The sequence below is a fragment of the Dryobates pubescens genome, chromosome 23 (assembly GCF_014839835.1).
Source record: "Dryobates pubescens isolate bDryPub1 chromosome 23, bDryPub1.pri, whole genome shotgun sequence".
Taxonomy (NCBI): domain Eukaryota; kingdom Metazoa; phylum Chordata; class Aves; order Piciformes; family Picidae; genus Dryobates; species Dryobates pubescens.
The window spans coordinates 13,031,656-13,103,744 of record NC_071634.1 but is presented as its reverse complement, the minus strand read 5'-3'; the positions used below and the strand labels follow the sequence as shown (position 1 = coordinate 13,103,744).

The window sequence follows — 72,089 nt, the reverse complement described above, 5'->3', positions numbered from 1 at the left end:
CCTCTGACCTGCAGCACTAGCAAATGCATTTTTGTAAGGTTAACCCCCCCCCCCCAGGACAACATTAGTTCCCAGCAGAGCAGAGAGAACAGCCCAACACGGGAAATGTAGATATTTTTGTCTGTATTTGTGGGTTCCAGAAAATCACATTATTTTCAAATGTCCTTTCAGAGCAGAGATCTCATCCAATCTCGTTAGTCAGCTGGCCAAGCCCAAGCAGACAGGCCATGTGCAGGGGAAAGGGAGAGAGGTCGAAAAGTCAAAGACAAGGGTCATGGGTAATTTTTATTTTTACATGGGTATCCCTCAAGGGTGGTCTGAAGGGTGTGAAGGGCATAAATCCATGCAGGGATACTCATGTGCTGACCGAAAGGGGCAATCCCATCAAGTGACTTCCCATTCTGGTGCTATTTTATAGGGATTCAGAGCATGTTTATCTCCCCAGAGAGATGTCTGCTGCTGACACTTGCATTGCTCAATCCCTTTCCTCAGAGTCAACATGGGTGCAGATCACTCTGCATTTTGCCACCAGTGGTCAGTGCTAAGCCACCGTAAATGAGCTTCATAAAAGCCAGGAACACAGGCAAGGGGCAGCCATCACCAGCCAGGCATGGAGGGGCTACTCCACCACCTTCATGGACACTGCCTTTTCCTTTCAGTGATAGAACATCCTAGTAAAGCAGGCTCTGGCTCACAGTCAGTGAGGACAGGCTGCTGAGGGTCACTGCCAAGTGACAAAATACCCTGTGCTGTGCAGCTGAGGGTACACCAAGGACCTCTGCAGTGTCCTATCTTCCACAAGCGACGGAAAGCCAGGAGAGGGACAGTCTGTGCTGCTATATTGTATGCTGCTGTATTCTAATGTGTTCAGATAGAGACAAAGGAATTCAGGAGTGCTTGCTGACTTCGTGCTCTCTTGCCATCCTCTTTGCAACACTGGATTTTTGGCAAGCCCTGGAGAAGGGCACAACCAGTAGTGGGGAGCCAGCATGGGGAGTGGCAAGAAATGAGGTTGCCCACCAAGCTAAGGAGGGCTGAAGCAGGGCTGACAGCGACGTCCCCGCTTGTCCCTGCCTGACCCAGTGTCCCTATAATCCCTTCAATGACCTGGCTTGATTTTGGGACCCTCTACTACATAGGGTCATCCTCAATGCTTCCTAGCCTCTCTGACAACCACTGCTAAGAGGTCTCCTCAGGCACCTGATTTTATTCTTAAATTAGTAACTCCATAGTAGAGTGCCAACAGCACAGAAGACACGCTCAGCCCTCAGAGCAAACCTGCACTGAGAAGTGGACACTCAGAGCAGTGCTCTCCAGGCTCCCCTGAGCCCCAGCACTTGTAATGACTAAGACAAAATCACCAATCTAATTTTTTACTTCTTGACCTAAGCCAGCTTTGGAACCCAGGCCCACAGGGGTGAAAGGTTAATGTATTAAGCTGTCTGCTCCTCAATTAATCCCTAAATCCTGGGCAGATTTGCATACTACTGGAAGATTTTTTGAACGGCACCTGATTTACGAGAGGCTTTTTTTTTTTTTCAAGTTCAGCTTGCCTTTACAGATGGTCACCATACAGGGCAATAAGGATAATCACCCTACAGATTCATTGTCAGGATGGAAATTTTAATTTCCCAAATAATGTACACCTGTCTGTCCTGATGCTGTGGCCAGGCTGAAGTGCTAAACCCCAAGATCCCTTTATTTGTTAACATGCCTCAGAGAAGCAATCAGCAGCAATGAGCACAGGCTACAAGCTTGACAAAATTAGTTAAAGAGAAATCCTTCTGCTGATGTAGAAATGCAAACAACTTGTTGCAAATAAAGCAATGCCCCTTTTGCTGCAACAGTCAGGGTTGGGTTTTTTTTTCAGATAGTACTGTGTATAATAAAAGCTTAGCTCGTGGTCTTGCTTAGGAGGAAACTCACAGTCTTTAAAGGAAGACCTTAATGTTGGAGAGCCACAAGGGTGTGTGGAGGGGTGTTCTAAACTGTAGGGGTAGGGAAGCTAGTCTGTTAACAAGTGGACTTTCTGTGTCAATTAGAAAGGAAACTTGAAGGCTCAGATACCCAGATTTATTCTTAATTCCATTTTAGTGTACAAAAGAGTTGTCTGGTGCCCTGAGAAGCCCCCTGAAGCCCCCACATCTGTCAGGCAGAGCCATAAATAACAGTCAGGCCCAACAGTCTGGGAAACGTCACAGTGCCATCACCACAGACACTGAGAAAAAGGCCTGGAAAGCTCTTCTTGTCCAGGGTAAGTGATCAATCTGTCCAGCCAACAGAAGGGGCTAGGCTGTAGGCTGAAAGCTGACAGCCCAGTCAATGAAGTGAACCCATGCACTCCATGTTAGCCCAGCAAGAGAGCCACCTGTCAATAAAAGACTCAGTCTAGAAGTTTTTACTGGTAGAAAGCCATTTACCTGACTGTCAGACAATGGACATGAGTCACGCCCAGCACTCATGACTCATGATTGCTCACCAGGCTGAACCTCCCCTGGTATTTCAAGCTCAATATCAGAGGAAGCAATTATCAGTGGCTTCCCACCCATGTGGGTTTAAACCAGCAATGCAGAAGGGCAGAGTCTGTCTGCAGCCCCAGACCTTGGCTCCTCAGAGCAGCTGCACTCCAGTATGGAGGAGACCAATCCCAAAAGGTGCAGGACAAACATTGCTGCCTTTGAAACCATCTATTGGCTCAGTCAGTATCATTGCTGTTTAAAAAGTGTAATGCCTAGAAAGGGCTTTCATCCATCACAGCCTGAAGAACAAAGAATTCCTTTTTTTTTTGTCTCAGCAGACCCAGTCCTTTATGCAGGAATATTGTATCGCAGGCGTTTGGAAGGGAGAGGATGAGGAGCAGGAAGGAGAACTTGCCAGTAGCCCAGCACCATCAATTGCTGTCAGCTCTGCTCTGGGAATAGTGCGTAGCTGTTAATTGCTGCTGCAGATCCAGCAGATGGTATGTAAGACATTGCATTTAATGGAGCCCCTCAAAAAGTGGCATCTGCTTGTTTAATTTCTTGGCAAGCGAACAGCAGATTTAAAAAACAAACAAACCGAGTTGGACGTTCGGCGACGGACATCCTCCTAACAGATTATAAATGTTTTAAGATAAATAGGTCAAATGAAGGAAAATATCAATTGACACATTTGAGAAGCCAAACATTTAGATCCTGCCTCTTTTAAAGATGATTAGTTTTCCAACATACGGCAATGCGGCTCCTTAAAGAGGCATTTAAATGAAGCGCTGACACTATCTCTCTGACTATGAATTTGCCTAAGTGTTTGCAGAACTGTTACAAACACTAAGGCAGGAACGCATCCATTCTGCCTTTCTCTCTCTCACACATGCCCTGAGGTTAAAATAGCATCTCTAGATTTAGACGCTTCAATCGTGTGCATCTCCCACGTTTAGAAAACAGCAATGGAAAACAAGGCAGCAAGCATCTGCAGCCCCTCTTTTTAACAGCTGGGACAAGTGACTTGGAGGAGCTGCCATAGCTCCAGGATTAACACCATTCCCCATATTCCTGGAAATTTATTGTAGTAGAAATTGCTGTAAGAGAGGGTGCCATGGATCTACCTGTAGTGAGGTACTGAACTGAATGGATGCTTTGCACAGCAATGTAAATGCCCTCTTGATCTTTATACTTAATGGTGCATCATAGAAAGCCCTTCCTAGTCCTACTTAGTGAGCACACAGCCTCCTGAAGCACGAGGGTGAGTAACTCTATGAATATCCCCCCACTGTGTGCTTATTTTGGGAAATCTTCTTCACCATTTGCCAGATTTTAGGTATGCTTTGTACTTTGTTTTGAAGCAGAGTTTGACTAGGATGCTCAAGCTGAGAAACAGCCCATGTGGCCTCTCTCTTTCCAGCAGCTGATCCAAAAGAGCACTGCTGCTCACTTTTTCCTACCAGCTAACTCCCATACTCTCTGCTGCAGGCTAGAGAGAGTCTGCCTGTCTGTGCCAGAAAGTTTTTCCCTTGGACTTCTAGCTGGATCACAGCTGCTGTGAGGCTGTGCCACCCGGGCGCGTGTCCGCCTGGCTGCACGGGGACCACGCATTGGCAGGAGCCATGGGCAGCAGCCCACAGTCCACAGCTGCCGACATTGCTGCATTGCTCAAGTGTGTCCACTCTGGCATGTTTTGCTGATGGCTGTGTTGGCTGAAGTTAGGATGTGGTGTATTTCAGGGACTGATTTTGTTTCAGGCAGCAGAGATGCACTTGTTTCCCCCCCCCCCCCCCCCCCCCCCGACATCAGGTCTGGGCACAGCTGTGCACAAAGCTGTGCACCCCTCAGAAGAGCTTTCTCAGGCAAGTGGCAGTTGTCTTCCATGGCAATTTCTCCAGGTGAAAAAACTCAGTGAAAAGATTTAGTTCAATCTGTGTGGCTCTGTAATGCCAATGAGGGCTCACCAGGGGCCACAGGGTATGAGTGACTCCCAGTTTACTTAAGTAGGGCGAATGTGTTACACCTCATCCCTGAGCACCTACCCTGATACCTACCCACACACATAGAATCATAGAATCATAGAATCAATAAAGCATCATCAAGTCCAACCTGTCACCCAAGACCTCATGACTAAACCATGGCACCAAGTGCCACATCCAATCCCCTCCCGAACACCTCCAGGGATGGTGACTCCACCACCTCCCTGGGCAGCCCAGTCCAATGGCTAACAACTCTCTTTGTGAAGAACTTTCTCCTCACCTTGAGCCTAAACCTTCCCTGGCACAACTTGAGTTCCCTCCTCAGCCTGTCCTCAACCCTCCCTGCCCAGATTCTTGCTTGCTCTGTTCCACATGCACCTGAATGAGGAAGTAAAAGAGAACTAGCAGTGCCATAAAACCCACTGTTAATATTTCACCCTGGTGATTGCATTCTTTAGGGAGACTTGTATCTAAATATAGCCCTGGGCTGTAGTCTAACCAACAGCTCTTTATTGAGGATGCTTCAGACACACCCTTTCACTTTCTGTTTTATTTTTTGTTAACATTCAAGGCATAGTTTTGCAAACATTGCAGCTGTTTAAAATAAAGAAGAGCTGAGTTGTTCACCTGGCATATACACCTCGACAATGTCTAGTCACTTTTGACGGAGCAAAGCTTCTTTGTTTCCCTACCTGTGACTAGGGAACAGTAAGATGCAGATAATATTAAGATGTAGATAATAGTAACATCATTTTTTTTTTCCTCACTCACAGAGATAAAAACAAGAGCTATCCAGTCTTACTATTACAATTTCAGCACCATTTATTTTCACATCAACAGAAGCCTAAGACTGTTAAAAATTCACTAGTACTCGTTTCAGATGAGGTTTTTTTCCTGATTAAAATTTCAAACAGGCAAATGGAAGATTAAATGCCTGTGTGATAGGGCATTACATAACATTTGGGTTGTTTCCCTGGCTTGCTTATAATAGAACCTGCATAAACCTGTTATTTCTAAAGGGTTTTTTTTTTTGCTAAAAACTGTGCTAGGCAAGCACTTCCCCGTATACTGATGCTTGATTTCACAAATGAGGTCAGTACCATCTTGATCAGAGCCACTCCTCTGACAAGAAAAGCATCCTGTAGTGAATCAGGACATATGGAACAGGCCAAATTCTATTGAAACTAAAATAAGCATAAAAAGAACTCAAAAGAGATAATTTAAATGCCTCTCATGGCTCTCACCACATATCACATGCCTGGCCTATAAAAGGTTAGACTGGAAAAATCTACTACTCTACTTACCTTGCTGAGAGAAAAAAAAACCCACCTCTGTAACATTCTTAATTAAAAGATAAGGAAATGTTCCTCCTAAATACTCACATCTTGCCCTTATTTATGACATTTCTGCTAAGGAGCTGGGAAAAAAAGCAGTTGAGGACTGTTATCTACACTGGTCCAGAGAGCTTGTGCCAGGGTGAGGAACATAACCCAGTTGTCTCCTGTAAGATTTTAACCACCCCAACACATCCAGCACAGTGAATCAGGATGGGCTATCGAGTGACATCTTCCCTCCTGGCTGTTTTCATGATTGCAGGGAAATGTTAACTACTGAAAATCCTCCCCAAACCCCTTATTTTCCATAGCTTCCCTGCATAAAGAATACAGCCATTGGAACCTGGATTTTAAGGTTAGCTTAGAAAATAGCAACAGCGAGTGTTTAAAGACAGACTTGAACATGTCAATCACCTCATCTCCACCCTGCAGTTCTGCTTCCCAGTGTGACTGATGAACCTTGCCATTTAAATGCAGGTTCTCACTGGCAAGTACTTTGTGGAGTGCGAATGACAGAATTTCCAGTCCCAAATATAACCTGTGCATCACCAGGGAGATGGGAACAGGTAGGCAACTTTGCTTGACATACGAAGATCTGCATGTTCACAGACAGAGTTCCTTCTATTTTCTGTGTCAGCTTCAGCAGACTTGTCTTCTAATTTCTCCCTGAAGATGTCCTCCACAGCATTTGTGCCTTTCCTGTGATGGCAGCTGTCCCTTTCCTGTGCTGGCAGTTGTCCCTTTCTAGAGCTCTCTGTTCTCATTCACAGAAGTTGACTGGCTAGAGAGGCCCTGTTTCCTAATTTAGGGCACTTTCCTGGTTTAATGTTGTTGGTGAGACTTGTGCTTTTGTCCAGAGTGAGACATCATTGCTTTATACTTCTTTATTTTAGTTATCCTGCATTGTCCTACTGAAGCAGGTCCCAAACCCTTCTATTGTTCTTGGTAATGGTTTTAGTATCTGCTCAGTCATTGCTGTGTGTCTGCTGGTTCTTGCCTCTTACAGACTGAGTATTTTTGATATTTCATTCTTCTTATGGGAAGATTAAATGAATAATCTTACTGCATTTGCTATGTGTCTTTTTCTTTGAATGACTCTTTATTTTCTCCATACTGTCTTGATTTTTTTACAGTGCAGGCTGAGATTAGCAGCAAATACCAGCTTCTTTTTTTTTTTTTTGTATCACCAAGATTATTTTCTTCCATGACTTCTCACTTGCTTCTCTGCCTTTGAAGTGCTCCTTAAAGGAAAACCACAATATGCTGCAGCAGCACAAGAGGAAAGAACAGCATCACACTTCTCCCTGAGGAGGGCAAGGGCTGTGACACTATGGAGCAAGCTGCTGAGCGCCAGGGCTGGCTACCAGTGGCAGCACCACTTGGAGATGTTTTCAGACAGAAGTGGTGTGCTTCATCACATTCAGCCTCACCTGCACCTCAGCAGCTGTAACTTTGGGGTCTGTGGCTGCAGTGGGAAGGAGCTAGCAAAGGATCTGAGGCCAGAGGTAAGGCTTTAAGTGTCACAGATGATGGCAGAGATCACTGGTATGTGATTAGCAACAGCAGAGAGAAAAAGTTCTGAAAATATTGTGCAAGTGTGTCTGTGTTCTGAGGAAGAACAGTATGAAATGGACAAGATGACCCCTGAGGGTCCCTTGCAACCCGATGCAATCTGTGAATCTTCCACTAGGATGAATGTTACTGTACACAGGGAGCCTCAGACCCACTGAAATCAATATCCTTGAAGCTCTTTGCCATCCCTGAAGTCCAAGTCCTCAAACTGGTTTGATGTAGTTTGTCAGAGAGTTAAAAACCCAGCCAGCCAAAGAAAACCCAAGCCCCTGAGCCCACTGTTTGGAGTAGTTTGTCAGCACTTCACACAAGCACTATTGACATGAGGTTTAGCAGTCTCCAGATCTGCAATCTTTTAAAGAAAAAAATGGTTTTATTGCACTTGAAACAAGGAGGAGACAGTATATGAAAAATCAAAGTACTGCACGCCTCAAAAGATAACAGAAGTTTATTACACTATAAAGGCTTTCAGCATATGTGAATGCTTATTTTATCTGAACACATTAGCATAGTTATTAGTCATTCTAAAGGATTAAATTTCCCCCATATCCACCCAATCTACATTATAAATGAATATGCTGAAGAGCAATGCATTTTGTTGGTAAAACACTGACTTGCCAGCCAGAAGACAGAGGCAGTTCCTGGCCTGACTTTGACTGCTTGAGTTGGCCCAAGCTGGTCACTTCGCCTTGAAGTGCCTCGGCATCTCAGACTAACCACTCTTGGCAAGTGGATGTCCAATCAATATCAGTTTCAGTAAATATCAATATCCAGTTAATATCCATCAATGTCTTATCAATATTTTAATTTTTCACAGTCTTTCTGTAGCATCTCCCAAGTCTGAAAGTGCTGATTTCCATCCTTTTAGTGATGTTTAAAAGGGGGAAGTTCCTAGGCTGTGAATGTTGATGTGTTTTGGTGTTCACACAGTGACAGTAAATTATAGCAGTTAAAAGCAGCAGAAATCTGCCATTCTCAAACTTTGGTATTAAAATACCTTTGTTTGTTTTTCTTCTGAGTGAAGAAGAAGGGCAGAGATCCCACTTGTAGCAGTGGTAGCTCCTGCGATTTAGGACACTGTCTCCTCCAGCTGGCTTCCCTCCAGCAGCAATGGTTAGGAAGGAAATAGCTCATAGCATGCTTGAAAACAGATTAAATAACTTTTGAGTTTGCTCAGTTTATTCAAAACTTGTTCGAAGTTTATTTGGTTGCATGCTTGAACAAAGATCATGTTCTGCACCAGCGCCTTCTCCTTTCTGTCTTTTAAGCATTGTGTCCTGCTGCTGTGGTGACCTCTGGGAGCCTGGAGATGACAGAAACTTAAAATAGAATCATTAAGGTTAGAAAAGACATTTAAGATCATCAATTCCAGCTACAACCCAACTACCATGACCACTAAACTATATCCTGAAGCACCACATCAAATCATAGAATTGTTAGGGTTGGAAGGGACCTCATCTAGTTCCAACCACCTCACACTACATCAGGTTGCTCAGAGCCACATCCAGCCTGGCCTTCAAAACCTCCAGGGATGAGGCTTCTACCACCTCCCTGGGCAACCTGTTCCAGGGTCTCACCACCTTCATGGTGAAGAACTTCTTCCTAACCTCCAATCTAAATCTACTCATTGCTATTTTTATTCCATTCCCCTTAGTCCTATCGTTACCTGACACCCTGAAGAGTCCCTCACCAGCTTTCTTGTAGGCCCCTTTCAGATACATCTACAAGCCTCTTGAAGACCTCCAGGGATGGCGATTCCATCATGTCCCTGGGCAGTGTGTGCTGATGCCTGACCACCATTTCAGGGAAGAAATTATTCCTGATGTCCAATCTGAACCTCCACTGATGCAACCTCAGGACATTTCCTCTTGTCCTATCACTAGGCACCTGGGAGAAGAGAACAACACACACATCAATGCAACCTCCCTTCAGGCAGTTGTAGAGAGTGATAAGGTCACCCCTAAGCCTCCTTTTCTCCAGGCTAAAAAAAATGCAGTTCCCTCAGCCTTTTCTCTAGACCTTTCAGTAGCTTTGTTGCCCTTCTCTGGACACACTCCAGCACCTAAATGTCCTTCTTGTAGTGAATGGCGCAAAACTGAACCCAGTATTCAAGGTGTGGCCTCACCAAGCTGGTTCTCCCAGGCAACCAGCAACAAAACAAGAGGACACAGTCTCAAGCTGCACCAAGGGAAGTTTAGGCTCAAGGTGAGAAGAAAGTTCTTCACAGAAAGAGTAATTGGCCACTGGAATGGGCTGTCCAGGGAGGTGGTGGAGTCACCGTCCCTGGAGGTGTTCAAAAAAAGGATTGGACATGGCACTTGGAGCCATGGTTTAGTTGTCAGGAGGTGTTGGGTATTAGGTAATAGGTTGGACTTCATGATCTCTGAGGTCTTTTCCAGCCTGGTTGATTCTGTGATTTTATGATTCTATGATTCTAAGTACAGGGGGATGAGTGTGGCTGAACAATGGTGATGTGACTGTCCTGTTCCCAGAAGTGATGGGATGGTCTCTAGGCCTGCCTGTACTCCTCAAGAAGTCTGTAAGCCTCTGCCATAAACCACCTGTGAAGGAAGATGAGCAGTCAAGTGCTGCTGTGGTTCCTCAGGCAGAGGTGCTGTGCTGGGAGCTCTGCAGGCCCTTCCCCAGAGAGGGCATGAAGCTGATGAACAATAAATTTTCCCATTGGGAGTAAACCTTCATTTTGCTTTTGCTTTTTTTCTGAGCCTCAGAAGATTGATCCTTGGCCACTTTTGCATGTTACTTGTTGCTTGGGACCATACAGATGATTCATATTTGATACAGCCAAACCTGTACTTCTACCTACAGCAGAAAAAGAAGTCCTACTTGACCTTGATATGAAGGGCTCAAAAACAACCACAGCAGTTTCATTAAGTAGGATGGGGCTGGTACCAGCAAATAGTGGAATTCCCTTGGAGGTCAGTAGCAGAGAGAATGAAAAACCTCACTGGGTGACTGTGTAAGGTTCACCTCTGATTTAGCCATGTGTCCATGAAGCCTTGCTCCACTGAAGTAATGCTGCAGGACTTCTGCAGGCATTGAACAGAGATTTGTGTTTTACCGAGATAAAGCGGGATGTCATCTGTGAAAAGAGCAATTTATGTCCTTTGTCATGGATTGTGATGCCTTGAATCTCTGGAGATTTTCTGAGAGCTATTGCTAGCGGTTCAGTGGACAGAGCAATCAGAGGAGGTGACAAAGGACACACTTGCCTTCTGCCTCTCTAAGGAAAAAGTCATTCAAATAAAGGAGTCTCCGAGAGTCATTCAAATAAATGAATGCACACCCTCCAGCTTTCTGTGGGCTTAATGAACCTTATTCACCAGAAGCAGAGCCTTGTTGTCAAGCCTCTCTCTTTGAAGGGAGCAGGAGAATGGTGAAGCAGGTTGGTCCATCAGATTTGTTTTCTCTGAAGAACTGGAAAGTCAATTTTCTGCCCTTGTCTGGGACTGTGGGAGCCATACACTCCTGGAAGTGCAGCGACCTACTTGCTCTTCTGGCTCAGGCTTTCCTTTTCTTCCTGGGATTCTGTTCTGATTTCAAACAAACATTTGCCTCTTTGAAAAATGGGTTTCATGCAGCCCTGCCTGAAGCAATCATGACTTTAGGAGAGCCTCTGTGCTTCTTCCTACCATCTCTGTCTTATATTTTATATGAAGGCAGTAATTTTGCGCATGAAATTTCAAGAGCTGGAAAGTTCCAGAAGTGTCTAAACCATTATGTGCATGTGAAGCTGTATCACACAGTCCTGGCTGGGTCTGGTTTTTTATCCCTAGGATAAGAGACAAGGAAGCAGAGCAGCTACTGAGCTTCAGGCACCGAGTCACTCCAAGCCTTTGATGTCCAGCCCCTCGCCTGTCTGTGCTGCCATGTGCTCACATCACTCTCCCTAAGCCTGGGAAATGAAAAGGAAACTGTTAAATTTGGTAATATTTATTACAACCATTTTTCAAGAGCCAAGAGGGAAACTAGCAGTCTCTTGGGAAATGTGGCCTTTTAATAGTCAGCGAGGATTAGCCATTGGTGTGAATAATAAAAATCTTAGGCAGATAAAGTAGGGTAAAACTTTACAATGAGCTATATATTCTTCAGCTGAGAGGATGACTGAAGGCTTTGGAGTTTGAAGAAATGCCAATTCATCACAGCTCTGTCTCTTTTTTTTCTTCCCAAGCTCTTCATGTCGGGAATTTGATGGAAATAATTGAGTTTTCTGCTATTGCACCAAGAGTCTGATCCATGCACGACTTAAAAGGAAGAGTTTATTAAATATCTTGCTCTTTAATATCCAGATAATTTTGTCCTATAAAATTCTGTGCAGCAAGTAATTTAAATTGGTCCCCTATTTACAGCAGACAAAACTGCTCACTACCATCTGCTTTGCAGTTTTAATAGATGAAGTGCTAACTGCGTGTTGCATGAAATTCATTGCGACTGGGTTAATTAAATGGCTGTGCTTCACTTCTTGCACTCTGGTAATAAGATGACAACCTCATCTGAATTTATTAACCCTTGCCACTTTCAGGACTGTCATCACCCATGCAACCCCCTTTGGTCAACAACAACAACAAAAAAGGAAATAAATCACAATAAGAGGAGACATAACCATATTGCCTAACCAAATAGATATTGATTAGCATCCTCTGTAGCAAATATGCCGGCCCAGCCTGATTTTGTTTTTGCAAAGGTCATTGAAATCTGTTGGAGGATTAGTAATGGAAGTAAATGATGATGTAGTAGGTTATTGGAGAACACCCCAAATCTAATCTTTGCCACTTCACTGTGGAAAGCTGGAGAGGCCTTTGAAGTCTCCAGGTTTCTATTCTAGAAAGCAGACATCAAGTACCCTTCTCCAGCAAAGGCCCTCACAGACGGCTGAAAGCCAAACCACTGAGTGTCTTTCCAGCCAGAGGCATTTCTGTCCTCACCAAAGAGGGAGCATAGAGTAAACTGCTCCATCTGTGCCCATGCCCCAGGCAACCCAGCCTTGGTTCAAGCCTTTGTGACAGCAGCTGCAAACACACTTAGCTATGGCCATGGCAGTGCAAGCTATTCACAGATGGGACTGGGCTGGTGCACTGTGAGGAGGGACCTGACAGAGGCTTCTCCAGGTGCTGGTTCCTGGAGTCAGTCTCTTCACCACTTCCACTCTCCAGATACTTAGAAAAGCTGACTTCAGGCAAGTACACACAAAGCGCTTTTGTTGGCTCTGCTGAGATTTGCTGGGGGGAGCAACATTGGATCAAAGCTGTAACCATTCATCTCCCTCTTGCCCTTCAGATACAGGCAGTGAAGACTTTCTGGATGCCAACACAGCTGATTCTTCAAACTTCTCTGCCTTCCAGCCATCCCCACTGATCCCATGGTTATACCATGACTGTAGATTTTCCTCTCAGCCATATAACCCAGCTACTGCTTCTGGAAAAAGCAAATCTGTCATGTTCAGGCCCCCAGGTCTAAGCTGGCTCCAGACACTGTCTTCAAGGGTGTTTTTATGTGGTCTAGTGGGGAAAGTCATGTGGCTACCTCTTTCTATGCTTCAAAGTGGTGGGATGTGATCCAGCTCTAGTTCAGAAGTTCAGCTATGCCAAACTGGTTCAACCTGTCTGCATGTTATCGTGCTGGCATTGGGCTTTGCCTTCCAGGGATGTAGATATCACTTGTTTTTTCAGCACAACAGGAAAGATTTATTTATACTGAAAGGGTTGTAGATAGCAATAGGTTCATAAAATCAGAATTTATAACTGCATGCAGATGAGAAATGAACCTTTCTCAACTTGATCCACTAGTCAGCAGGCTGCCAAACTTCTCTTCTGCTCCCTACACCCAACCTTGTGCCCTAGCCACAAAACAAACCAGCAGAACCAAATCAATATATGGTCTCACCTGTAGTGGGACTCTGGCCAGTGGGTTGGCTGGTTCATTGCTTTATGTCTGAGCCCAACATCAGCAGGCAGTGCAACCAGATTTACCAAAAGCCCCTGCCCAGGCTGGAGAGGGACTGTTTCCAAAGGCCTGCAGTGATAGGAGAAGGGGCAATGGTTTGAAATTAGAGAGGAGGAGATTTAAATTGGATGTTATGAGGAAGTTCTTTACCATGAGGGTGGTGGAACACTGGAACAGGTTGCCCAGGGAAGTGGTTGAGGCCCCATTCCTGGAAATATTCAAGGTGAGGCAGGACAAGGCTCTGGGCAGCCTGATCTAGTTGAGGATGTCCCTGCTGACTGCACAGGGAGTTGGGCTAGATGACCTTTGGAGGTCCTTCCTAACCTGATCTTATGTTTAACACAAGATGGAGAAGTTTAGTACCCATGTTAAGCAAAACAAGAAACCCTATAGCCTCAATTCTGTAATGGCCACAGCTTCTTCAGAACAGCCCTTCACATCATATGAAAAAGGTAATTCAGCAGCTGCAGCTCTGTGCCAGCAATTAAGTGCTGATGAAAGTGATGACATATAAAAAACCCACTACTGACAATAAAAATAAAACAAGCCAGAGCAATTACTGTCACTGCTGTTTGCTTTAGTCTGTTCTTCCTGTGGAAAATAAATCTTTAACTCTTCTGACACCACCAAAAATAGAAAGCTAGGCAATTGCCATTGACGCCTACCACGTATGGTGCAGCTCTCCCTGTCCTATTACAGCTGAGATGCTGTGATGGATTTAGAGCTCCCCAGTGATAATTTAGGAACACTGCATACAGGCATGGTTAATATGATGTTTAATGTATCAGTACAGATACATTATCACACTTAACAGAAGATTTTCTGGATTAAAACCCAATAAACCAAAGGCACTAAGTGGTGCTTTGGGAGATGAAGCAGAGACAAAGCTAACAATGGCATGGTCTCTCTTCCCAACACTATCCCTACACAGGAGTGGGATATCCAGCAGTGGGTGCAGCATGTGGTTGGTGTTACGGTCAAACTCCCTTTTGCTCCGTCTCACAGGGAGGCTTTGAAGTACAGACTGGGATTCATAAATAGTTGGGCATCAGAGAAGTGTTGTCCTTGGCCTGAATTACAGCATAGGCTCAACCTGTGTCTCCTAAGTCACTCCCAGGCAAAGGTGCAACAGAGGGTTTGGAGGATCTGCTTCTGCAAAGACTTGTCAAAGCTGGGCAAGATGCACTGCTGGTGCCTCATGTCTATAGGTAACCCAGTGCTGCCTTTCTCCAGAAGGTGGTTGCTCTGCCACGGGGCACCACACGTGCACAGACATGTGTAGGTGTTAGAGATTTTCAGCCAAGGGATGACATCAGGGTCAGGCTCTCATTCTGAGTTGAGTCTCATGACTAGAAAGCTTTTGAAGGGAGCTTCCAAGGAAATTCCCTACAAATCTATGGGAACAAAGAAACAAAGCCAAGGGAGGGGGAGCACTGCCTGGGAAAGCAGCTGCTCGCATGGCACAGGCAAGAAACTATCTGTGGTGACAGCAGTGAAAATGTGGTTGTTCCAATCAAGCAACAGAGAAAAGTGTTCCTATTCCCCATAATGAATCCACAGACCTGAAAAATAGCAACAGTGAAAGGCTACAAGAAGATTTCAGTTCACCTGCACTGAGACCTCACTATTCTTGCTGGTTTTGAACCAGGTCTTGGACTGCTTTCCTCAACCAACTCTGGCCTCTTTGCATTAGGAAGGATGGCAAATAGCCTTAAGACTATTTCAATTCAGTGAATGACACTGAAGAATTTCCTGCATTTTCTAGGTTTTAAATGTGGTAAAAGCAGACTTGTGTTGCCCCAAACCTGTAGAAACACATCTGGGAAGGATATAGTAGGGGCATTCAATAGCAGGAGTGTGGGGGTTGTAAAGCAGATTAAGTATCTGAATATCTGAAATGAATAAAATTCCCAGCAAACATCAAGAGAGAGCCTTGTCTGAAGACACATTGTTTGTAGAGTTTAGAAGTTACTTCAGCCATCTGGGAGAAATACAGTAAATAACAGGACTTTAATTTGCATCAAAGCCATCTTCACTTTTGTTTTTTTCTTCTCATGCCATTAAGAGGTGACTTATCAGAACCTCCACTTTCTTCAAGTAAACTTTAAGCCTGACAATTGCTTTCCTCCTGTCCCCAGACTCTGGAGAGCTGTGGTTTTTCCCTTAGCTGGCCCTAGGATGCTCTCCCTCCTTCATTACTCTTCTTGCTCTGATGCCTCCCTTATTTTCATTTAACTCAAAACTCAGATGTAAGATGCCAAAGGTCTAAGATCAGGTTGAAGCAAGAGGAGTTTAATGTCTTGACACTCATGCTACAATGCAACACTTTATGCCCCAAAGCCTTTTCCACAAAACAATTCAGGAACAAGGGCTCTCAGCATCTCAAGTGCTCATTTGGGCTGTAAAAGGACTTTTTCACTTTAAAAAGGCTTTAATAGAATAGAATAGGAATAGGAATAGAATAGGAATAGAATAGAATAGGAAAGGAATCGGAATAGGATAGGACAGGGTAGGATAGGAATAGGAAGAGGAATAGGAAGAGGAATAGGAAGAGGAATAGGAAGAGACTAGACCAGACCAGGTTGGAAGAGACCTTCAAGATCATTGTGTCCAACCTACCAACCAATCCAACCCACCTAATCAATTCAACCATGGCACCAAGCACCCCATCAAGTCTCCTGAACACCTCCAATGATGGTGACTCCACCACCTCCCCGGGCAGCCCATTCCAATGGGCAATCACTCTCTCTGTATAGAACTTCTCCCTAACATCCAGCCTAAACCTCCCCTGGCGCAGCCTGAGACTGCATCCTAATAATAACAACTAGCAGCATGCTGTCAAAGAGTTGCACAAGACACAAAATTACTAAAGAAGTGTGCCAATAACTTAATAGTTTATTAGTCAGTCAACAATATTACAAATATTTAAAAATTACTTAATATAAATAGTTGGCAGCAAACTATTCCATTACAGAGTTAAATTACCAGTACAACAGACAGACTGGAGATTTAGACACCTGGAAGATAACAAGTAAAACAAAACGAAAATATTTGACCAAAGGAAAAAACAAAAAAAACCCAAACCAACGAAAAGAAACCGAAACAAACTGTAAGCTGAAGGCGATTACCTAGTGTCCATAAAAGCATGGGTTCTCTTTTTTTATTTTCCCCTCTTTTATTTAGAAAAAATAATAATCAAATAATAAAAAAAAAAAACAAACCCAAAACAACCAAACCAACCACTGCTTTTAACACCCCATCAGGAATACAAAACAAAACCAAAAACCAAATCAACGGAAAATAGCAATTTGCATATCAAAGAACCATTTACAGTTACAATCCAAACACTCCGTAAACCACTTTGTGCGAATTCTATACAGAAACTCGGAATTAGAAACTAGTTGCTTTTAATAGTACAAAGAGTTTTTTTTTTTTGTGTTTTTTTTCTTCTTTTTTTTTTGTTTTTTTGTTTTTCTTTTTCAGCTCCAAAAATAATTCAACGTAAAATAAACTTTTAGCCATTAGCGTCACAAAATTATATTCTTCCCACATAAAAATACAAAATAATATTAATGACCAGAATATGAAAAATTATTCCAAGTATTTTTTTTATTTTTCTTTTTTTTTTTAACTGCTATTAAAATAAAAATTAAAAAAAACCAACCAAACAAACCAACAAAAAAACCAAAGAGCCAAAACCAAAATAGAAATATGCATGAAAAAAGTCTCTCCTTTTTAGTTAGCAAAACACTATCCAAAATAACTACAATCATTTACATCAGTACAAAGATTTCTGGATTCTTTAAAAAATAGTTGCAATGACAAAAGGGGTAATCTTTTCTGACAGTAAAAAATGACACTGTGGATAAAATCTGCAAAATATGCAATGAAAAAAATAAATTTGCATTAAAAAGGTTTACACTGTTATTATTATTATTATTATTATTATTTTTTTATACAAACATTAGAAACAGTATTGCACATCACAACACAGAATCGAGGTTAGTCAGCCTTCCAAAATGTGTTATATTCAAGTTTTGTAGCATCTTTTGAGGAGAGGCTTTGTGCAGCCAGATGCAACAGGGATAAAATATCAAGTGTTTTCCATACACAAATATATAAATGCTAAATGTTTCCTTCTTAACAAAAAGTGTGGATTTTTATTTTTTTTAAAGTACATTTTTTTTTCCTCTTTTTTTTTTTTAAACCCTTTTTTTTTTTTTCTTCTTCTTTTTTTTTTATTTCATTCCTCCACAGTCATACTCATGGGCAGCAAAAGATGCACATTTTGGGGAACAAAAGTGAAGAAGCTTTCCCAAAAAAAAAAAAAATATAATAAAATAATAAAATACAAAAATACAATCAAACTGACTAGCAATCAATCTTCTACAAAAATAGGAAAATAAATATGATCTGTAAAAAAAAAAACCAAAACAAAACCCCAAAACAAACCAACAAAAAAATTAACAAAAATCAAATACAGTGTTCAACAGGTAAGAAAATAAGAACGGTAAGAACATAGCTGATAAAAAAAGGGGGCAAAAAAAATAAAGAAAAGGGAAAAAATAAACTAAAAAAAGGAGGTGGTGCAGGGTACTATAACCATAAATTGAATTGCTCCAGAAATGAAGTGACAAGCAAAATCAGTTATTTTTACCCATGCCAAAAAAGGGCATCCCTGTTTTGTCCCCCCCCTGTGACTTAACTTCTGTAGCTCCATTGGAACAGGGCAAGTGGTTTTGCAACATCTCCAATTAGTTCAATTGTGGTTTTTGTTTTTTACTCTTCTCATATTAGTGTTTATTATTTAATATATTTAAAGGCTCTTCAATTTTAAAACATCAAGCAGAAAATATGAAAATAAAGTTTAAAAAAATCTGCAGAATTAAATTATATCTAAATAATTAACATTGCAAAACTACTGATTTCTTTTCTAAATTCCAAAAATTGAGGTATAGCAAAGGAGATGTCATCAGTCAAAAAAAGTGTGCCTTAAAATAGCTGACTGTTGGAAAAATCTCTCACAGAGATATAAAAATAGTGCATAACAAATGTCAAAATGGATCAAGGTTTGGCAGGGTTAAGGTTAGAAAAGAATACTCCAAAAAATCTGGAGGATCATGGTTAGGTAACAAATAGGGAACATCGACAAATAAATTAGTAAAAAGCTCTTCTTAAAACAGCATCAACTTTAAACATTAAAAACTTGAACCACAACCACAATAAAACAGCAGAGTTAGACATGAACCACATATTGTACAGTACAAAAAAGCACACCATAGACAACCAATATAAGATCAACACTTTGCTTACATGAAGGATTGTCCCAAGGGATTGTGAAGAACAACACCCTTGTAATTTCAACTCTAGCATCAGGCTCTTAGTTCTGCATTGCAACATCGACTGTTGAGAGCTTGCTTAGCCTGCAGAGTAACTGTTTGTTCCGTTACAAAGTAGGGGCTAGTTGCATTAAAAATGCTCTGAGACCGACAAAAACTCTGCAAGGATTTTCTTTTAGCGTTCAGTTCAATATTGCCTCTGTTCTAACTATGTTTGTCTTGCAAAATCTGCAAGCAATGTCTTTTACTACAACTCCTTCATTAAAATAAAAACTCTACTCCTTGACTGTCAAGTAGCTACTTTTCATGCAACAGTGACCCCAGTTTGACAGAAGACCACAATGCACACAGGTCAAACATGTAAGCAAGATCTCTTTTGTTTTTTTTTTCCCAAGCCCAATTTCACTGTTGTCTCAAAGGTAAAATGTTAGTTTGTTATGCAACTAGCCGTCTGTACATTACACCTTCTCCATTTTGACTTTACTCAGATTAAAATTCTAAAGCATTATGCATTCGTCTAGAAGTCTATTTTCGTATGCATCTGTCATGGGTTTCACATTTGGTGACTGGTTAGCAGTGTGCTGGCCATCTTTGGTTTGTAGAGGAAATCTTAACCATGAACAATCAAAGGGTGGGGTGGGGGGTGGGGGCTCAAAAGAACTTTTTTTAAACGCTAGCTTTTTACTCAAATCCTTGTACCTATACTACACCACGCCACGTTAAGTAGAAGCACACGTCACAAAATTGCACAGGGATTACAATATTACATCCAGTCTGCATAAAATTGAATTCCACTACTGACCAGGTCACAAAATGGCTGCACTTTCTAGTCTAAAACTAATTTGCATATTGTACACATGTAGGACACTGTTTTGTTTTATTTTCTTTCTTTACTTCAGTCACAATAATGCATGCAAGTTTGGTTTGTCTTTTTTTTTTTTGCTTTTGTGGTTTTTTTTTTTTGTGTGTAACAGATTCTTGTCAATTTGCTCATGCTACCTAGTTGAGAGAGAGAGAGAGAGAGCCTTTGTATTTTTCTCTTTTGAACATCTGCAATAACTCACCTCTTGTTAATTAATAGTTCTAGTGCATGCATATGGTGTATACAGGTAAGTAAACATGCAATATTTTTTTTTTTTCTCCTTTTTCTTCTTCCTTTTTTTTTTTTTCACATTCTAAAACTATGGCAGTTTAGGCCATATTGTGCTGCCTGCATTTAATCTGTAATGCAGTGTGTCTCAAACGTTTCAATCCCGTATTAATAGGTGGCATTACACATAACACCTATATAGCAGCAAAGCTAATACAGCTTGTGATTAAAAATGTTTAAAAATAGCTAATAAATCAGATTATCTTGAGGTATTATTTCTTGCAAGTCAAAATGGAGAGCAAAAAATCAACCCTAATTTTTAGTTCATGTATACACAGAAAATAGCAACAACAATAAAAATAAGCTTTTTTTTTCCTTTTTTTTTTCCTTTTTTTTAAGTTTTTTTTGTAGCAGACATATTCCATCTTCACTATTTTGCTACCTTTGGTAAATTACTGGGGCAGATCTTGAAGTTTAAAAACCCATGTTTAGAAATAAGTGCACGCTTCACCCACGAAATATAGCAGCAGACTGTGTGCCCCTACGCAAAAAACATTCTCATATCTAGTTTTAACTTTACATATAAAAATAACTTGGAGAAAATACAAAAAAACATTTTATTTTAACATGAAAATATCACAAAAATTAGTAAGCCTGAGATGTAGGGTTTTGGTGAAAAACAAGAGGCTTGTAGTGTGTTTTGGCTGCTGATAAAGATGCATGTATTGATAGCTGGGGTGAAAAGCAGAAGAATGCACTTATTTCTTCTGCATGTCAGTATCTTCAAACACAGTAAGCCACATGCACCCTTTCTTTCCTTATGTAGATGCTGGTTCACCATGTTTAATTCCAGCGGAAGTGGATCTGACGTGGGCGGTCAGCCCCCTCCTTTACCAATGGCTTATGGAATTCACGTCCTGCACGAGAGTGGATATTTGCCCAACAAAACTCACAGTAATACTGCAGGCAAGTGACATTGGCACAAAAGAAAGGAGCAAACTTCCCACCGCATCGTGCACCCTGGCATTCGTCACACATCTGGTCATCCAACACATATGGCTTTACCTCCACCTGTTGGAGCGAAGCAGAAACAATGCTACTTAATCTCTCTTCCTGCTTAAAGAGGGCATTCAGGGCTTTCTTTGGTTCAAAAAAAAAATAATACATCAGGCATATTAATGCCTTTATCTAACAAGTCACTTACTACTCTTAATCATTTATCAGCGGCAGATCTACAGAGTAAGTGGAACACTTCACGGCAGAAGTACATTATACATGTAATAAATAGCTGCATCAGAATTTCATTGAATCATAGAATCAATAAGATTGGAAGAGACCTCAAAGACCATCAAGTCCAACCTGTCACCCAAGACCTCATGACTACTAAACCATGGCACCAAGTGCCATGTTCAATCCCCTCTTAAACACCTCCAGGGACGGTGACCCCACCACCTCCCTGGGCAGCCCATTCCAATGGCTAATTTCTTAAGTTTCTTCTGGAAGGATGCTCTTGGCAAATGAGAATATGGAAGGATGGATAGAAAACAAGCTAGGCAAGCCCCAAAATCTCACAAATAATCTCATCAGCTCCTGAATGAACCCCAACATGATGTTCAATCCCATCCTGTTCAGAAAAAGATAAAAACAACAAACAAACAAAAATTACCATACAAGAATGTACCCATTTAGACAGTAACCTTTTAAAAAATAAGTCCCTGCACACTAATTTTGTGTGCAAACTGGAAGTCCTTTCTGCAGTCTGGATTACAGATCTTTCAGCACTTCTTGTTCCCTGTAATTTCACTCCCTGTTTCTACTACATGGTTAAATTTGGAGCTATAGATTTTAGTCATCTGTTACTTTCCCTTTTTGGGGCTTTGAGCTACACAGAAATTTGTATTCAATGCACCTCTGAAAATATTTTTAAAAGACCATTTTGCAGGTCTACATACTGCTAGAAACACCTGTCTCACACAGCTTTTTCGCTCCCAAAGTCATCTGACTGCCAGAGTGGAAAAGTGGCAGGTGTCCAGTGGTGAATTTGCACTATGTCTCTGCACAACTGAACTATTACAGGCTGTGATCAGATGGGAAAGAGGAACTCCATAATAAAAGACAAAATGAGCTGACTCCATCATTAAGGAAAGTCTTCCACATTTTCCTCACTTTTATACATGGTGTTTTCTGCCTTTTGTTGGCAAGAAGAGTTATTCCAGTTCCTACTAAAAATCACTGCTGTAGGAGGTGTTTTATTCTCAGATACCATTACCTGAGAAGAATGCTACATACAGACCTTGACTTCTTGTACTGTGCTCAGACAGAATGCTCTCTCTTCCATTCTGTCTCCAGAAGAAAAAACACGCACATACAGCTACCCACCCCATAGTTTTACAGCAGAATAGTTTTCATGTCCTTAGCTTCAGAAGTAGAGGTCACACTTGCCAGGTTAAATGCATCTATGTTCAAAATGAGAGTAAGACGCCTCCAGTAATTTATATTCAGCACAACCTCTTCTTATTTCACTACAACCTGCCTTATCACAAATTACAATAAAATTTCCAATAAACAGCTACCTCATGCAGTAACTGTGTTCAAGGTTCAAAACTACTGAAAGCATGAAGCAGCACACACTTCAAGCTTCAGTGCATAAATACCAAGATGGGTATGAAGATGATTTCCAAGGTATTAAGAGAAACACTTCGGGGAATGGAAGTATCATGTGCAGTGCATGCAGACTGCTGGCTTATGAAAGCTAAAAACATTTGAAGGAATTGTTTGGATCTGAAATTCCAAACAAGTTTCAAGGAAATGTTTGGAAATGAGCTTTCAGACATGGTAAAACAGGATGAAGAGCACTTCACTGAAGAAAAACATCTGTTCGAGAAGCTAAATATATCTGCACATCAAAAGAAGTGCAGAGAGCTGCAGAGTACTTAGGTAAGGAAGAAGGTAAGATCACAGACAACATTTGTTAAGTGACTGTGACACTAAGATTTCCAATTAAGGTAGGAAAAGGTGTGTACAAAAAAAAATAATGCTATAAATACTTTGAACTAAAGTTCAGAAGGATAGAACAGGTGAACTGCAAAATTTAGCAATGATCAGAGACTTTTACACAGAGAAAACTGGTTATGAAAAGAATGTGAAAGGACAACAGAGCTACAGGAATGAGACATAACTGGTATAGAAAGGCTGTGCTAAGGCAAAGGGTAAGAAAATAGCCTGCCTCCAAGATTTCAGTCAAGGAGGACTCTCTTGCTCAGTTACAAAAATCAGTGGTTTACAGATTTATACAAATTACTTGCTCATCTGTTGACCAGCAGGTAGATTTTGTGGTATTTTCATTTGGGGTTCCATGAGGCCTGTAGCACATTCCCACTGGTTTATTGGAGATTTACTGCCCATCTTCCTTTAAATATTTCATTGTTATATCACACAATAACAAGTTTTACCCCTTTCTCTGCAAACTGCAAGTATGGATATTCAGAAGCCTGCTCAGTATCAAAAGAGCCTTGAAATCTAGTGATCTATCACAGAACAACCCAAACCAACCTACTTGGAAATGCTGCCTTCAAAGGCAGGCTCATGATTTCCTTTCTCTTGTGAGATGGCACTGCCAGTCTACCATTTACTCCACTATTGCAAAGGACACTCCCCTGGGGAAACAAAGGTCAAGACAAAAGTGTCCCATAATTTAAACAGTTCCAGTTCATGTCTCCCACCTTTGAGGCAGAACTCGTTTGGATGGTTGAGGGAGAACTAGTTTGGATGGGACACAACGGTCCACCTCTAATTTTGAAGTTAGATCACTTTACATCCAGAGGCTCCTGAAAGACACTAAGCTATGCTCAATTCTGGAGCCAAATCATCCATTTAGCTTTTCTTTAGAAGGAGTTCTGACCCTTACTCCTATTCGTCCAAATAATCAAAAGTCAGGTGCTTCATAGTTTTGTTTTCCCTGACACAGTTACAGTGTCAGGGTCACTGTTACTCAGATAGCCAAAAGGTAGAGCTATTACTTCAGGCCAGCTGTAAGTCACAAGGACAGCAATCCCACCAGCAAAATGTAGCTGTCACGTCTTAATGTCAAGCCTACACCACAACCCACATCCAGACCTACTCATCCTCTGGAAAGGACCATGTCTGGGGATTTCAGCTCGCTAGGCAACTGGTATCTGCCAGACATGAAAAACTGTATTACTTTGCCTATTTGAAAGGAGAGAAGCACATGCTACCTCCCTACAGCAGGCTTTTGTTAACTGTACTACTTTCTTTTTCCCATGTCTTTGATCTGCAGAGGAGACTGGACCTTGAACTACTTTACTTACTCAACCCTTCTTCCTCTAAGCCTTTTTTTTTCCTCTTCACAAAGAAGAACATCTATTAATACCAGTGACTACCTCTGTGGCTCTTGACATCAAAACCAGTGACACTTAAAACTGACATAATTTAAATACCAGTTCTCTTTGCTACTCTTCTATTTCTAATTAGGAGTAATGAAGTTTGAATAGTCTTCTTAGTAAGTTAGTTTTGCTTTAGCTAGCAGCAACATCTGTAGCAACCAGAAAGGTACATTGGTACATACTGAACAGAAAGGACAAGCCATTTTGTATTTTAGGTTTTAAGCTTGATTGATTTTCTGCAGTGCTGAGCACTGACAATTATGTCTGAAATGGAGGGCAGCTGCAAATGTAAAGCTAATCTGAAACCAATGAATACTAGAGCTGCCTATGAACGACAGAGGAGTTATCAGAGTATTTGGTTTCACTAGAACAAGGGAGAGAAAAAGATTTTCAAGCCCTTTGCCCATACACATTAATGTATGTCCAAGGATCTTTGCATGTTAGGAAGTTCTTTACCATGAGGACAGTAGAATACTGGAAGAGGTGCCGAGGGAGGTGGTTGGGGGCCCATCCCTGAAGATATTCAACGTGAGATTTGAGAGGGCTCTGGGAAACCTGATCTAGTTGAGGACGCTCCTGCTGACTGCAGAGGGGGTTGGACTCGATGACCTTTGGAGGTCCCTTCCAACCCGGGTGATTCTATGATTCTCTGATAATAACAAACTGCTGCTCTGTGGAATACGTGTTGTTTGCTTGGTGGCATTCACGGTCTAACTCTTGAAACTCGTGGAACCACAGCACTACTAATAGTGCCACGAAAGCCAATCAGATGCAATGCCACCACACCCTGAGGAGGTCCTTGCTAGACCACTGCCCTCGTACGCATTGGTTGGCGTTTCTGGGTGACTTACTCGTTTATCAATATCGCCATGCTGAAGTTGAACAAACCGAGCGCTGATGGCAGCAATGTAACTCTGCTGATTGGAAAAAGCAACGCGTCCAGCACCTTTTGGGTATTTCAGCTCAGGGTCAGTATCGATTCCTGCGTAACAAACTCCACCGTACAGACGGTCCATGATCATGGCCAGCTCCACTATTGAGAAACAAAACACTGTGCATTTAAACTGTTCTCACAGCATTGTATAATATGCCTCTATTGGAGGATACTAGGAAGTTAATTTTAGTCATGAATTTTTCAACGGCTGATATGAGAGAAACAACACAAAATAGATCAAATAATCTGTGAAAGACTCGGCAGGTGGATTGTTCACACAGTGGGTATATACACCCAAGGAACGATGGAATTTTATGTCCTTGAAGCCCCTGATAACCTGGAACTGAAATCCCAGGGTGGTTTTCTTCAGGGGATTACAGCAAAAGATTTTTTGGGCAGGCACAGAATGTAAGCTGCATGAAATAGAGCCACATGCTACAAATTCCTTGGTACATACTCTCTGTCTATCCTGATGCCCTATGTCCTACTTGAATATGAAGATGATTTGAAGATGATCTTTTCATCAGCTACACAGATCCTGATTATCTCTAGAGTGCTACACTTAGCATAGACACTGAAGTTCATAGAAACAAACCCCTCAGATTTTACAGATCCAGCATTTTAGCAAACCTCTAGCGATATTTTATACTGAATTCAGTTTTGAAATTCATTTAGGTGAAAAATACTCATTTTTGCAGAATTAGTACCCTCTGTATTAGGTTATAAAGGTGCCATCATTGATGCTCAATAGCTATTTGAAAAATCTCCTTAAGTTTTACTGCTTTTCTGAAGTCAGGATTCTTATTTCACAGTGCTGTAAAAGTTTCATTTTCACATACACAGAGCATTTGAAAGCTAAGCCCAAGAATGTACCCATTAAATTTATCACAGACATCCAGCACAGTAATCTGCAGTATTTGGACTGAATTTAAAGAAAAATTAATCTGCATTTGGAACATGCTGTGTTTATGCTCATTTACACAGCCTGTACTGCAGTCAAAAGTAGTCTTGGAAGTAAAATAGAAAAACATGAGCATTGCAGGTCCAAGATAGAATAAGTATTCTTTATTCACCAAATCTGCACTATTACTTCTTGTTCTCCTACACCTTCCATCTTGAAAGCTCATCTTTCTGTAGAATAAAGTTAATTTCCGCTGTTTAGGGAAGACTAATGAATTCCAGGAGTAGTTCTAATAGAAAATAGTATTTGAACCACTCTGTCTTATGCTTCTGCTTCCAACACTCACTTCAACCTACTTACTAGGTCACCAAAAAATACTGTAAAAGGCCACTGCAGCCAATTTCATCAAGCACACTGTCCAAGCTGCAGAACCATTCTGCAGCTACCGAAACACTGAATTTTTCCTTCATACACTCTGAGAAGAGTCCTGGAATATCTTACAGTGCTGTCCCATACAGACTGTGCTAGCTCTCTGGATATCTTCCTCTTTTCCCCCCTGTTCCTATTCCTTCATCACCTGTGGTTTTGCTCTGTCCATATTAGTTACTGCAACCTCACAGCAGTGGAAGAGTAGCTAATGCACAATGACAAGCAAGTACAAACAGAGCATCATACAGCAGAGAGGTTTTCATAGCAGAATTTTACAAACAAACTCTTTCTGACATAGTTTACACCACAGTTTTGCAAATATGATCAAACACTTTTTGACAGCATTAGATGTGAAGTTTCCAGTAAATCTCAGTGATGAACAGGGATTTATGGCCAGATGAAGAGAGTTACTGGAGACATGTAAGAATACACAGACGTTGTACTGTGGTTGTAACTATCACCAGAGCCTTCTATTTTTACATTTCTGTATCTGTACCTATCCATACATAACTCTGCATGGTTCAAATTGTTTCCAGTAATTGCTTGCTTTCAGTGACAGCCACAGATTATACTCACCAGCTCTTAATGGTCTAGGGACTCCTCCAACAAAAATGGTTTTTCGAGGATCAAGTGGCTGGGACCCATCCATCACAAAGTCACTATCACTTAGATTCCAGGGACGGATCTGAACCTATTAAAGTGGGAAGAGAAACAGCACACTTCTTTAAGTTTCACTGCATCATGGATGTATGTTCATCAGCCTACATAAAATGTCAGTCACAATCCTCTCACTTTAGCACGTCTAGGTGTTCTGCTTTAATCCTATTAATTCGAAACACTACAATTTTAAAGTTATCCAACTGTTCCAGATGTTCAGCTCTGCCAACAGTAGTTTGCTTTTGATTATATTCATCGTCATTGCTTGAAATGCAGCTTTAGACAGATGGCAGCTACAGCCTGCAGGCCATCCACTGTTTACTTACTGGCTTGTCCTTGATAGTAGGACTGGAAACACACAGATAGAGCTTTCCATCTTCTTCAATGCAGGCATCAATCAGGGCCTGAACAGAACTCTCTTCTTGGAACAGGAGGAATGCATAACCTGGAAAAAAACAGCCAAACCACCTGATATTTTGTTTCTTATCTTTACTTTTCTTAACCACCTTTGCCAGTGACTTTTCCAGACAAAGGTGTTTACTTCAAGAGCAAAAAAAAATATTCAAAGTAATTCTTTGTTATTTGTCATCATCTTTAACTATCTACTACCTTGCTATGAACGACAGCAATTCTATCCTTAAAATAATGCTCAAAAAGATACTAATAACCCAATAAAAGGAAACATGTCTGCTCTATCATCCTCTGGAAGTCTAGGCTGAGCATAACTCATTGGCAGCAACAGACATTACACAATGAAAATCCGACTTGGCACAAAGGACTAATCTCTATTCTAGAGATTAGATCAAAGTGCTGTGTTACGTAAGCGACCCAGCAAACATCCCAAACGCTACAAAAATAGGAATTAAAATGCTTATTTACTGCTGCAGTAAAATCAGACAGACAGACAAGCAAAGAACCACACACATTAGAATATTTTAGCAGTTACTGTACAATGAAACATACACAATTTTTTACTTGACAGGTGCTCGACAGCGCAATTAGGGTCGTAGTCTAAAGTGAACTTTAAAAGGACCATAAATCATAGTTTCTTTCCTGAGATTACTTCTAAGTATGGAATTTTCACACAAAGTTACATTTTATGACTTGGATGGAAAAATAAATACTGTAAGCAGCTGCTCTAGAGTGGGCTTGGCAAGAGGGAGTGTGGCTGCTTTACTAAGCCCTTTGGAAATGACCCTGTGTGTCTGAGAGAAGCTAGTTTAACCACTGGCAATTTCTGACTGCAGACAGACAGTGCAGGTCATCAAGGCAAAGATGGTAGCGTGCATTTTGAAGAGCATTAAAGAGTCAGTATGTTAGAAGAACCTAAGATTAGAGAAACAAAGGCACAACTGTTTTTAGATCTATGGGAACAGAAGAAGGATTTAAAGAAAAAGCTGTAAAACCTATGCTGGTCTTTCTAATAGCATTTCCTACCCCTCACAGGAAGGGGACACACAGGGAACACAAGGTTTTACCTGTTCCATACTTTTCTCTACATCTTAGTTTCCAGACAAATGTGCCACAGGGAATCTTTGGGCTTGGGCTGAAGAATTTCCTTGTGAAGTCCATTATTCATTGCTGAACAGTATTTTTTAGCGACAACTTGTTTAGCATAAGATTAATTAGTAATTAAAATCTGTTTTAATGGGATTTCTTCCAGTATTGTCTTAGAATTAAAATCTGTGCATTAGCCATGCAAAACTCACTGAATAAGGGCACATGTAGACTGGCATGGGAGAGACCACACCAACTGTCCTTACTTGCATGGATACCAAGCACACACATTCCTGTTTGAATGGAGAGCTCAGTACAAGAATGATGGGAGGGTAAAAACTGGATTAATCAAAAGGAGAGCTGAATGCACATGATACTAAGGGATCAGACACACACTGAGACTCACAACCAGAAGTAAGTAAAATACTTTGCCAGATGCTGATTTTCCATCAGTGCTTATTCTAAAGCAAATCAATGATATTGCCATACAGCTCCTGATACATAAAGATGGTCATTGTCTCCCCACGGTCTACCACCTGTAAATCTTCAGCTATTAAAAAGAGAAAAAATTCAAATACAAGAACTTGTTGAGGCAACAATAAGGATTTCCTTGAAATAAAAGGAAAGCAATACCAACACTTTATGTTAATATTGCTTTCTCAGCATTGCCTGCAAAACAAGTACTCATGTCTAGGTTCATCCCACTTAATTTTAATCATCAGACAGCTTTGTGTCATAAACTCAGCTGTACTTCTCCTCTGAATAGACAGAGGAAGTTAGGGTATAGTCTGTACTATCAAATTGGTCTGGCTGTAGTTTTGCTCCAGACCAAGAAATTAATTGCTTTTAATTTTTAATGTATTAGGTCAACACTGGAAAGAGAAAGCTCTTCAGATTAAGTTTGAAGAGTCCTGGCTGTATTATCAAATGAAACCTTCTGAGTTTTTGTACATAAAGAACAAATTAAAAGCTAAGCTAATTCTAGGCTAGATTCACACTGGTAGCTAACACGATTTTCTGAGCAAGGTGTAATTTCTTTATTTCACAGTAGGATGGAAGTTTACCAGAAGGAGAAAGGACTTCTGCTGTGCATAGTCTGTAGAAATCAGAGAGCACATTAAGCTCTATCCAACTCCAGTTAACTGTTACTGCTAGTGGCTCAGAGTAGTAAGGAAAATCAGTCCATGCCAGTCAGTATAGCTCTATTTTATTTTGGGGTCAGTCCCTCTACTTTCCCAACAGACTCTTCCCAGACCCTAAACGGCCTCAGTATAGAGCAGATCTTGTCCAAAGAATGCTGTGCCTTAACGTAGATCAGGAGGAATCAGACAAAGGAGCAGCATTTGATGATGGGAATAATTCACCTTTGGGAAGGACATACAACATTTAATCTATTTCTCTTTGAAGAGATCCCATCTTCATATCAGTTAAATTTAATATTTAAAGTAGAAATTGTTCACTTGTTCCATTTAGTCATCTTTGACAGAGAATTAACTGCAAAATACACTTGAAGTGGAAAAAAATACAGGCTGATACAGCTGTAATACAGCTATTAGCCGAGGCACTTTTCAGTAGGAGGGAGGAGGAACTGCTTCAAGATCCAAACAGGAATTCCATATTTCTGTAGTGATTGGGTTTAAGCTCCTGCTGCAGTACAGAGATCCAGTTTATGTCACCACCAGTCAGTGGTGAATGTCACTCAGCTGACTAAGTGGGACATGGAGGTGTCTAACACAATTTATCCTCTGTAAGACTTTGATTCAGCTTCAGCTGGTGCTCCAAAATGGTGTGGGACTTCAACAGGAGCCATGCCACATCTGTGAGACCCACATAGATCTTTCAGATATCCTTGGTTTGGGTAAATGAATCAAGCTTAACTTATGTTACGGTGACCTGAATAGGCCTCTATACTCCACTGACTGTACTGGCCAGATTCCCATTGATTAAAGGGAGCTTAAACACTAATCACACATGAAGACACCTACAGTTACTTGCTCAAATCCAGAGCTCAACCCTACCCAGTATGGTTGACTAAGCTGGCAGCAAGTTAAACAGAACTTGGATGGGCCTGGGTTTTTTTTGCTTCTTAAACTAGAAACAGACCAGCCTAATGGTTTCAGTCAGTTCTAAATCAGCAGTAAAAAACTTTAAGTAAATGAAGCTACTGCATAACTGATGGGATAGAAGGCAAGAGAAATATTCAGACAATTAGAAACGGCTGGGGATACCCTCCTGTTTAAATCAGACCATCCTCTCTTTGAAACCAACTAGAAATAATTCAGAGCACACACAGCACCATTTCTTGAGGAGTTTCATTATCCTAAGTTCCCACCTCAGCAAGTTGCTTTGGACATGTGTACTGTTTCACAAATAAGTGTATTTGCCAACTACATCATAACAGGAGTTACAATAAACAGTGGCAAGTCAGAAAGGAAGGAATTCTCTGTTACAGCTGGCAGATCACTTACAGACTTCCATCTCAATAGAATACTTTTTTCCTTGCTTCAAGACAGGGTTTCCTTATGAGATTTGTGTGACGTTTCTGATATTACTGTTTTCTTTGGGCCTAATTTTGTGGTGAAGCAATGCGAACTGTAATTAGCTAAGCACAAGCAGTTGGTGTTTCTCAGGAGGCAGCCAGCCTTGATGGATCAGGACACTTTTTGTATTTCTTCAAGCAAGGAAGTACTTATTATGAACTTGGCCTTCCCTCAGGGCTTTCTGTAAGCAGAGAGCCTGTAAGGAAGCAAAGCCTGGAAAATGGAACATGACTTAAAAAAAGAAAACCCAAGAAAAGCAATCTGTATCTCTTCACCACACAGAAACCTATTGCATGAAGCAGGCCAGAACTGGGTAATTCCCAGATGCCTTTGGAAAGAAGCACTATGTCCAATCTCTAATGCGACTGAACAAACCAAAATGCACACACTGACTCCATGCAGAGTGACAAAGCAGAAACTGGAGATTAAAAGAACAAAAAAAGAGAACTCCTTGGCCTAACATAGTACACATTGCCCATTTGTTAATTGCTGATCCATCTCAAAGTTTTCTTAGTGTTTAGCCTAACTTCAGCAGTTTCAGATGTTTTCTTAAACACAAATCCTGACTGTACACATGAGAAAAACTTAAGACAGGCAAATTTCTTCTAAATTCTTCCACAAAATAATCATTGGCCATATCTATTGCACTGAAAAGAACAGATACAAACACGGTAATGCTCAGCAGTTGATAGCAAGCTCTATTTCCAGAACATCTACAAAGAGTAACCTACACTGCATTTTTACTGTGTTAGGATACATTACAAGACAATGTGAATAATGTAGTAAACTGAAAACTAGAATAAAGTTTTAAAACTGAAGAACAGTAAGTGGTATTAAATTTCAAGTAAGGATCTGCTAATCATGAGAAATCAACACTGAGTTCACAAGAGTGCCCTGAATTTATTTGATGAACAGCCTGAAATTCTTCTGTTTGTATTCTCTGCTTTTAAGAAGGCCTGCTTGCAATAGAGGTTATTTGTTTACTTATTTATTACTGTGGTAATTATAAATATTCCACCAACACTGAAAAGATTTAGTAAATGAGGAAGTCTGGAAATATATACTTAAAGATGTTCAGATACTGAGAGAGGTCTCCTTGGAAATGAATGTCAGAATCCATTCCCTTTGGGTTAATTACATCTTCCCTCTTCTATCTATTCATCACAGACTCTATGAGATGCATCTTCCTCAAATTGTTCCTCAAGAATTTCTCTTGGTAATTTACAAAGAGAGCTACACTCCATAGGATAATCAAATTTAACTTGACAGTATCTTTGTGTATCTGGCTGAAAATCAAAAAAGCCAAAGTCTTAGAATTTCCATTGTAGTGTTTATAAATACTATTCAAATATTTTCAATTCCATTTCTCACTCATTAAAGGACCCATCTGGGATAATATTTCTGCCTTTCCTTAGCATAAATGGTCAGGTAAATAAATGAAAAATCAAGTATATACAGGCACTATACCTACTTTTATCACTTCCTGCATTCTCTGCTGAATGAATACCCTCTGTCTTGATTCTCCATCTGATTTTTGCTTTTATTTCATAAGTATCAATATGTGATTGTACAAGAACAGAGCTATGCTACATAATTAGTGTACAGAATGGCTTTTCCAACACTTTCTAAGTGACAGCAACACTAGAACTAGTTAAAAAACAGTATTCTATCTTTTATGAAAAGATCATCAGTGCTTCAATTGAAGTTCACATTCTAAAAACTGAAATAAACATAATATTGGTTATCTTGATCAGATACCCAAATGCATCTTCTGGATCCTGCCTGAAACCTCTCGTGAAAATTTTATCTAACATTTAGTCAGTTTTTGAAACTGTGTAGAAATGCAAATACAGAAGTTAGGATTACTGACATTATACAATGCTGATCCAAACCATGGGAAATCAGAATATGAAAGAGCTTCAGAAGGAGTGAGTCCAGCATAGAATGGAGCACAACACTGAAACACCACTCTCAGATTTTAGACATGGTATACAAGGAACCGTGTTTGAACACGCATTAAAATCATAGAATGAAACTGTTCACAGACACTGTAGATTACAACCTTTAGACAAAGATGGGAGATTTGCATTCAGTTCAAAATCTTCCAACTCTCTTACCTTTTGGTGGAAAATAGGACTTGCTTTCTGCTTTGTGAGGCCAGTCTACTACCAAAGGTCCAAATCGTCTGAAGCTAGCAGTAATTTCATCTAAAACCAGGTATAATAGTTGCAATTAAAAGAGATGATATAACTCAGTTGGAAAAGTGCTGTCAAGAAAAGATCTTTGTTTGTAGGAAAGGTTATCATTTCATGGAAATAAAGGAAAAGAATTTCTAACTTTAATAAAGAAACTTAAACTGACACATCTTCCAAAGTGTTAGTATTTACAGACTGTATTTCTGGTGATTTTAAGCTTAGTTTTTTATTGCTTACTAACAAGAGCACTTCAGAAGCACATGGGTGACTAAGGGCAGTGGTGGAAACTGGTGTGGTACTTCCTTACATTCAGAATTTGGTTTAAACACAAATAAAACAATTTACTGTTTAGTCAAGTACAGTTCAGAGCACCACAAGGTGCTCTGCTGCTTGACCTTCTTCTGCCTTAGCTTCTTTGTTTACAAACAGGAATAATATTAACCTTTCTAAATCACTTCTGAGATCTTCAGGTAATAGTAGAGACAGAATTTGAAATTCAATTTTAAAATGGAAGTTTTCTACAAACAGAGAATAAAGCAGGCACAGCCAGAGGACACCATGAAGGGCTCAGATGTATTTGAGGAGGATACACAGGCTAAGCAGGAACACAGATTCCAGGCATCACAAGCAAGCCTACAGCCTGCAAGTGCCGACTCAGAAACAACTGAACCATCGCAAAACCAAAGGAGATAGATGGCATCAAATGATATTAAGCTCAACATATCCCTCAGCTCTCATGACAAAGATATACAGTTGTAGCCTTTTACACCACAACATTCTTTTGATGGGTGGATTATTTCTACTACTTCATTTAGGATTTTTAATACCTTTCTCTTTCTCTCTCCAGGCACCTCACCTTCATCTATGTCTGGTGGAAGACCTCCAACAAACACCTTTCGAGAAAAGCGCTCAATTCGTTCTCCGTTCTGGTGAGCTGAGTAGCAGGTAGGTGAATTCAAGACTCCAACTTGATCACTATGACCATCATCCAGCAAACCATCATCTATTGGGAAGAGGGAAGAACGGCCTTCAAAAGAAAAGATAACAACATACATTAAAACAATTTTGCAGAGGCACACCATTCCGTAATTTCAGGGAATGAGGAAATAGCAGTCTGGAAAGTAAGAACAAAAATACCAAGGTATTAGAAAAATAGGCATTAGGTTAATGGAAAATTAAGAAAATGAAAAATGTATTCAGCTTCAAAAAGGAACCTCAAGATTGCAAGCCAACACTGCTGTAAGAATAATACTTCATAATACATGATATTGTAATTACTCCGCTGCATCCAGCACAACAGCAATTTGTTTATGAAGGGTCTTACTTATGAGCTCACATTAAGGGCTGCTTAAGTGAGTTTCATTAGTTAGTCTTAGGTTTATCTCCAAGTTCAATTGGCAACTTTCATCGCCTGAATGACTTCTGCATGTCTTTAATTGAACAGAGTGAAACCGAAAAAACAGGTATGCAGAAGTTTCACACAAGTATGGTGGCAATGTAAGAACAGATTTTGTTTCTAAGAAAGCAAAAGAGAATTTTAATAAATGTGCAAACTGTAACACTTTTCAAAGTGAGTCACAGAGCTGATTTATTCTTCTCGCTCTCAAATTTACCACAGTTTTGGAGGGAAGCCTTTTGGTGGTTCCTAACATGTAGCAATCTGCAAAAAGGTTATAGATACCCTGGAAGGCAAGCATAGAAACTAAGAAGTTCACAGGATGGCTTGGCAAATGCAAACAAACCAGTCAGAAGAGATGTATAAATGGCAGGAGAGAGTGAAAACATGCTGATTCTGTTCCACTTATTTCCCCTCTATTTCCTATTTACAAATTTTAGAGAACTCCAAACCAAAAAGATTCAGAAGGCCAGGATAAGGATCTTAGCTCATTTAAACTTCTACTGCTGTATATTAGCAACATAAAAATTGATGACAGTTTCAAATTCAGAAGACTGTCTTTTAAGAGCAAAAAGCCTGAAACAAATACCCCACATCACCATTTCTTCTGAAGTCCATTTTTTCCTGTTTCACTCATTTTTAAAAACAATTATTAATTCATTCAACTGCTTTCCAAAAACAAGCAAACAAAATGAAAACCCCTAACCTAGCACACTTATGGAAAGCAAGCTCAATTTACATCTTAAAGAGCCAACTTCTTCCTGCTTCACCCACTGCAAATCCATAGGCAGGAGCAGTAGGTCCCTAACAGCAGAGTCCACTGTTCCTTATGTGTCTACAATTTTTGTCCCTTCTCAGGGAAATACTATCAGGAACACCTAGAATCATAGAATTATTTTGGTTCATAAGGATCACAAATAAAAAGCAGGACCACAAGACTGTACTTAAATAAGAACCACTGGAATACCACCTCTGGGGTGGCATTTCACATTTATGTCTTAAATAGGCACCTGATGGAGAGGAGTACAGCAAATGCAGAAAGCTGCAGCAGGCTCCTTTTTTCCATTAAGAATGGAGATATTTGTGTTTGGGAATATGACTAGTAGGGAGCAAGTGATGGCACCCTTGACTGCTATCATCAGGATGCATTTAATAGCTACGTCAGAGATCAGCAGGGTGCCTTTAAAAGTGGAAGCATGTAGCTGGTGCTCAGCGAGGAAGACAAGTGAGGAAGTAAGGGAAGAAACTTAAGGTTAATGCAGTTGGAAGAAGCAGCCAGGCAGATTCTTACTGGTAAGATTTGGTTACAGGATTGAGAAAGGGGGATGTAACAACTGATTTCTGAATTACTGATGTGGATGATGGAGATGTTACCGTAGTGACAGTGAAAGGTAAAAGTGGCTAAAGGAAAAAATAGGACCCAAATTGGAGGAACTTGCAGGAGACTGCAGAACTGGGGATTTTAAGAATTTTCACTAATATATGAGTTATTCATAACATCTTAAATCCAAAATGACTGTAATTCAGCTGGGTTATCTCTCTAAAAAGCACAGAGAATTGCTCTTTACCTCTGCAAGTCTCTACGCTGAGACTTCAAAAGACACACAAAGAAAATTTTGCTTCTGTATTTCTCTGAAAGTACTTCTGAGACAATGTCAATTTACAATATACACAATAATACAGGGCAGAAAAAATAGTAAAATACTTAGCCTCAGAATATTTTTTTCTACCAACAAACCCATGTTAAAATCTAAGAACAACAAGAATCTAAGGCTATCTTCCCAGTACAAATGAAACTACCAGATCATGTTCCAAAGTGATACTGGAGAGATCAGTTTTACTTTAATATGGGTAAAGGTTTGCTAAAAGCATGGTAGCTCCTCAGAGAGCTGTGATGACACAGAGGAATTGGGTTTACACAATTAGAGTTACATGTTCTGTATGATGCCTAATAATTTCCTCTCCCTTCTCTTTGCTTTTAAATGTCTCTCAGATGAAAAGAGCAAAAAGCCAATTTGCTAGGCTTTTCCGTTTCTCAGGATGACTGTGAATGAAGGATAAGTAATTTTGAACACTTGCTTCTTTTTGTTTTATGACATTGAAAAGAACTAAGTACAATCTGCCAGGAATCATCACAACACGACTGTACTGTTGCAAAGACAGACCACGACACGGATCAGCATTCTTCTCTATATTAGGGCTACCAAGCAGTCAGTCATGCATGAACACAGAGATCAAGAGAGACACAGGATCTTATGTGTATGTTGTGAATACTGGAAGCTATAGAAGATCTTGATGTTTTTGCTGCACGCTTCACACAGTCTCTGTAACAACAGCAGGTCACATCCTCACAGTTGAATCAGTTTAGCTTTTCCAAGATCAGTGAGCATATATTGACTTGTACTAGGAAAATCTCTTTGCTGTTTCTAAGAGTTTTCTACTAGATTTTTTGCTAAGTATATGAAAGGCTTTTAGTTTTCACGCTGTACACTACCTCTGCTATAGAAGCAAGGAAAGATGAGTTAGAACAACTAGCAAACTCTATACTTTTAAAGGGGGCAACAACTGCAAGCAGTAGCCATTAGCATTAACTAAATTATGATTAGAACTACAGTGCTTTAACTGATTGAAGGATTTATAATTAAAACCCTAAAAAGAGATCAATGATCACAACAATCCAGACTGCACCCCTCCTTCCCTCCATCTTCCCCAAACTAAGATAACATGCAGATAAGCATTTATAATCAACAGTCTGGATTAATTAATCGTAATGATCAGTAACAGCTCAATCAGCATTAATAGTACTGTAACAAACAGAAGTGAATTACCTCGTCTTCGACCATAACTCCTCGCTGCATGCAAACAAAGGACAAATTGTAAAATGTCAAGCAACTATGTTGTGCCCACATATGAAAATATTTAAGATACAAAGAACTATGTGGGTAAGAGGTAAGTAAAAATCTGCATCGCACTCGTTACTGATAACTGTGCAAGAGAATGCATGAAACTGAAGTCTTGCTTAAACACCATACCACTTTACTGCTAAATTCAGCTGCAAAGAACATACTTCAAAATACTTCAACCCTTCTTTTTGACTTGGTTTAACTTCACATTGATTATGGATACATAAACTATGGTAACTTTTGCATTCACCCTCACAAATGTGGTTCGTATCTTACACAAGTGTCTATCTAAGACACAGGGAACTCAAACTGTCAAAAGGAAAATATTACTTTAAAAAGCATGCAGCAAGCATAAAATTAATCCCAGAAACATCCTGGTCCGTGGAACAGTTTGTACAGTCCTTTGCAGTGACAATACAAATGCTATAAGCTGTGACCTTCTTTTTCCATGAAAAGACCTAGCAGAAAATTAACCGCAAGGTTTTGTTTGAAACAAAAGACTCCTTGTGGCAGCAAACAAAATCAGGGCACAAGTCACAAGAAATAGCATTGTATCAAAAAACACTGCACAAAGGCAAAGCAACGATTTCTGACAGACTGCAAGTAAATCCAAGATTTTCCTAACTTCTGAGTTTTGCAAGATTCTTAAAGAGATCATGCTTATAGCCACAGTTCAGAAGACCATACCGACTGCTGCTCTGCCTGAAGGCTGGGAAACTCAAAATAGACAGATTACTAATACAAAAGCTATTAAGCTGTGTGCAATTTCTTAGTTACATTTACACAGAGTATTTTCTATCTATTACATCAACTTAGTATCTGAGGAAGATGACTTTCATAATTACAGCACTGAAGTTAGCTATCCAAATGGAAAGTATTATTATTAATCATAAAGTTCTTTATGATTATTATTAATCATAAAGATTGCTGTGTCTCAGCATTATTAATTTCACTAGGACTCCACACACACATCTCTCCTAAATAGCAATGTGGTTCTGGGACGTTGAAATATGTACAACCTTACACACCCAGTGACGCATAAACGTCTTTCACCATTCCATTCTCACATTATTAAACCTTTATATCCTGGTGCCTCCCATTTGCATGGGATTTTTCAAAGGTTTTAGTGAATAATTTTTTAGAATTTGTTGTCTTGATCTCTTCCTACTAGGAATTCAAGTGGATTGCTTATGGGATTCTGAAAAACTCTCTCATTTTTTCCCTCCCTTAAACTGTTCACTTTTTTACATGGCAGCCATCAGATTCCTACCCAACTTGCATTGAACTCGCTTCAAATTTTGTTTTATTTCATCTGAAAGAATTACTACTGATGAGGACAATCCTTTGCTTAATGTTTTTTGGATTATCCAACTTCCTGCTAGTAGGACAAAGCAGAAACCCTCACTTTTCAAAACGAGAGCTGGATATCTAGCCAAGTGGAAACACCTAAATTCAGCCTGTTAAAATGAAATCCACAAAACAGTATGTATTCCTCTGTGCTATTAGTCTCTCAGTAGTTGCTGAACTTGCTTTCCTGTGAAGTCAGGCACTTGCAAGACATGCAGTTCTCTGTCAGTATTGTGACATGTACAAATCTCCTCTGACTCTTGGCCAGTGACTCCCACATAGCATTAGCAGTAGCGTCACTAAGCCCTTGTCTAACACTGTCCACCTTGTCGTTCTCTTCCCCAAATAAATCTAGAGTAACCAGGAAAACTTCAAGTGCAGCACATCCATAGCAATGACTTCAGTGCCATGTTCTCTTTCAAAGACCAATATATACATATATATTAAAGATAATCCTTTGATACAAGTCTCAGTAGTATTTACCCTCTTCTGACCAAACCAGGTCAAGCTTTTTTCTTGTATTTTCATAGTTAAGACAAGTCGATATACACAAAAACATTATTTGTCAGTAACATCTCTGATTCAATGACCAAACAATGACAGTGAAGTAATGAAGGCTTTTTCTTTACTACTCACTTGTCATTTAAAGAAATCCATAAACAATTACAGCAAAAAATTCCCAAGAGTCTAAGCTAAAAGAGGTAGGTGTTTAATTCCCATTTTACTCTACTGTATTTGGGTGCCTAAATTATATGAAGATTTCTTTAGAAATCTCATCTTTATAGATTTTAAAGCTGAAAGAAATCATTACAACCATTCAGGTTTGGCATGAATAACAGACTACAGAAACTCATTTGGCAATTCCTATAAAGGAAGTTTCGTAATTTCTGTTTGAAGTATAACCTCTTTTTCACTTGTGAGATGGAAAGTCTAATGCTTCCCTGCTAGACTAATAAAGTAAAAATTCAATGCACTGAAACTGTGAAAGGGAAGAACCCTATAATTGGGCAAAAACCACCCTGCACCCCAATAATTGGGACTCTTGCATCACTACTTGCTATAAAAAGGTTCTAAATCGACTCGAACTCAGGTAAACCCATTCCAAAGTATCTCTTTTTTGACTTTTGAGAGATAACAGTCATTAAAAATGCATTGCTTTTTTCCTAGCTTGAGCTGAAACAGATATATAATTTATTAAAACACATTAATCATCTTTCCTTCGGTTAATTTCATCAATTTAAATAAGGAAAACTGTAAATATTAATATTAGTTACAGTTCAGTAAGTACTCCTTAAATGAGCTGGAAAACATCTATCATTTAAGAATTAAAAATAGCTACAGTTAAGTTTGATCTAGAAGTGCTCAGTTTTAAAAGGGTTGAGGAGTTCCAGCCTGGCTCATGCCAGAATGTTATTAGGATCTAGACATACCAGTCCACTAAAATCAAGCCAAGTGAAATCCAGTGAGGATCAAGATCTAGTGTTAATTATTAATGCACACACAGGTGGGTCCAGGATCCTTACAAATGTCAGTGCTTTACTTTAACAAAGGTCTAGTATTCCTGCTCCTCCTTGTAGTGACTACAACTGATAATTAAGACACAAACATATGTCTGTGGATTACTAACTCTCCTCTTTCCTATTCTTCCCTCCAACCAACCACAGAGATACAGGAAATATTGAATCCACTTAAGCGGAGAAGGAAACTCAAGTCTACAACTTCATTAGCCAGCATTCAACCTGTTCAGTTTTGATTACTGCAACTTTGGAGGAAACCCCTCAGTTCCTGCTAAGAAAGGTCATGCAGAGTCTGAGCAGCTGGAGCTTCCCAGAACCTGCTCTCAGTGCTCCTGGTTCTTTGTCTGTAAGGAGCTGCAGTTCAGACACTCCAGCCTGAGATGCCTGTGAACCATATATATGATTGCACTGGACTGCCCTGATGGCATCAGACAATCCAGGTACACAGCAGAAAATTTAAGGCTCTGAATTAAATGCTAAAGGGCATACCTAAAAATCAGGTGTTGCAGCACCTGTCTTTTAGATACTCAAACTGTTATTTTTATCTCTCCTAGTGAAGGTTGGAAAGAATATTACAGCTTTTAAAGAGGACAGGAGTTACATTAAGTGCTAGCTTCCAACTACAGTACAAACCCCACCAGCTTCAGTAACAGATACATTTTTCAGTGCATATTCTAGCTCTGTGGTAAGGTGGTTGGGATAGACTGGTACCACTGAGAAGCATCTTTACAATGTCCATGATAACAGCAAAAATTTTCCCCCCCTAGATATTCCGCAGAGTAACAATGCTTCCCACACGCTCTTTTAGCACACAAAACTACAATAAGAGAAACTCCCCACTCTAAGTAATAAAGAAAACAACATTGTAATAATTTCTTACACTGATTGCATTGAAATACATCACAATTGCTCATAAAATGGATTAGTTTTTAAAACCTTTCCATCTAACACTTCATCATGAATCAGCAGATCATGACCACTGCACATATACTACCTGAACAAAGCAGCTTGCAGAATAGGTCTTACAGTTGCAGTTAAATACAGGAAGTTAACTGTCTTAAATGTTGTGACATCAAGCACATCAATATTCAAGGTACGGGAACCAAGATTACGGCCTGTTAGGACTAATGACTAATTTCATGTCAACAGGTGAGTAGCTATTTTCACTTCTCAAAACACTCCATTATCTTAAAGAACAATTCAATCAATATCAAATGAGCCAATCCTTCACATGTCCGTTGTGCAATACTTTCCTTAACTGGAACCAGCTATTTCCTTAAAAATTTAAACTCAGTGCTACACAAGTTAAGTTAGATACTTTGTATTTTATATCCAGTTGCACAAGTGTAAATGACTGTGCATAGTAAGGCAATAAAAAAAACAGAGCTCCCCAGAACCACAAACCTGAAGTAACTATTCTGCTTGTGTTTTTCTGTAGTTAGGTCTTTACTGGTAATGTTTAGAACTATCAAGTCAATGACAAAAGTGTTCTTGCTTCATGTAGAACAGCTTCTAATCTAGAGAAGTTGTAATTTTTCTCAGTGTAGAAAACATTTGTGTGCAAACCCCCTGATTTATTATTGACTTAGATGGATTACCAAGCTCTGCTTCCTTCTTTAGCCTTGAACAAAGGCTAAAGTTCATGCCTTCACTGAGTAGCAGATGTTCATGAAGTTTGACCTACTGGGAGAGGAACGTGAACATGAACTCTAACTTCAGCATATTTTGCAGTTGAAAACATATTTGCCAAAGCCAGTTCCAAAAACGCCACCAAAAAAAAGAAATGGTATTTCACATAAGTGTAAAATAAAGTCTATAGTTCACCTTTCATTTATACAAGATAGAAAACCATGCCTCTGTCTTTATTTTTTTTTTTCTGGCTGTCTTACTTTTCTAAATTCCTGTTTCCATATAACAGATGTCATGTTCTTAGGAGTACATACTACTGGTTTGCTTGAGAACAACAACAACAAAAAAGAACAGGGCATTGTTATGAGCATTTCAGATTTCACATAAGCTAGATATAATGAAAGGCTGTTGCAAGATTAGCTCTTGCCATTCAACTCTGAAAAATGGCAACAGTCCCATCAGTGTTGAAGACTGGAGGCAAGTAATTCAATAACAGAATATAATAGTATAATTTTATACCAACATGTCAGATTTAAGCTAAGCTAGAGATAATTAGAAACTGTTAGAAGATTAGCACTTACCATTTAACATCAGAAGATTGTCAGTCCCTGGATGTGGATAACTCAAGCGACCTTAAGAGAAAACAAAAAAACCCCAAAGAACAAAAGAGATGCAGAGGGTTTAGCTATTATGCTAGAAAAAGTTTTGAAAATTCCCTGCTTAGAATTTAAACTATATTTCCAGTTTTCCTAAGGGAAATAAAGAGCTAATATTTAACTCCAAGCACATTAACCAACAATACCCTTGACCCAAGTTAAAGCTGACAAGAACAGACTTCTTAACCTTAATTCTCTGGTCATAAGATCTGCAATGTGCTTTGGGATCAGCTCCAATAGGATAAAGCCACTTTTTGTTTCATGACACCCAGAAATAGTGCTGACTACTTTAGTCTTCTCCTCCACAGTGACTGTGAATAACTGTACTATGCACATTGCTTAACAGAGTGGCACTTCTACAGTTTACTGCTTCTCTACTGAATCCATTTCAAAAACATCACGTTATTAGGCATTAAGGCATTAAAATTTTATCAAGCAGTTTATGACTCTATCTTGCTGTATTACATACAATCACTATATGCAATAGTCCTTAGTAAGTCTGGCAAAACTAGAGGACTGGTTTATCTACAGAATTAACAAAATTCAGTGTTTTATATAGACAAAAAATTACTTGAAACACCTTGTATCCTGACATGAAAATTTTTCAAGTGCTCTATTTTACTACACTGCTGAAAGTCAGACTTTAATAGTTAAATGAATGGTTTAAAATACACAACTGAAGTGTCTATTCACTACAAATTGCTTTTTATTAAAGGAGGCATTTTCTGTTTACAGGAAGCTGCAAACATACCAGTAGTGCACACTGACCTAGAGAGACATGTACAATAGCTGCTGTGTTTGGAAGAAGTGTGCTTTAATGTGCAAAAAAATACATTTCCATCCATCTTGCTATTCAAACATACTTGCTTGCTTATAATCTGTAAGCATGTATTTAAAAAATACTGTAACATAAACATTTTAATCTTTTGAAGAGAAACAAGATTGTTTCTGAGGGAATAAAGGAGAATCCACTCAGGTTTAACGGGCAATAGACATGCAGATGGCTTGCAAGATATAAGTATTAATAAGACACTGTTGTACCCTAATAAGGCTTACTCTTTCTAAAAAGAAACAGAAGGGAAGTAAAAGAGGGGAGGGGGGAAAGAAAACTAAATCAGCAATCCACATAGTAAGGTTGCTTAACCATTCCTGTCACACATTGCAGATATTTTTTCCTTTCTGCTCTTGGTAAACCCATGCAATAGCAGCAAGACTGGAAATTTCTCACAATAGTAGTTGTGTCCCAAGGGAACATTTTGAGTTAAATACCACCACCTCTTTCTTTTTCTTTCTGAAAATCTCCAAGTAATAGGGTTTAAGTTTTGCTCTTCACCTTTAAGAAACCAACATGGTAATTTTCAACCCAAAAATGTAGAAAAAGATATACATTATGAACTCTTACACTCAAAACAGCGAGATTAAGGTCATTTAGGGTATTTTATTCAGCCTTATGATTTACAGGCATTGTGGCACAGAGATTTTTGTACAGCCACGTACTATTTATCATCCCACAAATATCATTATTATAAGAATGGATGGTATCAGAACACCTGCAGATTAAGTAGAAACTATTTCCTCTTCTGGAATTGGAAAGTGTGGACAAAGTGGTGAAAGGCAAGGGCAGCCTCCTGGAAAAGGACAGATTAATGCCACTACAGAGAAAGAGGTCACATTCAAAGTGTAGGAGGAAAGAAAAAGCCCACCAGGGTCAACATCTGCTGAGAAAAACTGTCTTGCAAGATAGTAAACTCTAGATTTACAGCTCTGGTTTTGCAGTCTTTTGCTTCCCCCCCCGCCAATAGTTTCAAAAATCTGAAACACAGGTACCAAACTAAAAAAAGTTGAAATCATAAACCCTTCTTTTATATATATATATATATATATATATATATATATATATATATATATATATATATATATATATAAAATACTCATTAAGTGGTGGGGAGAGAGTGCCCTAGAGAGCTAGGCCTACTACTGCAGGTTTAAACTATGGACCTCACAAACACAAAGAAACCCAACCTTGCTGTGTTACAGAGATGAATTTGCTTGCTCAGATAATGACTGACTTGAGGGTTAGAAAGGAGAGCATAACACAGCATTCAGTAAATGTACAGCTTCTGATACTTCTTTTAAGTCTTATTTATATGGTTATTTCAACTAAGTCATACTTCCTATTACTGTATTTCTTACAGATTATTCTAGTTAAATGGACATAAACATTTATTATGCCTCACTTAAAACACAGAAGTTGGGAGCACCATCTTGTAACAATTTACTTTGTATCTATCACCTATTTCTTTCAGGCAGCTGTTTTCACTGCAGGTTGTTCAATGCCTTTCAAAAAAGACAAGTACCATTTTAAGAACTGTCCTTACCACAAATGCTATCTAATCCAACCCTACTTCCATGTCAGTAATCTAGAATTGTATAAACCATTCAATAGTTATTTAGACATTCTAGCAATTCCAGTGGCCTTTGCCTGCTTAAAGAAAAAAAGGAAGAAGTTTTAATAATATATAGAGATACTTTACTAGTTTAAAATTAACTCCAAATTACTTGGACAGTAACCAATATTTAAATAATAGACATACAGCATCCCTGAGAAATGAGAAGTCACCACTTCACAGTCTACAGAACTTAGCTTAACAGCAGCCCGAGTTGGTAGTGTGTTGCTATCTGGCATAAACACAATGCCAAACATTAATGGGACTGTAACATGAAGCATCGTGTTACAGGAATTTTCTCTGAGTAAACCCAAACTTGCAACTTCATCATATTACCACTAATTAGAAATTCTCATGTTATGGCTGAATTCAAAATAGTATTGCTAAGAAGAAGATGGCATGTCTCACATTTCTCATGCAGCTAGAGTTCTGTTAAATTTAGCCCCCTCTTCCATATCTAAATGTGATTAAGAGAAGGACAGAAAAAAATTAGAAGCTTGCAAATAAATTCTGGAGAGCCAATTTACCCACCAAATTGGGTTAGAAGTCTTGCTAAACCAAACCATGAGGAAGAAGTAACAAACGTAGCTTTTGTTACATTTCTGTAATCTCATGTTACTTGGAGAGGCAATGGAAATTTCAGGGTTTTTGGATAGCTTCTTCTGAGCATACAGATGTAGTTGTGCTTACTCACTTCTCATCTCAAGGCAAATTCATGTCTACTTTTGGAAATGCATACTTTCTATTTCTATTTAAGTAAACTGTTGGAGGCATCCCCACATATTAAAACATTCGGAATGGATTTACGAATAATGACTGCTTTGAACACTGCTGACTCACGGTTTCACAACTCTGCTATTTCAGGTTTACTCCCCCTCCTTTAAAAAAAATAAAAATCTGAAAAAGTTAAATGAAGACTGAGAATCACAAATTCCTTTCTCATCTTCTTCTTCCTTTTTTTTTTCTTTTTCCAAGGGATCTCCTGACTGGAAGAGAAAAAGCTTCCAAGTCAAGCTTTTCTCAAACTACTTTAACAGACCAGCGAATGGCTGAGGATTGCAGCAGCTTCAGAAAGCTCAGGATTTTGAAATCAGTGTAGTTAGGACCACAGCACAAAACCATGTCTGGACAACACCTAGTTACAGAAAGCCTGGATACTACACTTTCAATGCTTGTGTAAGAATTATGTAAGACATAATGAGGCCAAATGTACTGTCTCTGATAGTCGATCTATTTAGGCAAATCAGTCTGTCACTCTTAAATATATTCTTTTATCACCAAAAGCTTCTATGACAGCAAGAGGAAACAGTCTGTATGTACAATTTCAAAGCCTTTTATATGACTAAGCGGGAAGTTTTTCCTTCCATACATTTTTTTCATCAGTCACACAAACTCTTTACTGAGTGTCATTTGTATTACTCTGGAAATATTTGCATAACTTTAAATCTTACAGCTTCAAAACACAAAAATATAAACCAAATTTCTTTGAACACAAAAGTTACCATGTGCAAAGAAAAAATACTCTCAGTGGTGTTGCTGAGTCACCAATGCTTTTTACTTCACCGAATGAGCATCAGCAGGTTGCTGAATGATGCTGAATAAAAAGTGTATTTAAGAACCATGATGTAAAAGTAAGTTATTTTTTGTTCTTTTTAAGTTCAGGTTATATTCCATTGATTGAAAGGGCTAATCTTAAATATTACTTAATGTCTTACTATGAAAAGCATTTCAAGAAAACTGCATGGGAAAGATCAGTTTTAATGTGATCAACATTTCTGCTGCAGTGACTACTGAAGTCAAGCATCTATTCCTTATCAAGCCAGCTTGAAAAACTGTCTTATTGAAAGCTAAATATGATTTCTTTTCATAATGGCTGTAGTAATGACTGCACTTTGTCTAAGTGAAGCTGAAAGTATGCATCTATAAACAATTCTTGGCAGGCATAAACTTAGCTTTCAGTGAATCATATCTGAAATAAAGTTTTTTCAAGTGCATGAAAGCAAAAGTGGTGAAATTTGACTTCCTTCTAAAATGACTCTTGAAATGCCAAACTTAAAGCTGTGACCTAATACACACAGTGTCTGTTCTGCATTGTGCAGCATCTGAGACAAGATGCTTAGTCATACTCCAGATATTGTAAGCAGATAAATCCAAAACATGTGCTTAAAATTCCAGGGACTTTCACTTTACTGCTGTGGTCAGATATAAAAGACAGATTGGTTTAGTGTGCTTAGACTTACTTTAAAAATTGTTATAGAAGTATTCCCTAGTTAAAAAATATTCCTTAGTTACCACTATGTTATTTATTAATAATAAATCTGAACAATAGTCTTAATCCTGTGTATTCTGCAAGCATGATGGGTTCTTAAGTAAATGTCAGATTTTCTGTGGTGAAAAGAAAAGCCATAGAGACTAAAAACAAACTCTGTTTCATGACTTGTAGGGGGGGAAAAAAAGATAAAGTTGCTAGGAAATTACAGAAATGCCAACTAATGGTGACTAAACAGAAGAGGAGTAAAAAGGAACTAAAAGGTCATTCTAGGATGTGAGCTCGCCTACCCACTTTTAAGTCAGTAAGGAACATTTCCACCGCCTTACTGTTAATAATGTAGCTGTTTCAGCTAAAATAACAACTTGCAAAGGGGGGGGGGAATAAAATCCTAAATCAATCAATTGAAATAACAGCACACAATTACTCTCTTTAAATTCAGCTGGCGTGTGCATTGTTCTCTGGCACTCGAACAAAAAAAAATGGATTTCCTTTGCATACATGAGTATGTATGGCCTCCATCTGTCTTGGTTCAAACAGAAAACTTAGATGAATTTTCACTCCAAGGAGTTTGATGGTGAAACTGCTAAAAAAGAAAAATTAAATTAAAAATAAATCCCTTAACCACAGAGTGAAACCTTACACTCCTGTCCCTGGAAAGAACAGAATGATTATCAGAACTTCGCTGAGTTTTTCCCCCAAGTGTCTGGTGCATGAACTCGATTCACTGAAGAAGTCTTAAAGCCCTGTCTTGTCTTCTTCTCTACTGGAAAATTATTATTGGTAAGCCATTGTTGGCATCTCTTGTATCATAATAAAATGTGAAGAATAAAAATGGGCCTTTTCTGTGCTTGCTGTGCCTCTGAAAACTCTTCTGCATGACAAAGCCAAAATGCAAACAGCAGGATGGCAGGGGGAGAGAGCAACCCCTTCCATTTGTCATAGCAGCGTGCACAGAAAAAAGCCAAGAAACAAGACTGGTTTTCAGGAATGGGAGAGGTGCCAATGACAGTATTTTGACACACAAGATCTTCCTTTTCTGATTTTATACCTCACAGTAGCTTTACCTGATGGTAGATTTGGGTTCAAATAACCAAAGAAGTATTAGTCACCACCTGAGTGTGCCAAATTGAAGCAACAGTGCTTTGAAACAGGGATGGTCTAATTCATTACCTTGTCTTTGATGACATATTCACAGGTTTCAACCCCTTTGTGTTACTTAGTAATGTTTTACAACAGGCAGAATAGACAGAAACTGAATTAATAATGGACTTAAATGATACAATTGTTAAAACTGGAATTAATTCTCTGTAGGCAGTAAAACCCAAGAAATCAGATGTAAGAACATTTAATTTCAGCTTCCACCCTAAAGAGGAGGAAAATTTACTGGCTGACTAAATGCTAACTACTTACTAATGCTCTGTAGAGATTTTCAGCTTGAAAAATCCTGAACTTCTGACTTTACATTGTAAATTTTACAATACTATTGCACATCATTGTAGATCTTAAGGGAACCATGAACAGACTTCTAGCAAAGTGTCTTCCAAATTAGAAGAACATGAGTAATATGGCTTAAGTACAGAAGCTTCTAGAAATGGGAGAATGGATGGAAGTAAATAACAATATAAAAAGAAATATTTTTTTATTTTCAATTGCTTCAATACCAAGATTCATTTTCTGAAAGCAAACCTGAAGTCTTGCACAATTTTAAAGCTGGATTGTTAAATTACAAATGAAGCAATGCTTGATCAGGCCAAATTAAATGGCTTGGGCTCCCCACCCCAAAGGTCAACAGTAAACACCACCTAAGTATGGAAAAACAGAATTCAAGAGTCAATTAATGTACAGTGAAGAGAGGACTTAAAATTAAAGCCCAAAAATATTAGCTGCATGCTTATTGCTGTAGTGAAATGATTTGACAGAGCCCAGAAGTGTAAGAAGAACCAGCATTCTAAAGAAAAGTCTATTGCTGGACTTCTTCAGACAAAATGAAATTACATAATTAGATGCATTACTATCCTAGAAGCTGTAGAAAAAAAATATCTGAAAGCACAAAACCTGAATTTATCAGTGGACTTACTTTTCATTTCAGCTTCCACTGCAAAGAAAAGGAAAATTGACAGGCTAACACTGCCAGTGGCTTGATTCCTCACCCACCCTCTTTTGGCTACCTCTAACAGAACATGTCCGCACAAACTGAGGTAGAATGTCCTCCAGCAGGTTAGGAAATTTCAAATATAACTACTAATTTCTTGGGAGAAAGGAGGGAAGGATAGAGGGGAGAGGGAGAAAAAACTGAATCTCAAGTTTTAAACCACTGTAAACCAAGGTGTTCAGTAAAATACAGCTCAAGATTGACCTTTCATGCGAGTTGAGAAAAGAATTAATTTGCTATTTTAATCGAACCTAGAATCTAAATTAGCAATCAGAATTAATCAGTATTAATATGCAGAATGGATGACCCTTTTTTCTTAATTTAGCATAACAACATACCTTTAAGTGGATCATGCTCTGCTCTCATAATGTCAATAAGGGAGTTTTCCAAAGAGTGCATATTCAGACTGTCATACATTCTATTTCGATCCTAAAAGAGAACAAAATCCTTAGTACTGGAATACAAATTCTGTACTTAAACTTGCAAGAAACTCAACAGGAAGACAAAGGTGCCTTATAAAGGCTGTATGCTCAGACACTCTGGAGATGGACAATGATACAAAAGCTTAAGAAACCTTAGTTTATTAACTATAAAACTAGAGATGCACCATGCAGAACTTCTGTGTAAGCACTTTGATAGCCTGTGGTTGCCCATCTCCTTCAGAAGAACTGCTTGAATCAGTTCTAGTGATCCACAGCACAGTCAAGCATTAAGCTGTTAAATGAAGGAGACTAATGTCTGTAAGAGCTCAATTTCATTTCATGTAGAAGTTAAATAGTGAGTAAGGAGGGGAACTGCAGGACAAGGAGGACAGTCACCTCATACAAAAACCAGCATTTTCTTGGTGCTTGGCAAAGGCCCTCAGGCCTCTGCTGAGACTGCACTTCTGGCTTCTGAGTGACTAACCTGAGACCCTTTGTATACAAAGCCTGTCACAAATGGTCAGCACTAAATGGTTAAAGGTTGGAAAAATACAACTAAACTATGAAAAGAAACGATCACAAAGACTACTAATATGTTATCAGCCCAATACAGAACAAATTTTTTGGCACATGAAGATTAGGAAGAGTTACCATAATGTCTTACAATTATTTTCACCAAAAGTAATAATAGTTGTAATAAATCATAACTGTTTTCACTGATTTTCTGTTCAAGTAAGGTATTTTCTCCCATGTTTTCTAATACAAACTAATTCAAGTTACAAGGAGAAAAAAAAAAATTACTTCTAAGTTCTTTGGCCTTTCTGGGACACCTTCAGAGACTAAAATAGTTTGGGTAAAACCTTAATCTCGTCTACTTGCAAGGCTCCTGGCTGGGCTGTATTACACTTAGAAGAATCCTGTAATTATGACTTAATTTTGTTGTTATCTTCTGATTGCACTGCAGTAATTCAGCAAGTAGGGTGTAGTCACACAAGGGTACTGAGGGAGCCAGAAGTGCTAACAACCCACTTTTCATCATTTACCAGAAGTCCTAACTGGGGAAGGCCCAATTGAGTGAGGATTGGCAAATGTAATGCTTATCTACAAGAAGGGCCAGAAGAAGGATACAGGGAACTAGAGTCTTGTCAGTCTAACTTTGGTGCTGGGGAATGTTATGACATAAATCATCTTGAGTGCCATCACACACATATAGGACAACCAAGTGTTCTTTCCCCATCAGCATAGGTTTATGAAAGCCAAGTCCTGACTACCATGATCTTCTAAGGCAAGGTGACCTTCTTAGGGGACATGAGAAAGGCTGTGGATGTTGTCTACCTAGACTTTAGCAAAGCTTTTGACACTCCTCCCTATACTATTCTCCTGGAGAAAATGGCTGCTCATGGCTTGGATGGGCACACATTTTGTTGAGTAAAAAACTGGTTGGATGGCTGGGCCCAAAGAACAGTAGTGAATGGAGTAAAATCCAGCTGGAGACCAGTCACTAGTGGTGCTCTCCAGGGCTCAGTATCACAGCCAGTTCTATTTAGCATCTTTATTGTTCATCTGGACAAGGCGATCAAGGGCATCCTCGGTTAAGTGTGCAAATGACACAAAACTGAGTGGGAATGTTGATCTGCTGGAGGGTAGGAAAGCTCTCCAGAGGGATCTAGACAGACTGGATTGACGGGCTGAGGCAAACAGTACAAGGTTCAACAAAGCCAAGTGCTGCATCCTGTACAACCCCATGCAATACTACAGGCTTGGGGAAACGTGGCTGGAAAGGTGTCTGATGGAAAAGGACCTGGGAGTACTGCTTGACAGCCAGTTGAACATGAGCCAGCAGCATCTGACCCACACTCACTGACTCTCCAGGAGAGTTCAGCAGAATATAGAATAATTTCAAACTATGTCCCTCAGAAAGCAAGTATTCATTGTGTTTGGGAAGTGAAAAAGCAAGCTCTGAAACAGAGGTTTTCTATGAGTCAGGGTCTGTGGCTTACTAAACAGTTCTGTAAAACAAGGCACAAGGAAACTAGAATTTTATTTTAGTCTTTCTTAGAAAGTTTAGCCAACGATAGACATCAGGATGAAGAAAGAGAAGCATTTTTTCAGCTCTCTCCCCCTCAAACAACTACAAAGAACAATGGCTTCATGTTGGGTAAGCAATCTGATATGTTTATTTGATTGAAAAAATTATTTTCTCACATAATTTAAATGATACATTAAAATAGGTTTCTCTTGTCTCCTCTGTGTCCCAGAACAAATACCTTTGACACTTTGTGAGGCAACCTCCAACTGGGTTTGAGTGCCAACAAGTCACCAGTACTATTTTAGCTCATAGCAGCCTTATTTTGGGACTGGTTGGCTTTTATTCAGTTTTCTCACTGGCCTGAGTAGCAGCAGAATGAAACTACAGTGACTAATCTGCTTCCATGCCCTTGCAGGTGTATTTCTCAACAGCACAATGAAAAGAACCTGCTTACAACAGCAAACTTGCTTTCTATAGAAGGTGGGAGCAGTAACAAAGCCGGATCTGTTCCCTTCTGTCCCCTCACATTCAGAAGGTAACTCATCAGGGTTTTTAATGATGTCTTAAATTCAGCTGAAGTCAGTATGTGGTAGGTAGTAAGTGCTCTTGCAAAAACCAGTGCTGAATAAACAGAAGACACACTTTGCCACCTCTGCTGTTGACAGGGAAAAGAACTAGTACTGGTAAAAACTGGACTGATGTATGTTGAGGTAACACCTGACTATCTGACAGTCATTACTGTAAGCTTAATTTTGATCTAAGAAGCAGAAGCCTGTAAGGGTGGGCTCCATCGTGGTCAATTCCTAAAAACAGCCCACTTGGTTGTGGATCTTACAGAGAAATGGGAAAGCAAGTAACGTGTCTGTGATTCATTTGTAAACAGCTCCACTGGCTGACATGGTGCAATGATTGTAACTTCAACCTTGCATCATTCTGTTTTGCATATTCTGTGTATTCAAAGATCTTGCGCTGCCGGAATCATAGAATGGTCTGGGTTGGAAGGGACCTCTGAAGATCATCTAGTCCAATGCCCTCTGCAGTAAGCAGGGGCATCCTCAACTAGATCAGACTGCCCAGAGCCCTGTCAAACCTCACCCTGAATATCTCCAGGAATGAGGCCCCAACCACCTCCCTGGGCAACCTGCTCCAGCATTCAACTACCCTCCTAGTAAAGAATCTGTTCTTAATATCCAATCTAAATCTGCACTTATCTAGTTTGAACCCATTGCTCCTCATCCTGTCACTGCAGACTTTAGCAAACAGCCTCGATCCATCCTTCCTGTAGTCCCCCTTCAGGTACTGGAAGGCTGTTCTACTTAGGTCTCCCCGGAGTCTCCTTTTCTCCAAGCTGAACAACCCCAGAAGAATAAAGTTTACCCATCCTCTTTACACCTTAGAAAGGTCATGTGTATAAAGGTTTTTTTTGTTTGTTTGTTTTGTATTTTTTTTAAGAAAAAGAAGTTTATTTCTTTGAATTGCATTACTTCTGGCTCTGGAAACATGCAGTAGAAGAGCACTGTATATATGAAAAAGCATGAATGCGCTAAAATACAGCAGGATTTAAATATGGAAACTGTATTCTGCTATCTCACCATCCGCTTGCGAGTTTGGGTAGTATATACACAGTAAGTGCTTCAAACTTTTAGCTTCTATTCCAATTCACACTGATGAAGTACACAGTATAAAGGAGCATTATCTTAAATTTTAGTATCTCAAAAGGAATAGATAATTCTTTGAGTACAAGGTTCACTTTAAACCTTGGTACAACTAGGCTTTATAATGCTAAAACACCGCTTTGTGCTCCCCAAATATGTGCGTATCTTTAATGAGCACAGCTATCTATGCAAATATGAAGCATTCATTTCAAAGCAGAACTTAAAAGTATTCCAACAATGTAGGTCACAGAGATTTTCTAGAAATTTCTACCACAGGAAAAAAAAAAATCCACAATGGTTTGAAAGGGGACAGTTTGACTAGCATGCTCTACTTGATAAGAAAACTTCCACTGTGATTTCCCTTGACCTTTGGGACAAGCATGAAAAGTACTACTGCTGAATGTGATTCTTTTAGAGTTTTCAATGCACATGGAAATAGTCCTAATTCTTGGACTATCTTTTGTTTCATTATTTCAACATATTTGATAAGCAGTTATCTTCTAAAACAACCTGGAACTACCTCTAAAACAACATGGTAATAGTCCCAGGAATTAGAACTATTTCCATGTTGTTTTAAGGGCAGTTCCAGTTTGGTTTACAAGAGAACTGCTTATCAATCACGTTGAAATAATGAAACTAAGGATCAGCAGCAGCATGAAGGCATTGACACATCATGTATGTTAGTGCAAGTTTTGTATCATCCTGACTCCAAAAGGCCCTTTTGTCAAGGCTGACTTCCCATAGAATATTCTGCATTTCCCTCAGTTCTGTGGCTCATCAGCCCTGTGCTAAGCAAGTGAACTCTTACTGTGTCAGAAGGTCCACGTCTCAGTGGAATGTCACAACATAATGATAGTTTTTATCTCAGAGCCAGCAGTTCGCTTCCCCCAAGCACTACAAATTCTCAGAGTAGCTTTTAACATCTTTTTAACTGTATAAAGGTTTGAACCCTGCTCAACTCACCTTTCCAACATCCAAATCACAACTGCATTCATACACAGCAGAATTGAAAACGTGGGTTTGGTGTAACTGTCAACACATTCAGAGGTACATGGCTGCGCAGCCCATTGTCACCTCAACTTCAAAAGTTTAGACTATGCAGGGAATTTTGCTGAAAAATGGTAATTCTTTCTGCATTTTTACAAATTTATACAATCTAGGAGAGGGATGAAGTATTCTACCCAGAGTACAGTTAGTGCTAGAAGGACTTGTTCACAGGGTCATGCAAAACGCATCTACAGAGTGCGCATTTCAGAAGTCCTCCGCCCCTACACCTAAATGTGGAAAGAATGGGAGAAGGGCAGCTCTCTCTGAAGAGCAAGCTTCAACACTAAATTGTTGGACAAATCATTTGTCTTGGCATAATCTATTTGGGCCTTCTAAATATATCCATGCAATTTATGCAAAGACTATCTTGTTTGAGCATTTGCAGACTCAGTGCAGTCACATCTCAATTACACATAAAGCAAATACAAGGACAGAAACTCTTCGACAGTGAAGACAATTTTGCTGATTTTTGACCACAAACACTAAAAATAGATATTCGTAGTTAAAAAAATTAAACAACTTTGAATTTTGGACATACGTGCTTTACTAATCTCCAGGACAACTTGAATTAAAAAAAAAGAGACTTCTAACATGGTGCAGATTCAGCAAAACTTTGAAATATGAATATAAGCTATGAAATATGCCCTTTTAAACATCCTTTCATATCCTAGAGAAAGTCAGAAAGGCTGGACACAAAAATCAAAGCTCCTGGGCAGTACGGTCTTAGCTGCCTGCTAAGATGACTCTCTACCTCTGACCTTACTGAATTAACTCAGTTTTATGCAAGCTCAACTAGACAAACTGTATAAAAGAATCATTTCCCAAATTAAAGTGTAAACAAGTTCAATGTTTTAGCCTTAAAAGTGACCTGAATAAAAATGTGACAGTTGGTGCACTAATAAAGCATTCACAGACTTTAGAAAGTATCTGAAATAGCTTTAAGAAGTATTCAGTGTTACTGTTAGCAGTAATAACAATCAGTGTATTACATAGTGTAAAATATCACCTTTGCTAGCATCTGAACTTCAAGTCTTCCTCATTTTATCGAAGACATACTGTAACCATAACCCCCCCCTGCTGAAACCATAAATTGTGTAAATGAAAAACTTAATAGGGAAGTCTATGACAGCTACACTTTAGCTCTACAAAAAAAGCAAGAAGGAAGGCTTAAAGTAGACACATGAAATTGCTTGGTTACTTTCCATGGTGTCATTAGTGGTAAAGAATCTGGTAGACATCTGTGAATGGTCAACTTGACAAAAAAGTGTTTTAAAGTTAAAATGGCACAACCAGCTATGTAATCTAGCTAAACTGAGCCTAAATTGCACCAAGAACAGCTTCAGTGGCAAAGAAACACCTACTTCCCAAATACATAAGCATAAAAAGAAAAAAATCCCAACAGCATGTACCATGCCCATACTGGAGTATTTCAGCTCAAGAATATACATCCATAAACTGGAAACAAACCAGACACATTATGGAGATGATTAAAGGCTTTGCAAGAATGATTTATGAGGCAGATTTAGAAGGTTTGGATATGAATAGCTTGAACAAAATATCTAAAGGAAAAATTAGACATTTGAAGGGGAAGCTGTTTGAAGTGTTGTTTGTTGGGTTTGTCCGGGGTTTCTGCCTTTTTTTTTAACCCTCTTCACCCATCCCCATCTACAAATATCTATACAGTACATCAGACCATACATTAAATGCACATTTTTTGATAGATCTTATCTGGGAACATACTCATTTTACCTTGGAGAACAACTGTGCTTTGGCAGACAGATGAGACATGCTACTCAGTGTGTACATCATTGCTGTACTATTGCAGCTGCAAATATTTTGTTGAATTTTCCCGACTCCGCTTTTGACTTGCATTAATAGCAAGAGCTGTGTAACTGAAGCAAATTTTAACAGCAGGGGAGAATCCTTAATTCATAAAAAGTTATGAAAACATTTATATGGAAAGCCTTAAAAACTATCTGCTAATGGATTCCTTTGACTGGTGCATCTGTGAATCTCCCACAAACATCCAAAGGTCTTGATCCTGAATTTTGAAGTATGGCAGTAGACAATTTTCTCAAGTTAAAGATATCCCCACTATGGTACTCAGACACAAATAACTGGTTTTGCATGTCATTTAATCAGCCTTGGTTAATCAATGTAACACATTAAAAACCCTTTAGACACTCCTCTGCTGCAGGTACTGCCTCAGTAAAAATAAACTGGTAAAGCCTGGCTTATAAATCAGTGCATGGACAATTACACTACTCTGAAGATTAAGAGCACTTAGATGCCAATGCCTTCATATTTCATATGAACTGCCAAATGCTCAGCACTTCTAAAGAAACAGACCACCTGTATGGGAGTCTAACCATTGCATTACTAACTCAACTTGAGCAACTTGCTCTTTGTGTCATATTGATTAGTATGTGTATCACCTGGATTAGCCATTTCAGCTGTTTGAGATGCATTTATTAAATTGCACCAGAACCATCATATAGAGAATCCAAAACCCTCTGAAGGGGAAGCATTGTAAGACAGAGGCAACATGACAGCAGTTCAAACTAAATACCCCAACCTAAACCCCTGTTGCGATGCAGAGTTTTCAAATTCCATTTTGCTTTGTAAGCATTTTGGGGTTTTAAAAACAAAAAAACTTTAGCACATTTGAAAAAAGAATAGAGAAAGAAAAAAATCTGGATTTGAGGGAGATGGTACCTTACCACACAAACCCCCAGATGGGAGAGCTGTATTCAAATACAGAAGAATAAAGCCCGGCTTTTAGGGCAACATTGCACATACTGCTCATTTGAACAAACAGGAAGGACAAATCAAGGTGACAAACACCCGGACACGCAGTGCATTTCCTTAACTCAAAAGGGACACGGAAACTAAACCCACATTCATAGAATGCTCTGCTTTCACTAGAACGAAAATAGTTCCAATACTGAAGTGTATAATACTGAATTGCATTATTAAACTGTTGTAATAGGCTTTAGTAAGCTTATTGGCAAGATATTAAGAAACATTAAGCTTGCAATCAAAACAGAGTTAGCGGACACTGCAGTTTAAAGAAAAATAATTTAGAAATGCTTAAGGTTTTTCTCAGCCAAGGAATGCAGATTAAAAATAAATGTACATAACACTGATTTCTGTGCTTCTGTTTTGGCCACAGAGACGCCTGAAGAATAGGGTTTTTTCAGGAAAACAACAGTATCTGGGTTAGAAACATTTTTAGCTTTGCACCCTGTACTCTCTTTTAAAAAACACTTTAGAGCAGGGAGCAAGAGAATATTCATGTTGACTAACTTCTTGATATGCAATGTAAGTGCCTAAGCTGGAATCCCAGGGGCTGTAGAAGGTCAGTGCTGCCAGGTATGTTCTTCTGGAGAATTAGATTATCTAAGTAAGGAGCCTAGATTCTCTGTAAGGAGAGAGAAACAGGCTCCTCAATTAAATGCGTAAGTTAGATGGTGCGAATACCTGACGAGATTTCTAATTTTTCCTTAATGACTCTGGTACGAGGGAACAATCCCTTCCCTGTATGAAGTATCTAAAATGCTGCAAGCAGTGTGGCAGAACTTGTAAACAGAATGTTGTCTATGAAAGAACTTCAATTGATGTTTGTTTTATCTTACAAACCTGATGGAGGGAAAAGAAAAAAAGCTGCTTAGAGACACGCAAGAAAAAGCTGGGTATTGACTTATTTTCCTTGTGTTTAAATCGGGGTTGTCACAATGTTTAACTACACTTACTTCAAAACAAAAACTCCTGAACTTTGGAAAATTCCCCTGAGAGATGGCCTTTGTAACTGCTCTAAGCAAAAGCAGCTTTGCTGTAACTAATGTGGCCACTGTGAATCCAATTTCACATAGGTTGTTTCAGATACAATGATGAAGTACAGAAAAATCTGCATTCATCCCTGCAGGTAACAAACCTAAGTACTTGTTTGGTTGCCAGCAATGGCATCATTGTCACTGCTATGTTGGTTTAATGGCAAGAAACATTCTTTTCCATCAGAACTGATGTCAGCTCTATACTGGGGACCCATCCATCAATGCAAACACCAAAGAATAAAGAAGTTTCATTGAATGGAAGAAGCTTTGAATTTCTATGATTCCTCTGTAACTTATTTGCATCATGTACATGTTTTACAGACACTGGATGAGCAGCTAACATGGCTGAATGCCATTCAGACGTAGCAAGGAATACTCATTTCAGAAAGCAGTAGCAGAGCATTAATGATCTACAGAAAGTCAGTCATGAGGACACTGGCTGTTCTAAGCTGTTTTCATTTGCTAAGCTCAAGCTAGCTAAAGTTCAGAGGAGAGGTGCTTTGTCCCCAGAGATGTGTGACCATGCAGAGAAGTATCCTGCAGAACTGTGAACGATGCAGCGTGAATCCAACACGCATGCCAAGATGTGTTTGCTCCATGGAAGCTTGGAAGAAATAGGTAACTTCTACATATGCAGACTTTCCAAATGGCACAAATTTAATTACTATTAGTATCTTCTGAAATTGCTACTGTATCTTTAAGAATCCTCAATCTAAATACCTCAGCCTTTTATGGAAGGAGACAAGCACAGCACAAATTAGCAAGATGGGCGTTTAACAGCATTGCAATTGCCAACACAAGTCCTGATGAAAAGAAGCAGGAGTTCCAAGCTCTATTTAACTTTTTCATTATGACTTGCAAAATGCAGCAGTCACCACAAGGAATTAACCACATAAAAACAGAATAATAATTGAAAAATAAGGACATGATTTCAGCATAGCAAAGTAATTTACGGAAACATCTATTGTTTCCACAATAGCAGTAGATAACACTGCAACCCTTCAAAGAGGATTATTTCTGTGTTCTGTAACTATAACTATATACATGCAAAGGAGATTTAAGATAGCCCTGCAGCATAAATATAGCCAAATAGGTCTATTTAATTGGTGGCTCTGCCATTCATAGGTAAGACCAACAACAATTAAGTGTGCCCACCTTCTCGCTTTCACGAGACCTTGTCAGAAAAATCCCAACAACCACCAAATAGAAACACTTAATGTAATTTATTGTAAAGTTAGATTGCAAGTGGGTTTTTCCCTGCTCTCCTACATAGAAATTATTTATAGTTTGAATGGACAAGACTTTTGTTTAGACGTAAAATTACTTAATCTATGTTAGATGACCAATGTAGAAGCTTCTGAAAGTTCAAAGTAGCAGCCATAGCAACTCACAAGGTGTATTGAAGGAGACATTATATTCACAGTTGGTGCTTAGCTGCATATGAACTCCAATGTGTATGACACTGCAGTTTCAATGTCTGATGGCATTAATGTTTTTAACCCTGTTCCTTAGGCTAACATCTTCAGGAGACATCTCAGTCTTTGCTTTCAACTATTCTTGGAGCTCTCCACCAAGAACTGTGATCAGTTCTTAACAGATGAAGATGAATACATAAAGGTGGCAACTTTTCCCCCCCATCTTTCCTCTCAAACTAAAATGATTGGTGATGATATTCCAATTAGCAAGGAAACTCAATAGAACAGTCTTTACAGTATAGACAAATACTTATTTTAAATTTTCAGGTCCAATGCATGCACCTGGAGCAGAATTTAGGTATGTCAAATAAAATCACCATTAGCCTCAAGAACACTGCAGTATCAGAGCTCACTTGCACAAAGTCGGGACTTGGCCTCCTGTGCCAAATGGAACTCTACCATAGTAGAATGGTAAGAAGAATAGAAATTCTAGTGGGAAACCTGGTTCTGGGGATCACCCTTTTGTCATTATTACAGCTACATAAGGATTAGCTTGCTAATTAATGCAAATACAGCTGCACAAACTCAAATATGGTACAACAAACGAAACGCTAGGCTAGTCTGTGTGAAATCTAACAAAACCCAACTGCAACAGCCTTATGTGGAGGTAAAGAATCTTCCTATTATTTTCTCTGCATATTATTTTTTTTTTACTTTTGCTCAACATGAGGCAAAAATTGGAAGTTGACACAGGTGTAGTGAAAACTAAGCAACATAAAGAACTAATGGAATCATTTGCTTCCTGTTTTACAATGCACCATTTCTAAAACAAGTTGTCCGATCTTTTTTCGTAACAAGGAAAAGAAACCCAAACGCTGCAAGAGGGATCCAAAACACTAAAAGTCTTCCTAAGAAGAAATGTTATGACTAAATGAATATAGGCAAGAATGGGGAAAATAGCATTTTACCAATAGGCTGCTGAGGCTGGCATTAAGTGACAAAGTCACACAGATGTCAAAATTCAGGGGTGAACCCAGCTTTTTAGTTCTAAGACACATTCTCCTTCTTAACAGCTTTAAATCACAGAGCATCCAGCAACAAAAAAATAACATAAAAGCTGCTAGAATGTGGAGGAAAAATGAAATCTCACTTACAACGCAAATATGAGCCTAGAATAACAGTAGACGATAAACATGACAAAGACTCAAGAGCCATCTACAAAACCAAGAAAACTTATGTACAAGCAATAAAAAAAATAAATTCCCGAGCTCCAAAGGGATTTATAAGCACATAAGCATTACCACTGGCAGAAAATACTTGCTGGCTGGCACATTTTGCTCTACTGCTGCATCAGTAGCTGCAGTTTTTATCTTTCCTGACAGTCACTATTACAACTAACTATGAGAATCATATATTGTTGAATACACCAAAAAGGTTGGCCTCAGTTGCAATTTTGGACTTAAAATAATAGATGTCTAATTTTCAAACCAAGCATCAGGGTTGTAACCACTCTTTCATTCTCCTTGCAAGCGAAATGAAACCAAAATGATATGCCAGACTATGAACACACCAGTTACACACCATCCTTACCTGCAAAGGAAGGAGAGTATTACTGTTGTTGTCAGTTCGGAAAACATTATCTTCAATCCAGGATTTTGGTGTCAGTGATGGAGTGGAGCGAGTGAATTTAGGAGGAGCTATGACATTACCAGAAAAGGGCTTCTTCAAAGGTGAGATCTGGTTCATAGTTCCTGGAATTCCCATGTTTCCAGTTCTACGATGGTCTCTGCCATGCATTCCTCCCCAGGATATATTTCCTGTGCTCCAGCCACTACTCTGATTGCTCCAGGGTGACTGCTTCAGGAGAGGCTAAAAAGAAAGATGAGTGTATATTATTTTGAACATACTTGAAAAGTTTTGTTCTGCTTCACCTCCCCACCAAAACAACCAACCCACCATCAAGTAATCAATGCTCAATGATTTCTATAACCCACTCTTTCCTGATAACGAGTAAATTAATTACTGAGGCAGGAAAATACAGCATCATAAAAATCCCATAGTTCCGATTCCCATATATACCCCACCCCCCCAAAAAAAACCCCACAGTACTTGTACAAGTACTTCAGATTATCATTTTAGCAATAATCAGCATTCTTTAAGGCTATGCAATCAATCAATCCATCCTAAGGTGTATAACCATGTTACAAAAATCCCTGAGATCACTTTGTTATACATTACTTGTTATTATATAGTGACAGCTCCATAAAAATAACACAAGAATCTCAGAGGTCCATATTTTCATTTATCACTAAGGTAATGATTAAACTAGTGATAATTATTTCTACTCAGTGAGTAGTATTTCACTACAGCGAGTAGAAATTTTAAAATTAAAAAAATCAGATTGCGGATTGATTTTTGAGCATCATTGTCTCAGTACTACCAGGTAAGAGCAGAAAGAGCACCGATTACTGCACAGAGAAATCTGTCTGAAGGAGTTATCTTCCATTTCCACATTAAAATGCATTATTCTGAAGCCACTGCTCAAACATTTCTGGAGCAATGAATGGGACTGTCTGTGGAATTCTGCAGGGTGGAACCTGGGGGTTTTCTTGAGGATTTTTTGTTTCCTATTTAGACGTGGTACATAAAGCGCTTCTGTATTTAAACAAGTGCACTGTATTTCTCAATATGAAAATGTAAGCAGTCTCTGGAGGGAATATTTTACAGAATGACAAGTTTTTATTCTTAAACCACAACTTGTGCTAAGAAGTGACCTACAGTGGTTACCATACTACCAAGAGGTGGACCCACTGAGCCTGACAGTGAAGAACAGGGTTTATCTTTAGTGTTCTCAAATCTGACTGGTTTTGGAAAGGCTTTTTCTCAAACAGAAACAGCACGTGTGTGTATGTGTGTGTATTCTAAATTCAGCTCTTTTGTGGAGTCAAAATGCAGTACTTTAAGCTTAGCTGCAAGCAACCCTCAGCTTGCAGTTCTAATAACTTAAAAATGTAAAGCTCGTCAATACCTTATCCATTAGGTAAAACATAACTCTGAAGAAAGCTGTCGTTCTAAGAAAACCCTCCTAGAAAACAAACAACCCCCCCACTAAAGTCATTTTTTTGTCAAGTAATCAGGAAAACATCCTATTCTATATAATTACAGATAATTATGTTGTAAAACTTGAATACTTTGGTTGGACATTTGGGAGAGGCAGGCACTCTATTGTGAAACAAGCATTAGGAGATAATGCCAAATGTTAACAAGCCTTTAATATTGCCATCTATGCTGTCATGGCACTGTTTACCTACAACTTGTAACAGAGAAAATTCCTGTACACCTCACTGTTGGAGAATTGCTTTGGAATTTGTTCGAAGCAGGTTATTACATATGTTAAGGACAACTAGCTCCTAATCATGATGCATCCAGTTGAGCTCTTGAACACACATACACACATTTAATGTGAAACTCTATTTCTGACAGAAATCCTTTACAAATACAACTCTACATATCAAAACTGACTGGATTTAATACTACAATGCAAGAAAATTAAGATGAGGCCTATATAGCATTGTCCTTTTATAACCGAGTGGATGTCCGGAGCAAGATGTAACTATAATGCACCAGCAATAATATTAACTCGGATCTGCCTGCCCCCAATCTGTTACGAGTATTTTCTTCCGGGAAGAAAGGTAAACTTCCATCTTAACACGGGATCATGTCAATTGACACCGGCACCAGAACTATGGTAACCCAAAACACTGCGCTGTCTTTGGGTAGAAACCAAAGCAATTTCGGGTAAAACCCCCAAAAGGCAACAAGGTTGACAGCTTTCCCGTCTGAATCTACTTTCGGTGTCCTGTGTCCATCGAAACGAACACGCCCATGGGGTGCGAAGGAAGACCTGAGGCTGGGGAAGGGGCTTCCCGAGGATGAGGCACCGGCGGCGCCGGCCGGAGCTGTCAGGCTCATTGTTTCGCGAACACTGCACTCGCTACAGGCACCTGCGGCGAGGCCAGTGGGATATTTCCACAGTGACACTCCTTGACAGGAAAAGGAACGGTCACTCCCTCCTCTAATCCCGAAAAGAAACGACGACTCTGGGCAGCCAACGGCGCACGAAGGAGGGCCGGTCACAGCCAAGGAGACGCGGTCGAAACGGCCGCCCGACCACCTGCCACCCGGAACGGCCGGGAGCGGGGCGAGCCAACAGCCTCCCGGCGCGACCCCTACGGCCGCTCCCGCGGCGGGCAGGGGGTGCAGGTGCCCGGTCACCAGCGGCCCTCAGTCCGCCGAGCGTGGTGGGGCGACAGCGGCCGAGCCGGGCCCCGCCCTGCCCCCACGGCCTCGCCGGGCTGTCACCGCCGCACAGCCTCGCCCGGCGCCGGCAGCGGGGAAGAGAGAAGCCTCCCAGGTCCTGCGACCAGCGAAATGGGGGGAACGAAGTCCCCCCTCCTCACGTTCTTGCGTCCTCCTCCCGAGCCCGTCCCCGCCCCGGGGCTCCCCGTCGCCCCAGTCTCCCCCTTCGCGCCCCGGGCTCCCTTCCGGAGCCGGTTCGCCCGGCCTCCCTGCCGCCCCGCCGCGGCTGCCGGGCCCTCCCGACTCAGCCCGGTACCTGGTGGTGGTTGTAGGAGTTTCTTTGCTGCAGGAAGGCGGCGGCGGCAGCCGCCGCCTGGTGTTGGTGCTGGAGCTGGGGGCTCACAGGGGATCTCCGGTTCTGCTGTTGCTGCTGCTGCTGCTGAGGTAAATTCATCTGCGGCGGCGGCGGGGGGGCGGCGGCCGAGAAGGGGCTGCTGAAGGGCCCGGCGCAGGGGTTGTGAGGAGACACCGGCGAGAAGCTCTGGAAAAAAGCGGGGTTGATCGATGACGGGATCCCCGGGTAGAAGCTGGTCTCGGATTCCGGGCTCGGGGGTGGCATCGCGCTGATCTGCCCGCCGCCGCCGCTGGAGACTGGAGGCTGCTGCGTCTGCTGCGGAGGCGGCGACGAGGTCTGCACCGACCAGGGGGTGCCGAAGCCGGGCAGCGGCGGAGGAGGAGGGGAAGCCGCCGAGGAGGAGCCGCCCCCGCTCTGGTGATGGGGGCTGGGGATCTCCGGGCTCTGCAAGCTGCTAAAGCCAGAGCCTAGCCCGCCGGGCAGTAGGTTCCCGGGGCTGCCCAGCAAGTGGCTGTTCGGGGGGGACTCCATGGGGGGCAGCTTGGCTTTCGCCTGCAGATGAGGAGGAGACGGAGGCGGATTCACGCAGGAGGCGGCGGCCACCCCCACATTGGGGTCCGCGGACACCGATCCCCCCGGGCAGGAAGGGGCGAGCCGCTCAGAACCCCCCCTGTCCGCGCCGCCCTTGTGCTCAGCGGGGCTCACGGGCCGGTGGTGCGGGTAGTCCCCCGTCCGCGGCGGCTCCAGGGGGTGAGCGCTGAGGAGCTGGAGCTGCTGCTGTTGCCTGTGCTCCTGCTGCTGGTACTTGTCAGTGGGGTGGCTGAACTGCTGCTGCTGCTGAGGGGGGTGGTGATGATAGTCTGGGGGGTGGTGGTTATTCAGGGGGTGGCTGCTGCCGAGCTGGGCTGGGCTGCTGAGCTGCTGCTGCTTAAACTCTTTCCTCTTCTGGCTCAGCTGAGGAGGCGGCGGCTGTTGCTGCTGCGGTTGCTGCTTGTTTAAATCCTGATGGGGGCTGAGACTAGGTTTAAAGTCAGAGGAGGGGTGGCCGAGAGGGGGGTGTCCTGATGTAGGGCTGCTGCCCAGCCTCTCGTTGCCTGGCTGTTGCTGTGTCACCCCCAGGAGCAGCTCATCCTGCATGTTTTGATGATGCGCAGCAGCGGCCGCCGAGGGGAACAGAGAAGGCGCCGGTTACAGCGAGTGAGAAGGGGCAGGAGGAGGAATGAGAAGCGGCTGCCGTTGCTGCTGGTGAGGGCAAAGACCCTGTGCTTCTTAGACCCAACGGTGGACTGGGGGTCGCCTTCTATGGGAGCCTGAGGCAGTGGTCCCCCAGGCAAAGGGGGTGGGGGGGGCTTCCCTTGACACCGGCTCAGCAGAGGGGCGAACACCCCCACCCCGGGACTCTGAAGAGACAAAGATAATTAATAATCTTTGGGGGGTGGGGGTTAAACACCCGCCAATCGCGAACCTTCGTACGAATAAAAAAATAACCTCGTTCTAGAATAAAGCCGTCTTCCTTGCCAGAATCTCCACTACGTATTTAAAAAAAATACCCGAGCCTTTTAATAGATCGTATTTTTATCAGGGCTTCCCCCCCCCACTCCGCTTTCTTTCTTACTCTATCGGGACCCCCGGTAGGGCAGCCCTTCCCGTCTACGGCCTCACCCACAGTAATCCGCTAGATCACCACAAATGCCCCTGGACAGGTCGTTCTCCCCCTGACAGCTGCCCCCGATCCCGGTCGCTCCTCCATCCGAACACCTACTCCCTGCCTACCCCCCTCGCCGCTACACCGTAACGCAGGGGCAAAGCGGGGCTTTTCCAGGCTTGGCACTGGCACGGCGGGAGGCAGGCTGCCGGCACCCCCACACCACTGACAGACCTGATTTCCGTACCTAGGCTCCCCTTAAGCCCCAGCCGCCTCCCCAGTCCCCTACTACTGGCGCGAAGCCGGCTGCAACGCCCTTAAGAATGCCGGAACATTCGTCATAGGTACGTCACAGCACCCAGCCCCTTCCCCGCCCCGCCAACCCCAGTGATGAGCCGCCGGGGCCGCCCCTTCATGAATAATGCATCATGGCTCCTCCCACTGCGCCCGGCCTCTGCTGCTTCGGACGAGGTGGGGTGGGGGCTGACCAACGCCCGCGCGCACGGCGCAGGCGACCTAGGGTGAGCGCTACCAATTAAGCACGAGTTGAAGGTGGAGGCGACAGCCTTTAAACAATGTCCTGAAGATCTGCTGGCCTTTTGGGTGAGGAGAACACTCACTGGGCTTCGACGATAGGAAATACGTGACACATAGTGTTTTTATTTCGTTTCGCGGCAGTGCGACCGGCTTTACGCCCTCAGACAGGGCCCGCAGGGTGGTTTCTCCTGCTATATGCGTGCGGCTCACGGAGGAGGGGCGTCCCGCCCCTATCTTGCTCGCCTCTCATTTGCATTGACGCAGGCCGCGCGCCATGGGCGGTAGGAGTGCTGTGAACGTCAAGACGCTGCCAGCGGAGCCCCGCCCCTCTTCCTGCCCCGCCCCGCGCCCGATGCGCCTACCCCCGGCAGCTGAGGTGGGGTTGGTCGCTATGGTCTGGGGTTTCCATGTCCCCCAGACATCTGCTCTGCCTGCGTGGGGCCGGGGTGACAGGCCCAAGGTGACACAGCTGTGGCCTCCCATTCCTTATGTGATAGTGATGCAAGGGCACGCCTGGCCCTGTGGAGCGTGTCAGAGATCCCAGATGAAGCTGAGTCAGTCACTCCTTTCTGTCCACCCAAATCCTACCATTAAACTATACCATTCATTTATTGGACCCCCTCGGTGAGCCACAAGAGCTCAGATGAAGGTCATACTGAGGCGTGGTGGCACGTGGTGATGCCTCCTGAGGTACTTCCTGGGCAGACAATATTAAGTGGTGAAGTTTCTACCTGAAGCACAGCTCTTGGGAAATGCTTAATGCAACCAAATCAATAGTTTGGCAACAGTAAATGTGACACTGTTACAGTCATAGATATCCCTGAAAAGGCAAAAAGAAGTCTGCCCCCTTTGTTCTCTGCAAAAGATGTAGTTCTGCAGTGAGAGAATTGGTACACAGCTACTGAATGCGAGAGTACATTGGGGAAGTGCCATTTTACACTTGACCCTATTGTACTTTCCTCTAGGTATCCATTAGTGGCCACTGTCAAAGACTGGATGACTGCTTTCTGTTTGGCCCCTGGACCTTTGGTCTGACCCAGTGTAACAATTCTTACTTGTTCAATCTGTATGTTTGTTATATACATAAAAAACATAGAGGGAACAGAAAACTAAAAATGGTTCAGCATCTGCAGTTCTCTCTCTTGTGATCATGAGCTTGTATGGGTGTCCATATTTGGGTATCCATGCCTTGCAGGGTTAAGCTGATAATACATTTGCAGCATAGGAGAGTAACTGATACATATTTATCTTTGCTGGTTTATGGCTTAGTACTCCACAGTTATTCATTATATTGGCATCTGTTTCAGGAATTCTGCAGCCACTGTCGTTTACAAGTGGTAAAAAATAAGAGTGCAGACCAAGGCCGTGCAGATGATTGCATGCTGAATAAATGTTGCTGGCCGAGTAATGATTCCTGTCTGAATAGTGAGTTGCATCACAGCATGGTCCTCATAAACATTAGCTTTGTGAGCTGCAGAACTGGTAGCATCTGGCTTCCCTTTGCATTCATGTCATATGCCTGACATTAGGTTATATGCAAGCCTGAACAAAAGCTGTCCTCTATCTGGGGCATTCTCAGGCATTTTACAAAGGTGGAAGCAATGCTGCACAGTGTCTCTCCTGTAACTGGCTGCAGGTTTCTACACAGTGTGGAGGAACTCATTTAGTTGGTTCTTATGTAAGAGACAATTCTGTGTCTCTCACCTTTAAATCGAGCTCGAATTCTAGCAATTCTTCCTTCAAAGTAGTCCGAGTAGATCTTTAAAACTGAGTAAAACATGAGGGTGCTCAGATCCTCTGAGACAGCTGATCTCTGCCATGGTAGCTTACCTACCCCAGTCATGCATGTTCACTGAAATGACTTTCATGGGGTGAATCTTACCTGTTTTTAACAATGAAAAAAATAATCATCTGCTCTACATTAGCTGCCTAATCTTCTACAAACACAAGACAGGTGCTGTCAAAAGATGATTTGACTTACCCAAATGCAGGTACCTTTTAGAGAGAAAATTTAGCTTACTCTCTGCTGATTCTGAGGAATGCTCCTGGCTATATCTTGCTGCAAAATCTAGGAGGTCTTTGTTGCTCCTTGGTCTTGCAGAATATACTTCTTGAATCTGATGCAAGCAAGAACAGCTGTACCAAGTTAAACCAAGAATCCTTTGGGCTGTATATCCTGTCTCTTCTGCCTCTGATACAAGACTGCTTGATGTGTGTTGGGGCCACATATTCTACCTTCTCCTCCACCAAATCAAGTCTCTTAACTTGGTGCTATCAGGAAGTGCTGAGTCCTGTCCTTGGTGCTGTTTGTTTTCTCTCTTCAGTTCCCAGTTTCTTGATTTTTGACCATTTGGCCTTCTCACCCTCTTGCTTTAATGTTGTGGGGTTTTTTTTTTGGTGTTTTTTTTTTTTTTTTCTCCCTCAAAATCCCTTAATTCCTTCCTGCTTTCTTTTATCTTAGCTGGCCCATTCCAGGGAAAGTTGGAGAGCTTTTTTGGATTGGGCTAATAGGAAGGTAATAGTGTCTGAGAATGGGTGCCTAAACAAATGTGTAAGAACATGCTAAGCATACGTAATGCTTCCTTTAGTTACCTCAACCATTTGTAAGTCAGGAGTTCCTAGATTTTCCTTTCCAGACTTTAGGGGATGCTGGGATGCTTGGACTCCATATTCCCTGATTGTTAATGGAAAGTGACCATGTTCTTGGGCCTGAGGAAGAGAGCATGCTGGTAGACATGCCCCCTCATCTGAGTGACTTAAGGAAGCTGGAGAGTCAGAGAGCTGGGATGAGTTGCTTGGACTAGACAACAGTTATAAGAAGCGGATGCCAAGCTGTATGCAGTATCACTACATCATAGGTGAATTGAAAAAGAACAGATGTTGCAAAACAAGTTGTTGTTGCAGTGAGCCTGAATATACCTAAGTTATGGTTCTTGCAGCCATTAATCAACCAGCTTCTGTGTACTTGTTGCAAGAAACATGCCAGGCATCACCTTCACCTGGGAGGCCTGTGGTGGAGCTGGGGCTGACAACACTCCTGGGTCTGTCAGTGCCTGAAAGACAATGATCATCTTCTTTGACTGGTGTTCTGCATCATCCACTGCATGCTAAATTTTGTGTGGCAAATTGCCCCAGCAGTGCTGTGGAAGAGAAAATACAAAGACAAATCACAATAATCTGAATAAAATAATGCTGTATAAAGACAAATCAAATAAATTCTAAGGATTGCAAAGAAACTCTTCTGGCTGCCATTTTGGGTGACATGAAAGGGTTCATCAAGGCAGTGGCTTCTGAATTTTGTCCCTGAGTGATTATCATCTCTTCTATAAATTACCAAGCACAGCTGCAAATAACATGTACACATGAAAATTATCTTTGTTTTCACTGAAATATACTAAACCAAACTTCTCTGATTTGTTTTTTCAGGTTATAGTTTCATGGCTACAGATAGTTCTGGCTTTAGAAAACTGCTTTTTGTGAAGTGGCTCAGTGTAGAGATCCATAGGCCTCTTGTAGTGCAACAAATGGTTCTTTCCACAGCCCACAATATTTATAGGCCTTTCACCATTTACAGTGATTTACTGCTCCATTTGACCCCTCTTCTAAGGCTCTACAGCTACAAGAAAATCAGGGGGTTTGATACCAGTTGCATGTTTTCTAATTACTATTTTACTTTTTCTTCTCCCTTTCCACATCTTCTCCTCTTCCTAAGCTCTTTGTCAGCACTCTGTATTTAGGTAACTCTGTCTGTGCTCATCACAAGGGCTCTGCCAAGAGATCTGCCTCAATCTGCCCTAGGATCAGGCTGTTTAGGGAAGCACACAGTCTGCTGTCCTGTGGTCTGTGACATGTGTCTGCTTCATTCCTCTGTTTAAGCTTTGAAATGGGTTTGCAAATGCCTTCCAGGAACAGCACATTGTTCTAGCTTGTAACAAAAATATACAGTTCACATATTTTTGCTAGAGCTGCTTCCTCTTAATCTTAAAATTGATTTTTCTTAATGACTTTTTCCTCCCATGGAAATGTGGAAAGCAGTCTGGGACTGCAGGTTATTCATGTAGAAAAGCAGATGATGAGGTTTGACATTTCACAGGAAAAAGAGGTCTGAAGATTTACATCAATTTACTGTTTTTCTGGTTTTGTTTTGGTTTCTTTTTTTTTTTGAACTCTGAAAATAATAATCATGTGTTCCTGGGAAGCAGGTAGGCACTGAGCAGTCCATTGAGTCACAGTAGTCTACCTTTTTTTTTCCTGGTGCTTTTTTTCTTATTAAAAGAAAAAATAATATTAATTGACCAAGGCTAACAAAATTGGGAAAGAAGCCTTTGTTAGGTCACTGTGTGTTGGATGGGGAATATTTAACAGCAGGGACTGAGATAGTTTACTTTATTCTGTTCTTCCCATGCCCATGTTATGGTTTTGTTTGTTTGTTTTTAAAGCTAAAAATATTAAAATTCACAAGAGATGGGCAGCTTTCTTTTATTCAAAGCCTCAATTCCATCATGAGAGCTAGGATGCCTGCCCAACTTGAAGGATATGGGTTCTGGTCACAAGCATGCAAAGCAGTGATTTACTCTGTTTTTTATCCTTTTTGCCCTGGAGTTTAACCAGCACATTAGACTAATATTTTCTTGCTTGCTAGTGGCAGTTTCTGTTTCTTTTTTGTTTTGGGTTTTTTATGGTAGTGGAAGTCATTAGAGTTTCTCCCAAGAGAATCACTGCCAAAGTAAACAAACATCTTCATGAAAGGAAAATAATGTCTGTGGAGTATTCAGAATTCCATGTTTAACAGACAAGTATTTATGGCAACCAACTAGTGAATTAAAGTGAATTAAATCCTATTTCTAGTTTTGCTGCCTCTGCTGTGCTAATTGAATGTGGCAATTTCTGCTAGTTTCTCAGCTATGCAGCGCAAGTTCTGGACGTTAGTTGTAATTTAGGGTGAAGGAAAACATGAGATGAAACTCAGTTTAGAAGTGTGTGTATATATGTGTGTGTGTGTGTATATATATATATTAAAAATTGTTGGGAATTGAACACTGCATGTAAACCTCCAGGGCATTGCTATTGTCTCCAAAATGTTCTGCATGTGTCTGGCAAGAACAACAAGGATAGGAGAAAGTTCAGCTATAAAAAATCATAAAGGCTGTTTGGTGAAATGCATTACAGTCAGCTGTATACCTCTGCGCTCTTATCCCTGTGAACTGATAATTTTTAGCTGAGATGAAACATTCTGAGGAACA

At 40.6% G+C, this 72,089-nt stretch overlaps 1 protein-coding gene across 2 annotated transcripts; it reads right to left on the bottom strand.

The window, feature by feature from the left end:
• Window positions 1–19,657: 19,657 nt before the first annotated feature.
• On the bottom strand, window positions 19,658–66,149 carry CPEB2 (cytoplasmic polyadenylation element binding protein 2). Of its 2 annotated transcripts, XM_054172144.1 has the most exons (11): window positions 64,626–66,149; window positions 61,601–61,879; window positions 49,948–50,038; window positions 42,664–42,714; window positions 37,515–37,538; window positions 34,147–34,317; window positions 33,213–33,302; window positions 27,385–27,503; window positions 26,978–27,092; window positions 24,989–25,170; window positions 19,658–20,805 (listed from the first exon to the last, which is right to left on the bottom strand). In XM_054172144.1, exons 1-11 carry the CDS (start codon window positions 65,799–65,801, stop codon window positions 20,578–20,580), a joined length of 2,526 nt encoding a protein of 841 aa, XP_054028119.1. In that variant the 5' UTR covers window positions 65,802–66,149; the 3' UTR covers window positions 19,658–20,577. The 2 variants fall into 2 exon arrangements, with proteins under 2 accessions (XP_054028119.1, XP_054028120.1); XM_054172145.1 differs by lacking the exon at window positions 37,515–37,538.
• Window positions 66,150–72,089: the final 5,940 nt, after the last annotated feature.

Excerpts from the sequence above, each read along its gene's own strand:
- CPEB2 (XM_054172144.1), bottom strand. The coding sequence starts at position 65,801 with ATGCAGGATGAGCTGCTCCTGGGGGTGACACAGCAACAGCCAGGCAAC. Across the intron at positions 61,880-64,625 it reads ACTCCTACAACCACCACCAG|CCTCTCCTGAAGCAGTCACC; the intron begins GTACCGGGCTGA and ends CTTTCTTTTTAG. Across the intron at positions 50,039-61,600 it reads ATACTCTCCTTCCTTTGCAG|GATCGAAATAGAATGTATGA; the intron begins GTAAGGATGGTG and ends GTTCTCTTTTAG.